Genomic DNA, 68,888 nt, shown 5'->3' with positions numbered 1-68,888 from the left:
CAGTTTTGTGTCTGGGGAATGAGCTCAGTTTTGCAGAGGTTTCAATGGGGCGAGGTAGGCAAGTGCTTTAGTACTTTGAATTAAGTGAAATGGAGAGTCTTAAGACTAGTTAGGAGTTGGAGAGGGCATGAAAATGTCATGAGTCCTTTTCAAACAGTAGGAAACATGTAAAGCTAAATAAACCCTAAGGCAGAGCACTGAAACATCAATGAATTCCACCTTTAAACTTGATTCATTTAGCTAAGTAGAGAGAGAGAGATAATGGCACACATAAACACATGATAACTTGAATCATAGAAGGAAAAAATAATACTAAATCACCTTGCCACAAGAATCCCAGAAAATGCTACAAACCTTGGTCTATTTCCATGCCAAACTGTAGAAATGATGTACAATAGTGCTCAAAGCATTCATAAGAGTCCAACCTTGACAAATGACTAAGAAAGTACAAGATATAGGCATCAAACCGCTGACACTAGCCATCAGGGGTTGAATCCATGAGTCAAGGAGTTGTTTCAACAAGATCTAAACTAGGAACTGAAAAATAGGCAGTGGAATAGCTTGCCTCTAAAACTTAGGAAACTGATTCATTCAACTCAAAACCACCTACAACTAATGTATGTACCTCATCAAGTCAATTTTTATCATTTTTACATCATTGTACATCAATTTTCATCATGTCACATCATGAATTTGACCATAAGAGAGAAAAATTCAAACTAGAAGAAAACTAGGTGAAATTTTGAGCAAACAGGCAAAATTGGCACTTTTTCATCCTCTGTGTAGCGCCATTTTTTCTGTGCGTAGCACTTTTTCCAAGCTACTTTTGGAAGGCTTTGAAAATTCCAAATCAGGTACAGGATAGCTCATTGGATAGTCCCATGAGTCTACTTTATGGAACAACTTTAATTTTTTGATTTGGAGTCCATTTGCCCCTCCAAAGTTGCAATCTCCCAAGACTGCTTCCTATGTGGCCAAAAAGTGGGAGAGAGGGCATTTTTTGGGTGTTTTTGGCCGTTTTGGAGGCCCAAAACTTGTCAAAATTTCCTAGCAATTTTTGAGCAAACATATTTTTCCATGCTGAATCCAAAAATGCAAAATTTTCTTCAAATGGAGGTCCCCATCAAAAGCAAGCGCCGGTGGCGCTACACACCTGCCGGAAAAACCTATTATTTTCCATGAAAAATTCAAAAATGCCAAAAAGTTCACCAAATTTCTGGAAATTTGTCATGAGTGATCTATGTTAGGTGCTACACTGGGCTAATGAAGCTTCAACCAAGATCTTGAGCTTATCATGCTCTTTCTTGCTCCTCAAAATTTTCCTTAACTTGGCTTTTAAGCTCCTTATCCTTGTTTTGCAAATTTTGCTCTGGGCCAAATAGTGATAAGCCATGTGGTGCAGCATCTTTTTCTCCTTGTTTAATTTCTCAAACAACTTCTCCAAGTGAATATTTACCCTCTCTAGCCATGATTCCTGGTCAGCATCAATCTCTTGCTCAAGGGGTGTCAATTTGACTTTCCTTCTTTTTGTTGCTTGCTTGTTTGCCCTTATGGTTTGCAGCTACATGATTGTTCGTTTATCCTCCAATTGCTTATTTTGTTGTTCAAGGAAGTTAATGATCCACTTAGCCCTCTCAAGGTTAAGTGATAAGGCATGAATGTCAGCTTCTTTCTCTCTAATGACCTCCTTGAGTCTTGAGTTTTGGGAGATCAAATCAGTATCCTCCTCCTGAATCAAAACAAAATCTCTATCCTGACCTTCAGAAGGCCCTTCATCAAGCAATGGTTTCTTTCCTTTATCTGGTACCTATACTACTGAAGAAGAAGGAAAAGCCCCTTTCACCCCAGGTGAAGATAGCATTTGCCTGTGGTCTGGTGAAGGAAACGAGACCCCTTCCACCCCAGGTGGAGATAATACTTGTTTGGCAGCTGCAAATAGTCTCCTTGTGCCCTTTTCATAAGTGACAAATACTGGCACACCTGTAGTTTGAGTCTCATGAACCTCTGGCTGATTTGAAGGCCCTCCTTCCTCTTGAAACACTGATGGGGTCACCTAAGGGCTTTTGAAAACCTCACATGAAATGAAGGTATTCCATCAAATATTCAACAAGCTCACCTAATGCAAAACAACAATTTTGATCAATGAAAAATGATAAATTCTATTCAACTTTTGCACCAATGTAGCCATTTTCTCAATGTTTCTGTGTATGAAATAGGGGAGGTTCATCATCCTCACTCTAGTGAAATGCATCAATAATCTAACATGGTAAGTGTACAAGCGAGAAAACCTCCCTTCACAAGTGAAGTATTTGATAATGAGCTTCATGAGTGGAGCATAAGTGTCTTGTAGGTATCTGAAAGGAAAGACCCTACTGATTTTCCTTTGATAACTAGCCTTGATGTAAGGCTCATAATGCTCTTTGCCCACAAGTTGTCCTTTGTTCCACTGTTCTCCCACATTAGGAATACCTGTTGCTGTTGCAATAGTTTTAGGTGTCAAAGTGAAAGATACACCAGCTAAGTTCACCTGGCCATTGTGAAGATGAAGAACAAATAGCCTAGCAAGTTCATGGTGATATTTCACCCTCTCCACCATCTCACAAAACTAGTAGCAAGAGTGATGTTTAAAACATGTTACTACAAGAGGGCAAGGTAGTAACTCTGTGAGAGTGATGGGATCTTCCCAGATGTGTTTTCCTCCCTTATGTGGTTTTCTTGGTGCATGAACCTCATGGGAAGAATCACTGACAGTCTCATCATCCCTCTCATAAGCTGAATTTGTTTCCATACTTGCAAGTGTAGAGTGTAGAATGATGAGTATGAAGAGATTTTATCAAATATAGGGTGACTGTTGTTTTGTTTCTAGGATTTGATGGGTTGACTGATAATATAAATGAAAAGGAGGGTTTTTATGATGGTTGTAGGGTTACCAGGGAATGATAGGGTTTGAGAAATGAAAATTAGGGTTTTGGGGAATAATTGGAATTAGGTATAGGGCTTGGGGTTTGGTGATACGAGGTAAGGTGAGTGTCAATGGGAGAGGGAAAGGGGAAGGGAATTAGGGAAATTTAGTGCAGGGGGATGGGATGTGAGAAAATCATACAAGGGAGTGAAAACAAAAAAAAACTACAAAACCCTATATAGTTTTGTAAGGCAACTTTGAGAGCAACTAGGGTTTTATTTTTCAACTTTCAAATCACCACTGTGGATGACAAATTCGTTTTGAAGCTTGGTTGACAGATGTGGCGTGCCAATGCCCAGGTGCGCAGTGCACTTTCTGTGCATAGTGCGCATTTAAAATCCTTTATAAATCTTGTGCCTCATGCGTAGCACCTAGCAGGTGTGTCACGCCAATGCCCAGGTGCGTCACGCCAATGCCCAGGTGCGTCACGCCAGTGAAAACTAGAAATTTTGCTACAGTTTTCTCTCTTTCTCCTCAAAATGCGATTTTTTTTCTTGCTTTATCTCACTTGCACAAAATGAGGTCTTCAAACACCAAGGATCACTTTATATCCACTTTGACTTTAATTTTTCATTTTATAAACCCACTTTCCTAAAGTTCCTTTTCAGTTTGCTTTTAAAAACCCTGTTTTTTGCAGTTTGGCTCTTTTTGTCATTTGATGAACTAATTCTTGGATGTTTTTTGTTTCTTTTGCAGTAGATGGAGTGTTGGAATTTGGCAAGGTGATGAAGGGCTGTAGCTGAAGCCTTATTACATATCAAAACAATAAAATTACATAAAATTTGTACATGAAAACGAAAAACCCTGTTTTCACCTCAAAACAGAGTTTTGAGGTAAAATCCCTTTAGGGAGAAAATCGTCAGTAAAATTTTTTATTTTGTGAACTTATTAAACATCCTCATGTGCCTGCTGACCTCTTATTGAGATTTTGAAGACCATGGTGGCAAACCCTAGACCTAATGAGACCTAAAAACCTTAAAATGACTTTTGCAAATGGAATGAAATAAAAAGTGATAGCAGATGACCTGTAAATGTGAAAATAGGCCAGCAGATGAACGGCATGAGGGAAATTGACAAAGAACCACCACCATCAGATGATCCATGACCTAGTGGAGTGCAGATAATCGAATGAGACACCTAAAATGCATGCAAAAAGAGAAATTTTGATCACTAATGGAGGGATGAAGATACCGACACTAATAGGGACCATATCGCATATCGCAATCGGCAGGGTCTCAGGGCTTATATATATATGGTGCTTTCGTATACTCTAGACCCAATGGTTTATTAACCGCAATATATATATGTTTTGGGTCCGGGACCCATCACTTATCGCTATTGGAGAGGTCCAAGATCTATATATATGGTGCACCATAACTACTCGGACGCGCCGATGATTATAAAGCCAGGCATATAAATTTTGAAGTCGGACCCAATGGCCAGACTGAGGGTTTCCCCGTACATTCTTATGTTTTCAAAAAACATTGGAGTTGGGGCTTTTCAAAGGGAAATCATATATTACAGACCCACTAGGGCTATTAAGTGCCATTTACATATATTTTGGGTCCACCTACTCCGATCCTCCACCATTGATCTACCCCTCGTGGATCAAGCTGTCCACACAGATTTCGGGTGAACTAGTTGCTCGAGGAATACCCGCTCGAAAAGTGGTATCCTCTTTCTTCCTAGTTGCCATGTGTCATTTGAAGAATGGAATTGGGACCATCCTCGCAATACAGGTTACCACTTATGACCCCTTTCGAAATACCATTTGGTTCAGTGTTTTACTGTTTTTCAATATAAACCGAGTTTTCCTTGCGAGACTTAATCTATGCATAACTTTAAAAATCAGGGGTTGATTCTTTCATGTTTGATGTAATAAACATTCAATAGAGGAAAGACTTATGTTTTAAAGCATTTTTGTTGTATTTTTATAAGCATGACTGGTGTCTATTATTTCTGCAGCTAAGGAGTAAGGGATGCATAAGCGGATCCTGAGAACCCTTATATGTGGATGTGTTTTGTTGAAAGAGCTGGCATTTGGCATTCTCAATCGGTTTCCAGGTGTTGCTTGTGTATTCTGAAAGTGAAACTACCCTAGATCTCATCATGAAGAGATGACACATAGTCATCCTCTTCTAATCAACACCTACTCATTTCCCCAGGAAATGAAGCATTCCAGTGACCAGAGACTCCTTCTACATGTTAGCAATGACACTGATGGCTCTACCTCTGTGTATTCTGATTGGTATATTGAAAAGAATAGGGGAAGATGAAAGGTCAGGGGGCATGAGGCATAATTACTACCTCCAGGTAGGATAGGAGGGCTTTTTGTTTGGAGAAAATAGTTTTGATTTATTGTGAATAAATAGGATTGTTTGGTTCAAGAAGGAGCCTATTGTTTCCAATTTTTTTCCCCTTTATTTAATATGTTTAGAATCAGTGTGTTGTTGCTGGTATGAAGACAAATGTGACTTGCTTGTGCACATTGATAACTAACTGCTCATGGTTATTCTTGGTTATTTGAATGTGATTCAATAGCATTAATAATTCATGGAAGGTTGTTGATTCCAAACTTGTTAAGCATTAGTTGCAAGTGTTATTTTTATGGACTGGAATGTATATTCTTGTATAAGTAATGACATTTTGATTAGGATTTAATACAACCTTGTTCTTAAGTGGACCAGTAATTGATCCATTTGGACTTGGGATTTATGTATGGTATTTAACCTCCATTTGTTTTTCTCCTGCAGGATAGACTAGGATGATTACGAGTAGATTAGACTAGTTAGAAGTAGTGTAGATAGGATTTAATACACATTGGCTAGCTGTTTTATTTTATTTATTTGATGGAAGTCTTCTTCCCAGAAGAAATCTTTCAACACCTGTTATAGTTCACGGGGTCCCTTAAAAACCATTGGAACTAGCCATCCCAAACAAAAGCAGGCCTAATTGGGGTCTGTGATCAGGTTAGTTCCAATTTGTCGGTATAACGAAAATTCACCATATCAACACACACTTGTGGCCATTAGAAATAATTTGAGATTCTTCCATAAGTTTGTTTTCTCATATAAGGGAGTTTCATTAATGTTTTATTTTATTTCCTTGTTGTTTATCATAGAAAATCAATGTTCTTAGTAGATGTAAGAATGTTAGTTCATTTATTCCATGCTACAAATATTAAGGAAATGGGAAACCCCAACTTCGTTTGGTCTCCTTATTTATTTTTTACGCATATGTGGGCTTGAAAAATTGGGCTTGTAAGTCATCTCCAAAAAATTAAGTGGTGAGAAATTCATCTCTTTATTATAAATTTTGTTCTCATTTTTTGAAGAATTTTGTTATAGTTTTATTGTCTTCACCTTGTTTTTCACTTCCATCTTCCTCTTATAATTTTGTGTATTCCTTGCCTTATGTTTCACTTAGTGTTTGGACCTCATATCATGTTACTTTTCTTACCATATACACCTTTTTACTGGTTGTCATAATGGTGGACTGTTTATTTCATTCCACCCACCTCAAGGAACTTGTAAACCCTATATTTGTTTGGTATCCTCACTTCAACATTATGCATAGATAAATTTGTAAATATTGGCTTCCATTGTTGTCCCAAAAAAAATTAAGATCCACCCTAACCCTCCCAATTATTGGAATATATTGCTACAAATGTATTCAAGGAAATTTTAATTTAATAAGGTCCCATGAGATCACAGAGTGTGAATTCGATAAATATAAGTGGTTCCATTAAATATGGTCCATTAATTAGAAGTTGAAGCCTCGTTCATGGAGGCTTATTGGGTGGTTAGAATTTTCATTAAGTAAAAGTTATAAGCCATGTAGTTAGTTTTGAAGTAAATATTACTATACTTATAGTTCTACTCTTATTGAGGTTTTCCTCTTGAAGAGGAAAGTGAATATTATATCAAATTTTGATTATTAATAGAGATTTTCTTATTGTTATTAATTTCTAGATGTATTTCTATTAATTAGCTTTTCACGACTATATTTTTATCTATATTTAGTTGTTTATGTGCTTTCAATGACCATATCCCATCTATATTTTTTGAATATTTTGTTTCAAATAACAAAGAACACCACAAAAAACTTAAGTGGTGATCAATACCACTCCTTATTCGAAACGTGTGTTGTATTTTTACCAATGCTCCTTAATGGATTTTTCCTCGAGCTTGTTGTTACCCTTGATCTTCATGTTCCCATTGTACATGGGATTTTCTTTCTGCTTTATTTAATGTTTGATATTCTTTTCTTGTAATTTGTCTTGGAAACCATTTCTTTCTGGTGTTGTAATGATGATGGTTCACTTATTTTATGCTACTCATATGAAGCAAATGGTAAACCTTAAATTTTTTTAGTCTCCTCACTTCTTCCTTGTGCTCAAGTGGGATCTCCATTTTGTGTTCGCAAGTTATCTCAAAAGATAAATGGTAACCAATATGTCTCCTTATTTTATAATTTAGTTCTCTTTTTACTAAATTCTTGGATGTGATTTCATTACCTCCACCTTGTTGTTCACCTTTATATTCCTCTTTTCATTCCACATGGCATTTTCCTTTTGTTAAATTTATTGTTTATTCTTCTTGTCTTGTGGATTGTCTTAGAAATGCTACCTTTTTGGTAGGTGAAAGCATCAAAATGTGTTTATTCATGCATCTCATGGAAGTGGAACATCCCAAATTAATTTGGTCTCCTCACTTCTTCCCTGCACGTGGTTTGGATTACCAATTTGGGTTCACAATTTGTCACAAAACAAAATTAGGTGGTCACTAGTAACTCTTCTTATTTTACAATTTTGTTGTCATTTTACTAGGTGATCCCTTGTGGTTTGGTTTCCTACACCTTATTCTTCATCTTCGTCTTCATATTTCCATTGTGTATGGTGTTTTCCTTTCATTTTATTTATTTTTTCGTCTTATTTCCTAAAGCAATGTCTTGTAAACCATATATTTTCGATAGGTGTAAGCATGGAAGTTCATTTACCAATGAAACTCATCTCAAGGAAGTGGGAAACCCAAATTCATTTGGTATCCCCAATTCCTCCTTATCCAAAATGGTATTGCCAATTTGAGCTTGAAATTCATCTCAAAAGAGTGAAGTGGTGACCAAGGCATTTCCTTATATAACAATTTTGTTGTCAATTTTACAATTTCTCCCTTATGATTTCGTTTCATCCAATTTGTCATTCACCTTTATGTTCATCTTCTCATTCAACCCAATTTTTTTCCTTATGATTCATGTGTTATTTCTTCTCATTGCATTGTAGTTTGTCTTGGAAATCCCATCTAAATTTTAGTAGGTGTAATCATGGTTGCTCATTTATTACATGTCTATCATGTGAAGGAAGTGGGAAACCCTAAAGTCATTTGGTATTCAGATCTCTTCCTTGTCCACATTCCTATTTGGAAATTTTGTGTTATAAGTTTCCTTATTATTTTCAAATGGTGACCAAGTCCTCTACTTATTTGATAACTTTGTTGTCATTTTACCAAGCATGCCTAGTTTTGTTCCTTCCACCTTGCTTCTTTCCTTTGTCTCCCTCTTCCTGTTCCCCATGGCATTTTCCTTGTGTTTCATTGAGTGTTTGTTCTTCATGCATTACAGATCACCTTCAAAACCCCATATCTTTGGTAGGTATAAGGATGGTAAATTTTTTATTTCATGTCATTCATCTCAATTGATTCGGATCTCTTCAGCTAATGGAATTAACCAAGATATTTTATTTATGTGATGTTAGCATAATTTCATGTGAAAGAGTATGAAAATTTTCAAGTGAATTTTGTAAAGAAAAGGAAACATAATGACGACCATCAAATCAAAGAACACACACACATTGATAACGGAGTTCACCAAGTATGGGTTACGTCTTTGGGCCCGGTGTCAAGAGTTCATGGGGAGGTCACTTCATTAAATGTTGCAAGATGATGATGATGTACATGGTATATTCTTTGTCATTACGAGGATAAATTACCTCAACCAGAGTGGCTTGTCTCTCCATGATACGTTCTCCTATAGGAACTCTCACTCATAGCGGCCCTCCTTCAGCATGACAAGCTAATAAATTATCACATGACATGGCATACAAGTATCCTTCAACATAATGGTAACAAGGATCTCAACAACAAAATCATCAACTAAGAAAATCAAAGGAAAGACATGTCATCACTACATCATATACCTCCACTTCTAAGGATGGCCTGAAAATGCATAGCTCTGCTGATGAAATGGATTGCACTGTTGAATTCATGGAGTGAAAGCATGTTAAATTACTATAAACTTGGCCCCTTTCTGGCACCATCTAAATATGGACCCTCAGGAATCTCAAAGATTCCTTCCAGGAGGTGATCGAAAAATCCACTGATCAGGTGAAAATTCTGAGCACACCATTGCACTTCTTGTGAAATTTTGTGAAAAAATGACTATAAAGTTAGCATCATTCTGCGTCTATAAAAAATCAACCTCCAAGGGAATCTTTTAGATTCTTCAAGATTTTGTGAATATTCCTCAATGCTAACTGTCTGAAATTCTGTTGCTCAGATGAGGAAATGGACTACACCATACCATTCCCTTCAAAATCTTGGTACTTTTGAGTATAAAATTGACATGATTCTGTCACTATGAAAAATCACCCACCAAGGAATCTTTTAGAATTCTCAAGCATCAAAGAATATTCCTACAAGATTCTGTCTTGAAAATTATGCCAGGCATGGTTCCACCTCACCCACTGTGTCGAGGTTTTGCCCTCCGTTGGACCTTCATTCTCTACTCCTTTTTCCCAGGTGAATGAATTAAGTTGGCTCCTTATATACGTTTTAAAGGATGGATAAATCAACGTGAGACACCTTAGGCTGTTGGCGGAGACCAAAATTGGTGCGGAGGTGGTTTGCATTGGCACATAGTGTGGTATGGTATGGGACTGCCACATGGGTGGGTTGGCCACCCGGTCGGTGCAGGTTGAAGCCCTGCCGATCCATCATTATATTCTATTTTAACGTATATATATATATATATATATATATATATATATATATATATATGTATATATATATATATATATACATTGTCAACACAACAAGTGTCCCGATAGGCCACCCTTCCTTCTCCTTCATCCTTGTTCTTCAGAGCCATAAGGGATGAGCTGACACCTACATCCTTTGCAAACCTGTAGTACAATCTTTGCAAACTACATACTCAATTACATGACCAATCATGGCCCAAGCATCCGCATACCTGCCAAGCATTTATAAGACATACTCTTTGGTCTAGTTTACATCATAATAGAAAGCAATACCCCATCTATCAACAAAAAGGAAAAAAACATCATCCTTGCTTTAAGAAACGATGGAAAACACATGATCACTTTTACAATTATTCGCAACACATGATTTAGAAAATGCCCCCATAACAAGCTACTATTTTAGTAAAACCATCTCTTACTCAACAAAGTGAACCACCAAGAATGTGGCGGATTCACTTGTTGAACATCTTAACCAGTTGGTTTCTGCATGGGTGCTTTGTCCTTAAGACGTTGCTCTAGATGGAGCCTTCAACATGTGGCTCTTTGATGTGCACCTTTGTTGCAATGACTGCAAAAAGTCTTCTTCCTCCATATTTTCTTAACCTTATTCATTCCTTAATGTGGAGAAGGTCTTTCACGTCTTCTCCTCTCTCTTGCTACCATCCTCTTCCAACACTCAACAACGACATGGTTATGAAAACCACACAAACTACATGGTTTTCTACATGCTCATCATTAACAATATTCTCGTGATCAAAATGAACGTTAGAATACTAAGACTTTTTATACCTCTCTTGACTATCTCTAGTGCTTCCCTGGCAATGAGAGCTTGCCTTAGCTCTTCATCTGCAATGTGCATTGTCATGGGAGGATTGTGATGTTCCCATCATCCTCTTTCTTCGAGGCCTTTGACAATTCCTTGAAAGATTCTAATACCGTTGAGCACTCTCCTTCAGTGTATCCCAAACCTTCAAATTGAGTTCTTTTTACCACCTGCAATTGTGGATTCATTCCTCTGCCATTAACACCAATTCCTCCTTCTTTTTACCCTATCTTGGTAAGAAGTCTCATGTCGGTTCCTGAAATGGGTACCTCCACACTTCCAACAGAAATAACATCATGCGAAAATGAAACGCAAGAATGATCAACATTGTTTACCTCAGTTTTCAATTCTAAAATAGGTGATGATGGCTTTGTTAAGCCATTGTTGCACTTGAATTTTTCCAAGGCCTCTTTCGTGGCTCGTAACTGAAGCTACACTCTCCTCTTCTCCTCTTTTTCTTCTCAGAGAAATCTCCTCAATTAAACATTCTCTTCTTGAAGGCTCTAATTGATCTCCTCAATTGATGAGACGATGACGAAGAAGAAGACTTCTAAGTTGAGGGGGTAGATGGAGCATCGTCTTCTACTCTATTCTTGTCTCATTCCTCTCTTACCATCTTCTCCTCATAATCTGAATACATTATGTCCACCATGCGTGCCATCCTGATGAGGTCCTCGTAGAGATCTCTGTTGTTCACCATTTCCCTTCTTCTTGCACATTTAATCTCCAGTTATCCTTCACACTAGCAATGCACATCAGCGAGAAGACCGCTCTGATACCAAACTTGATCTGGATCTCTTTTGCTGCCAGAATTAACTAAGATCTTTTATTTCTGTGATGTTAGCATAATTGCATGTGAACGAGTATGAAAAGCGACATGTGCATACTGTAAAGAAAAGGAAACATAATGATTACCATCAAATCAAAAAACACTCACACATTAATAATGAAGTTCAACCAGTGTGGGTTACGTCTCCGGGCGCAGTGTCAAGAGTGGGGAGTTCGCTTCATTACATTCTACAAGATAATGATGATGTACGTGGTATATTCTTTGTCATTACAATGATAAGATCCCTCAACCAGAGTTGCATGTCTCTCCATGAGACGTTCTCCTAGAGGAACTCTCACTCATATGTGCCCTCCTTCAACATGAAAATTTAATAAATTCTCACATGATGTGGCATACAAGTATCCTTCAACATAATGGTAACAAGGATCTCAACAACAAAATCATCAAATTCATAAATCAAAGGAATGACATTTCATCATTGTATCATATACATCCACTTCCAGGGATGGGTTGAAAATGTGCAGCTCTCCTGATGAAATGGACTGCACCATTGCATTCGTGCCACGAAATCATTTCAAAATACTATAAACTTGGCCCTTTTCCCATACTGTCAAGATCTGCAACCTCGAGAATCTCGAATATTCCCTCAAAGATTCCTTCATGAAGATGGTCGAAAAATATGATGCTTGGATGAAAATTCACTGAACACCACTATGCTCCTTGCGAAATTCTGTGAATTTTTTTTATGTAACCAACTCACAAAATATAATAAAATATAGATCAATGACTTCAAAATCAGCATCTTCAAGGGGGCAACCTCCTTTAGATTACACAAATGAACAATTCTTGGATGACACAAATGACAAGACCTCCTTTCTATATATAGGAGTCTAAGGGGTCCCAATATAGTCAGAGGCTACATAATAGTAATATTATAGGGGGACAATGATAACGATAGTGGACTTCTATGGGGCACAATAATAACAACATGGGGACTACATGGGCACAATAATACCTTAATATGGTTGCACTAATAACAATAAGTGGTTACACTAGTAGAATAGGGACCTAAAATGCCCCTCTCCTTCAAAAAGTGTTGTCTTCAACGCTTGAGTAGTTCTGGATGCTTTTGTATAAAATTCTCATCCTCCCATGTGGAATCTTTAGCGGGTAGGTTCTTCTAGTTGATGACATACTCTGAAATTGATTGATTTCATAACTATCAATTTCTTGTTTCTGTGACTGTTTCAGGTTCCAATATGATTTTTCCTTCCTCTTCAAGTTCAGGAAATATTATTTGAACTGGGATCTTCTGCAACTTTTGAATGAGTGCCCACATATCTTTGTCATTCTTCCATTGATCCCTTGCTTCATTTATCTAATCTGGTTGGATAATAGAAATGGTATAAAACAATGCTTCCACATCCTCATCCTTTCTTGAGAGTGCATCTGCAACAACGTTTTGCTTCCCTTTTTTGTAGATGATTTCAAAGTCATAACCCATCATCTTGGTGACCCATTTTTTGCTTTTCTTCTGAAGATAATCTTTTTCCTAAAAATTATTTAAGACTATCATGATCTATTTTTTACGTTGAAGTGTCTTCCCCATTTGTTAAGTGCATGTAGTATTGCCAACATTTCCTTCTCGGAAATAGCTTTGTGTAAATACTTTCCTTTGGTTGGATGACTTTCGAAAGTAATGGATCTTTCTTCTTATATTGAAACAACACCAACTCCATTTTCTGAGGCATCATATTCAACAATAAAGGTTTTTGTGAAGTCTAGACTAGCTAAGACCGGTGCTTGGCACATTGCCTCTTTAAGATGTTCAAAGGCCTTCGTTGCTTCTGGAATCCAAGAAAATGCATCTTTCTTTAGTAATGTTGTTAGAGGTGTTGATATTCTACCATAATTCTTAACTAACTTGTGATAATATTCTATCAACCCGAGAAATCCTCGCAAATGCTTTATGGATGTGGGAATTTTCCATTTCTTAATGGATTTAATTTTTCTATGGTCTACCTTAACACCTTCATGAGATACAATATGCCTCAAATATTCCACCTCTTGTACTCCAAGGAAACATTTGGAGATTTTTGCATATAATTGTTTGTCCTCCAATAGTTTTAGCACCCTCTCATCATGTTGAACATGATCCTTCCATGACTTGTTGTAGATTAGTATATCATCAAAAAATACTAACACAAATTTTCTAAGGAACGGTTTGAAAATGGAATTCATGAAACCTTGAAATGTTGAAGGTGCATTGGTAAGGAAAAAAGGCATGACCAAAAATTCATAATGATCCTCATGAGCTCTAAATGTTGTTTTTGGAATGCCTTCAGTCTTCATTCTAATTTGATGATATCCTGAATGAAGATCCAACTTGGTGAAGTAAATTAGTCCTTGCAATTCATCCAATAGATCATCAATGACAGGAATGGGAAATTTATCTTTAATACTGAGCTTGTTGATCTCCCTATAATCTGGAAAAATGTGCCATGATCCATCCTTCTTATGCACCAATACTACTGGAGCAGAGAAATAACTTGACTAACTTGAATTATACCGACCTCTAACATTTCTACAACCATACATTCAATTTCACTCTTTTGGGCATAGGGATATCCTGTAAGGCCTAATGTTTGGAGGAATACTTCGTGGAATCAAATGAATAACATGATCATGATCATGAGTAGGTGGAAGGCATTTTGGAGTCTTAAATACCATGGAATGATTGTCGAAGACTTTTTGGAGATCTTGAGAAATAGATGATTTTGATGTGGGAACCTCTAGAGAACATAATTGTGAAATTACGCCTCGTTGTGATTTCTTTAGAAGATTTTTCATTCTGTTAGAGTTGATTATCTTTCCCAGTTTCCTTGCGATACCCCTTAATTCAACTTCATTTCCTTCCAAAAAGAAAGTTATGAAAAGTTATTGAAAATTAAAAGATATTGTACCCAAGGATTGTCGCCATTAGACTCCTAATACAACATCAGTACCACCCATTGGAATGGAAAGCATTAGGCTATTCAATACATATTCTCCCATGGATAGCTTGATATTAAGGCACTTTCCAGAGCAATTTATGGTTCCTCCACTTGCAACCATGACTTGACACTCCGGTGCTAGATATAAGAAGAAATCCAATTCCTTAGCTATCTCACAATGAATAAAATTATGGGTACTGCTTGAATCAATCAAAACTATCACCTTTTTCTTCTTGATATGTCCTTCTATCTTGATAGTTTGAGGATTGGTAATTTTGGCCAATGCATTACAAGATATGGTCGAATTCATTTCTTCTTTCTCTAGGGTTTGTTCCTAGTGTATATCCTCTTCTTTTTACATTTCGTGTTCCTTTTCTCCCCCCTCTTCACAATCTATGTAAACTAATTTCTTCTCAGCACACTTATGACCTTTAGTATATTTTCTATCACAACTGTAACAAAGCCCCTTTGCTCTTTTTCTTCAAATTTCTTTGGTGTCAACCTTGTAGTTTGTGGAAGGCTAGGGGAAAAAACACTTCCATCTTTATAGTTGTGAGTGGTAGGCTTCCTTTTTGCCCTAATTTTTCTTTCCATTTTTCTTGCCAACCTGAATGCATTTTCCAATGAATCAGGTTCGCAAAGGCGAACCTTGTTTTGGATGTTATGCTTTAAAGTCCCTTTAAGCACATCAATCATATGCTCCTCTGGAATATATTTTACCCTTATATTCAATTTTTGGAAGTCCTCAATGTGCTCCATCATTGAACCCTTTTGTTTGAGATTTATCAATTGGCTAAAAAAGGTGTCACTTTTTGTATCCTCATAATGTGCTATCATTTCTTCCATAAAAATTGCCCAAGTGACAATTTGTTTACGAGAGAAAAGTCATTGATACCATACAAAATGATTTGGTTCCAAATATAAAGTTGCAATACATACCTTTTGTGTGTTTTTCACATTATGGAGATCGAAATATTGCTCCATATGCAGTGTCCATGTTATGGGAAACTTTCCATCAAAATTCCTCATATCGATATATGTAACATCACGGGTCTTCAATCCAACCTTAGAGTCTATGATATCATGATTAACATTTATTTTATTCTCATCATGAGTTTCCTTTACTACCCTTTTTCCACTAGTAAGTGTTTCTTGTAGCAACTTTATCAAATTTGTCTTCAAAACTTCCATGTAAAGTATTTCTTCTATACCATCCATATTAGCTTCCATGTCATTCATCTTAGCCTCCACGCCTTTAATTAAACCATCCATCTTAGCTTCCACACCATCCATATTAGCATCTACGCCTTTCATTAAACCATCCATCTGATCTTCCATTACTTTTTGTGAGAGTGAATTTTGTTGCACTTGGTCTCATAATTTTGATATATCATGTTGCATTTCTTCCTTTTCTTCATGAGTCATGCTAGAGATTTCAGGTTTCTTACTAGGTGTTTCCATTTTCTTTCTTTGGGGCATCAATTAATGATAATTATGCTTCACTATGCCCTTTGAATTCCTTCAAGCTAATTTTTCAAACCAAACATATGAAAAATAAAAAAAAAATAAAAAAAAACTACACACCTTTTTTCACTTTGTAGGAGCTCGATATTGAATCTGTTGTATCTCTATAATTTTTGATCTCCAAAATTTGAAATGGTGTCCTACGCTAGCCCTATGAGTCCTCTTTCCAACACCGCAAGTTTGATTAATATTGGATTCTCCAAGGAAGAGTTATGCCAAATCTCCCACAATGACATCATTATAGACTAGTTCAGTAGAGCGAATTTGTATGAAGTACCACATGTCCTAGTTTCGACATTAGGACCTAAAATCGATACACATAAAACTATTGGTTGTCCTATTTTTTCTACATTTGACGAGAATTCAATCTGATGCTCAGAGAGAACGTTATGACGATTTTCCCCAGGTCAATTGTTTGAGATATAATTAGGGAGCCTGAAAGAACCCTAACTTCCCTAGATCCTATCACCGAAAATATAGCGAGAAAATATCTAAAATTCAGACCCGTGGTTGATCAAGATGTCAGCTCAAATGGGTTTTAGTTTCATCTTCTTAAACTTCCAATAAAAATAGTTATAGGGAAAATGCCAATATGGCCTATTTGGAGAAGCAAAACCCAAGAATCCAAAGCTTTGATAACAAATGTTATGTAACCAGCTCACAAAAAAATATATATCAACAACTTCTAAATTATCCTCTTCGAGGGGGAAACCTCATTTACATTACACAAATGAACAATTATTGGATGATACAAATGACAAGACCTCCTTTCTATATATAGGAGTCTAAGGGGTCTTAATAAAATCTGAGCCTATATAACAATAATATTCTAGGGGCGCAATAATAACAATAGTGTGCTTCTATGGGGAACACTAACAAAAACATGGGGACTATATGGGCACACTAATACCATAAGGGGGTTGCACTAATAACAATAAGGCGTTACACTGGCAGTATAAGGAGCTAACAAAAATGACTACAATGTCAGCCTATAAAAATTTAGCATTCAACCAAATCATTTTGATTCCACAAGATTCTGCGAAGATTCCTCACTACTGACAACCTAAAATTTTTCGACTCATATGAGGAAACATACACACGATCGTGTTCCCTATAAAAGTTTTGTTCTTTTCAGTATAAAGTTGACATGATTCTATCACTATGAAAAATCACTAGCCAGGGAATATTTTAGATTCCTCAAGCACCAAAGAATATCCCTGCAAGATTCTATCTTGAAAAATGTGCCAAGCATGGTTCCACCTCGACCACTATGTCAAGGTTTTGCCCTCCATTTGACCTTTGTTCTCCATTCCTCTTTCTTGGGGGAATGAATTAACTTGGTTTATATACATTTTAATTGGCAGATAAATCAACGTGAGACCACTTGGGCTGTTGGCGGAGACAAAAAATGGTGTGCAGGTGGTCGGTGTACAAAACTTTCCTACAACCTTATTTGACTAATAAACAATTTTGTTTGGTGGGATGTTAAATTTCGACACTTTTTAAACCAATGGTGGTTGGTGTCTTGGAGTTGGTTTTCATTGGCGCATAATGCATTATGGTATGGGACCATTGCATGGGTAGGCTGACCACCCGGTCAGCACGGGTTCAAGCTCCACTAATCCAGCTTAATATTTGTTTTAACGTGTGTGTGTGTGTATGTGTGTGTATGTATATACATATATATATATATATATATATATATATATATATACATACATATAGTTTTAGATGGTTGGACGGGTCTGTCGGGGTTGGCCCACCCACCATATAATTAATTTTTCTATTACAATAACAGTTCGAGGTGGTGGGGATAGCAGCCTGCCACCCCATTTTTATTTTATTTTTATTTTTATAACACATGCGGTTAAAAACCATTCACTGGATTTTAAGGATTAATGGACAAACTAAGGAGGCAACAAATTCACCCTTTCTGACTCTCGGATTCCTTGCGCCAACCCTTTGCCAAATTGTTGCCTTATTAGTCACTGGCCTCGTTTGACCGGAACTTTGACAACAAATATATTGATCATATGAACTCGTATTCTAGTGCCATTCGTATCGTTGGAATGAGGATAATGAGCACTACGATCTGGTCCTAGTTTCACATCAATCCGATGACTTTAATTTTTGAGGTTTTTGAAGGTCATTTCTATTTCTTGACATTTCTGGAGCAAACTAGATCATCAAGAAGCGAGAAACCTTGAATATATTTGGCATTCCCAATTAAGCTTTATGTTTGGGAAAACCTACCAATTCCAGTACTTGCAATTCATCTCAAAATAGTTAAGTGGCAATAAATAATTCTCCTTATTTGAAAAAATTGGTGCCATTTTATCTCGTGAACCCTCATGGTTTCATTTTCTTCACCTTGTTGTTCAACTCCATATTCCTCTTCTTATATTGCATCATGTTTTATTTGTCTTCCATTTAGTGTTTCATCTTCATTCCTAATGGCTTATATTGGACACCCCATAATTTTGGTATATGTTAGGGTGGTATATCATTTATTTCATTCCTCTCATATCAAGAAAGTTGGAAACACCAAATTCATTTCATCTCCTCACTTCTTCCTTGTACATGGGGGAGCTTACTAATTTGGGTGTGTGAGTCATCTCAAAAACATTGTGTGCTAATCGACACCTCTTTTTTTGAGAATTTTGTTTTCTTTTACAAAGATTTCTCTTAATATTTCATTGCCTCAACCTTATTTTTAAATTAATCTTCCTCTTTTCATTCTACATGGTGTTTTCTTCTAGTTTTTTTAGTGTTTGGTGTTGTTTCGATGTAGTTTATCATGGAAAAATTATCATTTTGGTAGGAGGAAGGATGATGGCACATTTATTTCATATCAATCATATAAAAAAGGTGGGAAATCTCGAATGTTTTAGTCTCCACACATATCATTGTCCATAAGAAACCTTGTTGATTTGGGCTTGCTAAATATTTCAAAGGAGTTAAGTGGTGACGAACACATTTTCTCATTTTATAATTTCGTTGTCTTGTTTTCAAGCATTTCCTTGTGGTTTCATACATCATGAATTAAACTATCATGGTTATGGATTTAAACCATGGCTATTCCATTGACAATTGATGGTAGACCACCCTACTATGGCTATAAGTGGGTCATATCTTCATATACGATATAATAAATTTAGTAACTCTTCTCTTTACTTAAGATTTGCATTAAATCTAATTTGAGAAGGGTATCCCTACAAAAATCTGGATATATGGTAATGGTTGAATTGGGCGTAATTATTACAATGTGAATATATTTTGTTTCCTACATAATTACTTTTCATCATGGGTAATACTAAAATTGAAGAAACATTGGTTTGGGAGGAATATTTTTATATCTTTTGTTTTGAAAATATCAAAAATATTTATGATAAATCAATTATGATGTTGTATTTCTATATGTTACAAAAAAAGAAACGGATAAACTATTTCTACTTGAGGTCAACAAATCACCCCATACTCAACTTTATGTGTTGAGTTAAATATGGTTTTAATGTGATTTTTTTCATGTTTTATAATTTTTCATGGTTTTGTAGTAATCTAGAATATTAGAAGCATTTTTATAGGCACCATTAACCTCCTTTCATTCACCATGACCACCTATCTCCATTCATCCCACACCTTCTCCATAAATCCCACATTATAGGGTGGGTCTTTTTTGTAGTCACCCAACCTCATCCCTTTATATTTTGCTTACTTCCCTTATTATATTTAATTGCCACTCACTTGCACCTCCATTTTAAATTCACCTTATAGTATCGCTACATTTATTTGTACTACACACATTTTCTACAAACCAAGTGTTGCAACTGCCATTGCATCTAAAATTGTTACATCTATTGTTATTGCATCTATGATTATTGCATCTACTTCTATCACATCCCCAATTGTTGCCTCATAGTATATTTTCGAGGTTACACCTGAATTTCCACCATTGTTTATGATATTCACAATGACATCATTAGTTATGAAATTCTTATCTAGCATATATAGAATTGGATTTTGGTAGTTTCAATTTTTCATTAGTTGATTCTTGTAATTGTTTCAAGGAGGCATTGTGGAGAGGATTGGGTTAGAAATGAGGGGAACATCATCAAGACCAGTGGTGTCTTCTATTTTTTTTTTCATTATATTAAATTCTATTTACATTTTGTAATTATTTTAATTCTTAAAATTTTTGAAAATAAAATATATGAATATTGTTTCCTTTCTACTTTCTAGAAAAGTTTGTAGCTTCTTGATATAAGAAGACTTAGGTTTTCTCGAGCCCCAAGAAGAGTAAGGCCATATTTGGAGATATGCCTAGTAGTGTTGAGAGTGGTGATGTTCCACGAGGGACCCATTATGTACCTTAGGCATGATGTACCACTATGTACCCATTATGTACCTTAGGCATGATGTACCACTATGTACCCATTACGTACCTCAGGCATGATGTACCACTATGTGTCTAAGGTATGACGTGCAATTAATTTCGCCGTAGTCTTTAACGCGACTTTTTGAAAGCTTTTCCGGCGATTTTTTCCGGTGAAAATCCGGCAGTAATTTATTGAAATCCAAGTTTGATAACTAGTTTCTGCACAATGAAAGCGTCCCAGGGGTTTTTCAGGGTGCTGAATCCGAATATGCAGTTAAAAAACCATTTTAACTGCAACAAATCATGATTTCATCTCAATTTCTTCCGCCGGATTCCGTCACCGGAATCTCAAAAAGTCGCATTATAGACAACTCCATTAATTTCTACTTTAAGAATATGTTGCCATTATGTATCTTGGTCATGATATGATATGTAGTAAAATATGTCCAATTGGGCGAATTTTGAATATTGGTACACAATTTTAGACATGTACAATGAATTGCCTATTGTTCTTGATTTTTTAATAATAATGTGTTGTTATACAAGTTTTTGTTTATTTGTTTGATGTCTATGATGAATGATATTGAAATCCAAATTTGACAAAATTTGCGAAGGGAAACACAAAAATTCAACCCATCAAAATAATCAAAATTTTATTTTTCTTTTTAATCAAACAAGAAATTAGGATAATGCAAGATAATTTTATGTGTTGGAGTGTGTTTATTACATTTATAAAGGGATTAGATTCTAGAAAATTGTATCATAAACCTTCAATGTCAACCTATAAACCAAAAGTTTTAGTACCAAGTGATCACAACTTCTAGTGGTATTTATGTGGTTATGGATGGCTTGGGGTGGGCATGTTTGGTAAATAGGGAAGGAATTTAAAATATTTTAGATAGTGAGAGAGAGAAATCTAAATGGAAAAGAACCACTTGTGTAATGTATCATTCTCATAGATATAAGTTTGGTTGTAGATAAGAGAAAGCTATCAAATACTTAATCTAAATTCATCTTAACCTTGGATCTATCAAGCTCTAAGATAGAATAGGTTAGATCTTAGCATATATCTTGATAAGAATATACTAAATATGAACAATGTTTATTAGGTTGTAGTACATAGTTGTAGTAAGTGATTATACTATCATCATCCATAACATATCCAAAATGTCTGAGATCTATTGATTAATTACAAAATGAATTTGTAGAGTTAGCTATCTACTAGAATCCATAAAATACTAGATCAATTCAGCCCTTCATACAATTATCTTACTATCTAAATAAACATACAAGTTAAATATTTATTATGTATAAAATAATTACGGATAAGAATCACTTCCCAGAGATTGTTAACAAAATTTACCCCTAAAAAAAATTGAACCTGTAACTTCCCATTAGTGAAGTGCTTTTGGCAACAGGAGCTTAATAAATTAAACAAATCCTCGAGACTAATAGTTAAAATATAATTATCAAAATAATATTCCAAAATAAACAAACTTATGAACCTAATCACAAATTTCCCTCGTATAATTTGAAAAAGCCCTGATCGCAAAATTTAAGATTGAACCCGCGGTAAGGATATATGCTCACTAAATAAGGATATGGCAAAACAGCCTCATAGATAAATCTGCCTTTTCTGCATGCATGTGTCTTCTACACAGGTTTCGCTGTGCGGCGCGCTTATTGCAATTTGATGGCGAAATATGTCACGAGGTGTCTGGTCTTCGGTCAATGATTTTGATTGTCCAACCTTTACGGCAAACTGTGTCTGACTCAGGACTCGAGCGGCATTAATTTGATTTTATTTTCAAACATTGAAGGCAAGGGGCGATTTCTATTTCCACCACAAATTCCTATTTAATGCGTCCTGACATGTGGGGGCGATAGCGAAATATAAGGCGCGCCGTTTTTTTTTTTCCTCCAGTCATGACGGTGCGCGTTATATTTCGCTATCGCCCCCACATGTCAAGGCGCATTAAATATGAATTTGTGGTGGAAACCGGAATGTCTAAGGGAAAATGTGTCACGACTCCAGAAGAATTAATTTGATTTTCCAACATTTACTGATATACAGATTCATCTAACACGCCAAGCCGACAAATGCACGATTTGATAGTGTTCAAGAAAATTAATATTCCACTAATTCCACTATATTGTCACACCAGAGTGAAACATGAAGGCACGGAACTTGCTAAATGTCCTTTTGCCAATATTATTTCTCGTCAAGTGTCCATGTTCATACGATCAAGAAGGCATGGCTCCAGGGTTCGGAAGACTAAAAGCCAGAATCCAATTGAATCTTTGTTCACAATGAGTGTTCTTCAGGCCGGTGATTAATGTGGTTTTGGGATCTCTTTCTCGCTTAATAATTAAAATAAACACGTCTATCAACTTAATTATTTTTAAAAATATTTATGTTGATTACAGATTTTAATTTTTTTATATCTAAATTACAATTTCTATGCATGCTACGATAGTTTTATCTGAATACGAGATTTTATACATAGATATTAGCTTTTGTCCTCACCCATTCCATATCATATCCAAAATATACGATCGAGATAGAGACAAGCTTTTGTCCTCACCCATTCCAAATCATATCCAAAATATACGATCGACATAGAGACAAGCTTTTGTCCTCACCCATTCCAAATCATATCCAAAATATACGATCGAGATAGAGACAAGCTTTTGTCCTCACCCATTCCATATCATATCCAAAATATACTATCGAGATAGAGACAAGCTTCTAGTGGTCACAACACTCCCACTTTATCATCCATGATACTGATTCTATATATATTTTAGTATATCATATAATTTTATAACATTTTTATCTGGAGTGCAGATTCTATAATATCATACAAATTGACTTTGACATTGATCCTTTACCATTCAATATCATCTCCAAAATATACGATCGAAATAAGCTGGTACTGGTCACCAAACTCCCACTTTACCTTCCATGAAGAGTACAACAGACTTTGAGCGCTGATTTATAAATCAAACTATGGCGATTACCTGGCTTTTGGTATCCTCCCTTTCCTTTATCTATTCTATTTGATATCTGTAACTCCGGGATTTCTATCACCGATAGATATTCTCTTCCTTTTTTCTTTAGTCTGTCGTTAGAATGGAGAGAATACAAAGGCTAATTGTGTTGGAACTACTACACACCTACATGCAGACTCTTAGTTAGAGCATGTGACTGCATGCAAGATTCCTTTTGCATGTTGGAACTACTACACATCTACATGCGGACTTTTAGTTAGAGCATGGGATTGCATGCAAAATTCCTTTTGCATGATTTACTCCTTGATTTACTCCTTGATTTGCTCCTTCTTTAACTCCGCAACTAACTAGTTATCTCCGGAACTTGTTGTAGGTGTTGAGTCTTCTCATTGATCACCACTATAGTCATTACCTTGGGATCTTCACCCAGTAATGCTATATCATGAGCATTGTAACATAATTTTCAATTGAATCATTCTTTTCTTCTTTCGATTTTCTTTTAGTGTTTTTACTCTGCAAAGCTGTGTGTTCAACCTTTACTAGCTAGATTCATCTGTGCAGGTTTTCTAACACATTTACATGGTATCAGAGCCCACAGGTTGCTAGATAAAAGGCGCATCAGTACTTTATTTTGCAAGTATTACAGCTTGGAGATCGAAGATCGACAGAAAAATGGAGTTTCCCAAAGCATCGATCCTAACACCGTACAACTATCATGAATGGAAGGATCAAATGGCTCGATACCTTCGTCATAAAGGGTTGTACAGGATTACCATGGCTACAGAAGTGGAACCCACTTCAGCCATAGAGAAATCCAAGTACCTCAACCGTATGGATGAGGCCCACGGATCCATATGCATGTGCATCTCTCCAGAGTTGCAGTTTCATCTATCTGCCTGCAATACTCCCAATGAGATTTGGAAAAAGGTTGAAGAGCTCTACGGGAAACAGGATGAGATGAAAGGACATCTGCTCGAAGTGGAACTGCTATCATTGGATCCACGGAACTATGACAGAATTCAAGACTTCTTCACCAAATATAATGATCTATTGTTGCAACTCAAGGGTTGTGGAATTGACAAATCCAAGGAGGAGAGTCGCCAAGTTCTCTCTATTATGTCAAAGCTCGGACCAGAATACTCCGTCTTTGTGTCTACATTTCATTCAGTAAGGCTCGCAACAGGTAAATCCTACACTATGCCTTCTCTCAAAGAATTTATGGAGTCCCTTATGTTTGAGCAAGATAAACTCATTGGCATGGGGAAAATCAAACCTCCAAAAGCACATGCACTTGCTGTGCATGATGGCAGCCACAATAAAAATCACAGATCTGATTCAAATCAGAAAAATCAGCAGCAAAAAGACAAAGGAAAAGCACATTCCCATCCAAAGAAGGAAGGGTACACCAAGCCCTTCAATGACTCCTCCGGCTCGAGAAATGAGAAAGGGAAGAAAGGAAACAGATGCACCTACTGTCAAAGAGGATTCCATCCAGAATCCTCTTGCATGAAGAAACAAATTGACCAAATGGCAGAAATCCTTCAGAAGCACAACCTTGGGGACCACATCCCTCAAGGCGCCAAGAAGAAAACTGAGGATCCGCCACACGGGAAAGGTAACAATTTTCATGCTTTAGTTGCAATTAATTCTTCTCCTGATGCATGGATTATAGATTCTGGTGCATCACATCATATGGCTGCTGCAAAGGAAGTATATTCCTCTTTGGATGCATGCAAAGGACCTCCCATCCTCATGGGAGATGACTCACCTATTGAGGTCACCGGAAAAGGTAGAGTGGAACTTTTACACGGAAGCTTTGAAGATGTGCTTCATGTTCCAAAACTTTCGGTAAACCTGCTTTCAGTTTATCAGATCACTCATTCCGGCACCGGAAAGAGAGTGGAATTCACTCCAGATGCAGTGAACATATATGATCTACATAGCAATGACAAAATTGCAACTGGTGAGGTAAACAATGGAGCCAGACTGTATACATTTTCTGAATTTATTGAATCTGAATCCTCCTTATTGCTTACATATGCTGATGATAGTAGTAGGCTTTGGCACGAGAGGTTTGGTCACTTAAATTACAGGTATATGCAGCAGCTAAGCAAGAATGAGATGGTGGAAGGTTTGCCAAATATCAGTTTCTCCAAAGGAGTTTGTGAAGGGTGTGTTCTTGGCAAACATCCTAGAGAAAAGTTTGACACCGGCAAGACTCACAGAGCATCCTCTCCTCTAGATCTGATCCATAGTGATCTCATGGGGCCTTTTCCTCATCCTTCCATCAACAAAGCAAGGTATGTGCTTACATTTATTGATGATTTCTCACGGTATACTTGGGTGTATCTTCTCAGGAACAAATCTGAAGTTTTTGAGCACTTTGAAGATTTCAAAGCACTAGTTGAGACACAGTCAGAGAGAAAGATCAAAGCCCTCCGTACAGACAATGGGGGGGAATATGTTAACACAGCACTTCAGAACCTTTGCCTTCAGTCCGGCATACAGTTGCAGTATACAGTTCCATACACTCCGCAGCAGAACGGAGTTGCTGAGAGAAAGAATCGATCTCTCAAAGAGATGGCTTCCTGCATGTTGCATGCCAAGTCACTGCCTCATAAGCTTTGGGCCGAAGCACTTAATTGTGCTAACTACATCCAGAACAGATCTCCTCATAGGTCTGTCAAGGATCAGACCCCCTTTGAGGCTTGGAGCGGCACTAAACCAGAGGTCACTCACCTCCGTGTTTTCGGCTCTCGAGCATGGGCCCGGATCCCCTCTGAAAAGAGGAAAGCTCTTGATCCACAGAGCATTGAGTGCATCTTTGTTGGATACCCTGATGGTGTGAAGGGATATCGACTACTGATTCCCTCTACGGACAAGCTCATCATTGAGCGAAGTGTCAAATTTGAGGAAAGTCTCTCGCATGCATCTCAAGCGCCGCATGCAGACACTTTTTATCTACCTCATGTCCGAGATGATGACTCAGTGCATTCAGATGCAGATACAGATCATGCAGATGCCGAGGAAGAGCATGCAGATACAAAGACAGAGTCTTCAGATACAAATCTAGTGCATGCAAATGATGATCCACATCCAAGCCCAGATCGGGCTTCCAGCAGTGAATCATATTCCCCTGTCATAAATCAGAGAACAAGGAGCTTACGTGAGATATATGCACAAGACCAACCAGCTGCTAGAAATGGTCTTGTGGGGGATAATTCTGATCTGCAGAGGACTAGCTCAGAGTTTATTGAGCCTCCTCTTGTCCTCACTGCCATTGAACCATCGCCCTCCTGGCATTGTCATTTGGTTCAGTCTTCTGATCCACAGTCTTATGCTGAGGCTGCTGGGCATCCATCTTGGGAGTCCGCCATGGAGGAGGAGTATAACTCCCTCCTCGAGAACCAGACTTGGGATCTGGTCCCCCTTCCTTCAGGAAGGAAACTTGTCCGATGCAAATGGGTCTACAAGACCAAGAGTGCTGCAGATGGGCAAATCACCAGACGGAAAGCAAGGCTAGTAGCCAAAGGCTTCCAACAAGTGCATGGCATTGATTATGACGAGACCTTTGCTCCAGTAGCAAAGATGGATTCCATACGCCTTACACTTGCCATTGCGGCTGCCCAGCGGTGGGAAGTACATCAGATGGATGTGAAGAATGCCTTTCTTCACGGAGACCTATCTGAGGAGATCTACATGGAGCAGCCACATGGTTTCATTCAGGATTCATCTTTGGTCTGCAGACTGAAGAAATCTCTCTACGGCCTTAAGCAAGCCCCGAGAGCTTGGTACGCGAAGATGGATTCTTTTCTATTATCACAAAACTTTGAAAGATGTAAGTCTGATCCGAATGTTTACATGCTTAGGACACATGATTCTCTTCTTATCTTAGTTTTGTATGTAGATGATCTCCTAATCACTGGCAGCTCAGCTTCAGCCATTGCTACAGTCAAGAGGGCCTTGCATGATAGGTTCTTGATGACGGACATGGGTCCATTACACTTCTTTCTTGGTCTTGAGATCAGCCAGAATGCCACAGGCATCAAACTCTCTCAGGCTAAGTATGCACGGGATCTCCTCGAGAGATTTCGCATGACTGACTGCAAGCCAGCACCGACTCCTTTTCTGTCTGGGGTCCGCCTTGAGGATGGAGGTGACACTCCATTAGTTGACAGCACTCTCTACCGACAGTTAGTGGGGAGCTTATTGTACCTCACCCACTCCAGACCAGATCTCTCATATGCAGTAGGGGCAGTTTCCAGATACATGCAGGAGCCGCATGAGCTACACTGGAATGCTGCCAAGCGCATCCTCCGATATGTGCAGGGCACCATCACCTTCGGGATTCACTATGCAGCAGGCACTTCATTGAATCTCCTTGGCTTCACAGATTCTGATTGGGCGGGAGACAGCATTGATCGCAAGTCCACCTCCGGATATTCACTCAGTCTAGGATCTGGCCCTATCTGTTGGTCGAGCAAGAAGCAAGCTGCTATTGCTCTCTCTTCAGCTGAGGCTGAGTACCGAGGAGTAGTCAACATCACCATTCAGGCTCTGTGGCTACAACACTTCCTCACTGAATTGGGCGTCAAGTTCCACCAGCCCATTGTCATCTGGTGTGACAACCAGAGCACTCTTAAATTTTGCAAGGATCCAGTACAGCGGCAGCGGACGAAGCACATAGAGATCCATATGCACTACATCAGAGACTTAGTACATGATCGGGTCATTGATTTGCAGTTCTGTCCTTCAGCAGAACAGACTGCAGACATCTTCACCAAGACATTCACTTAGCAGAAGTTTCGCTCTTTGCGTGATCGTCTTGGAGTGAAGGACACGATTGCTTAGCAACTGTATTTTTCTTCCTCTTCTCTTTTGATTACATTGTATTTTGAGGGGGGGTTTTTCCCACGAGGTTTTCCCTCTTTCCTCAATTTTAGTTGCACTGTATTTTGGGTGACCTTTGGCTTTAGTTGCCAGGGCCCATTTTCTACTTTTTCCCATAGTGGTGTTCAGGGGGGGTGTTGGAACTACTACACACCTACATGCAGACTCTTAGTTAGAGCATGTGACTGCATGCAAGATTCCTTTTGCATGTTGGAACTACTACACATCTACATGCGGACTTTTAGTTAGAGCATGGGATTGCATGCAAAATTCCTTTTGCATGATTTACTCCTTGATTTACTCCTTGATTTGCTCCTTCTTTAACTCCGCAACTAACTAGTTATCTCCGGAACTTGTTGTAGGTGTTGAGTCTTCTCATTGATCACCACTATAGTCATTACCTTGGGATCTTCACCCAGTAATGCTATATCATGAGCATTGTAACATAATTTTCAATTGAATCATTCTTTTCTTCTTTCGATTTTCTTTTAGTGTTTTTACTCTGCAAAGCTGTGTGTTCAACCTTTACTATCTAGATTCATCTGTGCAGGTTTTCTAACACATTTACAAATTGAAGGAGGTCCCTTGGAGGGCATCGCTGATTTTACCTTTGCAGGTATAATTCTGCTCCTAATAATTCGTTATGCTAAAAGGTTATTATTCCAGAAGCGTGTGTCCATGCCTCCAGGGCCTCTGGCCTGGCCAATTATTGGGCACATCCATCTGCTGGACGCGAATCGACCTCTTCATCAAACGCTTTACGATCTCGCTAAGCGCTATGGCCACATCATTCTCCTCCAACTCGGCTCTTGTAAGGTCTTGGTAGTGACCTCCTCGGAATTAGCCAGGGAATGTCTCACTACCCACGACATGAACTTCGCCTCCAGGCCACGTTTCTCGGGAACTGAGTATTTGGGCTACGATTGCACGTTGCTGGGTCTCAATCCATATGACCGACGGTGTAGAAACCTTCGTAGGATCTGCACATCGCACCTTTTATCCACTTCCAGGGTGGAGTCATCTCAAAACATTCGAAGGGAGGAGGTGTCCAAGTTGGTGCGTGGCCTGTTCCAGATGGGAATTAAAGACGAGGCGTCCGCTATTGTGGACGTGAGATCGATGATGTTTGATCTTCTATATGATATTACTGTAAGATCAATGTTACATGACAAAAGCTACATGGGCAAAGCAGAAGACGTGGAAGAGTTGAAGGAGATGATCCACACACATTTCCAGCTATTGGGAGCATTTAATGTGGGGGATTATATTCCCTTCCTCAAATGGCTGGATCTCCAGGGCTGCGAGAGGGCAATGAAGAAGTATAACAAGCGGAGGGATGAGATTCTGCAGAGAGTGATAGATAAGTACCGTCTTTGTGTGAAGAAGGAGACTGATGAGAGTCTGATAGATGTGCTTCTACAATTTGCGGATAAAGCCCAAGATTTCTGCAGCGACGATACCACCGTCAAGAGCACCATGATGGTATGTGCCTCCTTAAGGCAATTTTAGCTATGTTTTCCTTGTGTCAAATTGGGAATGTTTTTGGTAAGAATGTAAGTGAGATGTCTCTTATTTTGCAGAGCATGCTACTCGGAGCAGTCGATACGACAGCCAACACAACGGAATGGGCAATTTCATCGCTGCTGCAACACCCGGAGGTGCTGAAAAGGGCACAGGAAGAGCTGGACGTCGTAGTTGGCAGAGAGCGCGTGTTAGAAGAGTCAGATCTCCCCGACTTGAAATATTTGGAGGCGATCGTGAAAGAGACTCTTCGTCTTTATCCCGTAGCGCCTCTGCTCCTTCCTCACCTGTCGAAGGAGGCGTGCACAGTTGGAGGGTATCATGTACCGGCGAACACTCAGCTTTTCGTAAACGTGTGGGCTATTCACAGAGACCCCGCTGAGTGGGAACGCCCCCTGGAATTCGAGCCCGAAAGGTTTATGAATTCTTGTAGCCCAGACGTGACTGGGCATGATTTCAAATATATGCCGTTTGGGTATGGGAGGAGAGCCTGCCCGGGCGTGTTTATGGCCATGCGCATGCTCAAGTTCACCGTGGGGAAACTGTTGCACAGTTTCGATTGGAGCATTCCACCCGGAGTCGAGGCAGTCGATATGAGTGAAGGGCGTGCCGTTACGCTATCGAAAGAGGTTCCATTGAAGGCCTCAATCAAGCCACGCCTCCGAAATCAACTCTATTGAGTAGAGCACATTCTTTATTACAATAGTCGTGATGCTAGACTGCATGCGCACTGTTATTATATGTTTTAGAATTGGATTTACTGTAGTCAATTCGGCGGGTTAGATGACATCCTCACTGCACGTTGGGATGGGACCCTTATTTTGGACCATGATGTATGTATTTTCCTCCGTGAGTGGTGATGTTTCGGAGCGTAGACTTTTGTGTCAGAGAAGGTACCTCTCAAAATAGTCGTGATGTTTTGGAGCGTAGACTTTTGTCTTACGGAACCTAGCTGTAAGAAGTGACGATCACTTTGTTTTTTCATAAAGATTTTCTACACTTCAATTAATAATAATAATAGAGTAGTTCGTTATAATTTTTCACAAATTCAAACTTATTATGTAATATGTTAAAACAAAATATTTGAATTTAGCCTATTTATTAGCAGATACCATAAAACAATAGAGAAATCACAAAATAAATATAAGACAAGATTTAATCACATATACTCAAAGATTTATCTAAGGGGAAATCTATTTCTCAAAGCCTTTTTCTATATGTATTGCATTAGTCAAAAAATAGAGAAGAAATACAATGCTTCTTCGAGCCTGAGCAACTTTGCACTAGTATAATTTATATCACTACTTCCTAAACAAGCTCTAGTCAATACTTAACCAAATCCAAGCGTCCCAAAGTCCCTATTTCTTTGTGTTGTTCCTCAAGGAAATAGCCCTCTATTAATCAGGGAAATTCCCAATTAGAATTGCACAATACCAGTAGGCCCTTCTCTGACTGCATGCACCAACTATACAATTTGGAATTGTTTACAACTGATAGTACATTGACTTGAACTCCAATCTCAAATGGGTAATTTGAATTCTCTCCACGCGTGAGTTAATTTAGGCTAATTGATAGTTTAACTAGATGATCACTCAATGTGAAAAAACTTACACACCCTTGACTAAAACTCCAGTAGTTCTACTAACAGTGAGAACTAGTTACACTAATAATAACTCAAACTAACTGAACTAGATTGTTACAAATTAGCAATCAATCATGTAGAACTAAACTCAAGTGTCTCCAACTCGAATTAAATGATTTAACTCAGTGATAAGAGTCATATCACTTCCGTTAAATTCCTCCAAGTATTTCACTGAAATTTAAATTTAAATTTATCCTAATTTAGTTAAGGAAAAATTAAATTAGGAATTTCTTGCTGCATTTTCAACACTCCCTCTCAGTAAGGAAGGGATTATTTGCTACCCTGATCCTGCCTCTATGGAACTCGAATTTGCATCTTGACAATGCCTTTGTCATAATATTTGCATCATGTTCCTCTATAGGAATGTAGTCCAACAAAATGATTCTCCTCTGCAAACAATTTTGTAGATGGTGATACCGGATGTCGATATGCTTAGACTGATCATGAAAAATTGGATTCTCAGAGAGTTTGATACAAATCTGGTTGTCACAGTAAATCACTGTAGGATCCATCATGTGACCAAATAGCCCAACAAGGATATTTGTCATCTAGGTAACCTCATATGTTGCTTCGCTAACAACCATGTACTCTTCCTCTGCTCAGCTGAGTGCAACAGATCATTGCTTCCTGCTATACCAAGAAACGTTATTGACCCAACAATGAAAATTCCTCGTGACGTGCTCTTCCTATCTGATGGAATACCTGCCCAATCTGCATCTATGAAGCCTTGCAACTTCACTCCCTCTGTCCATTTGTACCAAGGACCAAATTGAGAGGTGCCTCTGAGGTATCTCAACACATGCTTTGTTGCGTTCCAATATAGTTTGGTTTCTCTTGACCATAGCTTGACTAAGCTGGTTAACTGCATAAGACATGTCCAGTCGTGTGTTTACCAAATACATAAGTGAACCCACAAGCTGCCTATAGATGGTAGCCTCCATTACTTCACCTCAAGTACCATCTTCCTTCCTTGAATTCCCAACTAGAGGAGTCTCCATGGGTTTGTTGCTCTCCATGTGGAACTTCTTCAGTATCTCGTCCGCATACTTGCCCTGAAAGACAAACAGTTCGCCATTTTCTTGCCATACTTCCATACCGAGGAAATAATGCATGACCCTCATGTCCTTCATCTCCAATTCTCTTACAAAATCCTCTTTGCAATACTTGATCAGCTTCTCATCACTGGTTAAAATTAAATCATCGACATTTAATACTATAATCAATAATTTACCTTCAACAACATTATGGTAAAGGTTTGCATCATCTTCACTTTTGATGAAGCCCAACCCAGTGCGATAGCTATCGATCCTGGTGTACCAAGCACGAGGTGTTTGCTTCAATCCATACATCGCTCACTTAAGTTTTCACACATGTGACTCTTTGTCAAATGTCTCAAATCCTTCTTGTTGCTCAATGTACACCTCCTTCTCAATCACTCAATTGAGGAATGTTGTCTTCACATCCATCAAATGTATCTTCCATCCCATCTCCCTGCAAGATCTATAATTGACTTGATTGAAGAGTACCTTGCAACTAGAGCAAAGGTATCCTCATAGCCAATTCCCTCCACCTAAGAGAACCCCTTGGCCACAAATTTGGTCTTGTGTTTCTCGGTGCTTCCATCTGTTTCTTTCTTCACCTTGTAGATCCACCTTTAACTTACTATTGACTTGTCCTCTAGTCTTGGGACCACTTCCAAAACACTTTTTCTAATAATGGAGTCATACTCCTCTACCATGGCATCACCTCATACTAGTTGTTGCACTACTTCCTTGAATGAGGTTGGCTCAGTATCTACAATCTCACTCATCAGAGCCATTTAGCCACTGTACTGATCTAGTGACCTCCTTTACCTACGTTGTGATGTGGGTGCTCCCACATTCTCTCTAGCACCATGCAATAATATTTCAACTTCTCTTTTGCGCTTCCTTCCATATCTCGATGTCTTTTCTTGAGTTGAAGTCTCCACTCTCTCTACCTATGCTTGTGGTTGCTCCACAAGTTCCTGAGGTTCCTCGTTTGGAGCCAAAAGTTCTTGCTTTGAACACAACGAAAGCTCCCTCTCAAGGGCACACATCATTGCCTTATCCTCGTCAAACTTCACATCTCTTTTGACAACTATCATCCTAAGAGATGGAAAGTACACACAATAGTTGCAAGGTGTATCAATGTACCCACAAATATGCCCAACTCAGCTGTAGGCTCTGGCTTTTTCCTTGCATCCTTTGAAACATGACAATAAAATGATGATCCCAAGATCCTGAAGTGTAACACATCTGGTTTCTTCCTTGAAAAATATTCCTCTGGTGTACTCATGCCAGGAATCCTGTGACGACTCATGTTCTGCAAATAAATAGATGTGTTGCATGTCTCAGCCCACAAGTGTAACGGTAGGCTCTGATCATGCAACATTACCCGTGCAACTCCCACAATACTTATGTTCTTCCTCTCAGCCACCCCATTCTTTTGTGGGTTATGAGGTGTTTTCAACTCCCATCAAATGCATTCTTTTACATAGTAGTTCTTAAATTCATTTGACACATATTCTCCACTATTGTCGCTCCTAAGAGACTTCACTTTCCTTCGAGACTCTTACTCAACAAGTGCTTTAAATTCAAAAATTTTGAAAATGTTTGTTCTTTCTTCTGCATGAAGAAGATCAAGGACTTTCGTGAGAAATCATCTACAAATATCACATAATACATGTGCTTCGTTGTGGAGACTGTTGAGAAATGTCCACACACATCTGAGTGAACTCTTTCAAGGATTGGTTGTTCTTTATGGTCTCTCTCATTGAAGGTGTATTTCGTGTACTTCCACAATATACACCCTATGCATGAATGTCTCTACTCCTGTTCACCCTTGGGAAGTCCTGTAGAAATATGTTGCATGATATTTAAGGCTCCATGGTGCAAATGGCCCAATCTTCTGTGCCATAATTCACCGATGTCTAAGGTCTAAAGCTTCTCTACTTTTGTCTTCAATGTTGCACAATATTCTACATTCAATTTTTAGAGGTTCTTCATCCGAACCTTGATCCACTTCACCTGTCCTTTGGTGATTTGTCTAAGGAAAGTATTTCCTTTGCTAAATATCACATTGTAGTCATGATCTTCTAAAATAACTACTAAAATGAGATTCTTCTATAGACCTAGAACATACATAAAATATTTTAATTTTATAGGAGAGCCAGACTCCCTCTGAAAAGTAACTGTACCAATATCGGTAGCACTATACCTTCCATCATCTGCCATTTTGATGTGCATCTAGAAGTCCTTCTCCTCTAAGTCATTGAAGAATTTTTGGTTTCTTGTCATATGAAATGAGGTTCCATTATTCAGATCCCATCATATGGAATGAGGCTCCATTATCTAGATACCACACATTACCCATCATAGTGCTCACCATACAAGCAATGAGGGTGAAATCAAGTTCGAATTTTGAAGCAGGAGATTCACCTACTACTCCTCTTGAGGGATTCTTACCCAACTTCTTGTGTGGACACTTCGTGGCATAGTGTCCCAATTCACAACATTAAAAGAACTTGATTTTCGACAAATCTTTCTTCTTACCCACCTAACGAGAATATGATTTGGATTGGGATTTCTTCCCTTTCCCTTTCTTTGCCTTTTGAGCCAAGATATAGGTTTTCTCATCATCACACTTGGATGAGGTTCCATCTCTAGTGTTCCACCTTATCTCTTATTTCGCCAAGTCAAACCACAATCCCTCTCAATTTTGTAGCTTCTCCCTCCCATTTACCGAATCTTGGTAGCTGTGCCAGCTCTTGGGAAGGCCTAAAAGTGCTAGGCTTACAAGATCATCCTCAATAACTGTAATACCAACACTCACAAGTTTATCTCGACATTGGGTGAACCTTCTCAGGTACTATGGTGTTGTGTCTCCCTTATCCATCTTCATTTTCCGAAGCTTTTCCTTTAGTGCCAACTTCCCATGGTCATTGCTTTTCTGAAACAAGTCTATCAAGGCTTGTAACATTGCATATGGGGCAACCTTCCCGTGGAGATTCGAGACAATATGATCTCGAAATCCTTCTAGTATGATCCTCCTCACCTTTGCCATACATTTCTTCCACTCTTCCAGATCTTGAGCATCAATTGTTGGAGGCTTAAGAATATCAATGTCTATGAATTCCTTTCGCCCATTATCTTCCAACACTTCCTCCATCCAGTTCTTCCAAGCAATATAATTCAAGCTACTCTAAAGGCCATACTCGAGTCTCAATCCAAAGAATGACATCTTGCAAGATCTGAAGAATGATACTGGAAATTCGATTCACGTGCAATGACAAACTCAAATTATTCTCTTCTATTGTGATTCCTACTCTCATTCCATGTAGAAATTCCTTGTAGGTTCAAACTACTTATGTAATATGCTAAATAAAAAATTTAAATATAGTGTATTCATCAGCGGAAATAATTAAACGATCGAGAAATCACAACATAAACATAAGACAAGATTCAATCACATATGCTAAAATACTTATCTAAGGGGAAAGCAACTGCTCAAAACCCTTTCCTATATGTATTGCATTAGTCAGAAAATAGAGAAGAAATATAATTCTTGCTCAAGCCTGTGCAGTATTTGCACTAGCATAATCTATCTCACTATTTCATAGACAAGCTCTAGTCAATACTTAACCAAATCTAAGCCTGCCTAAGTCCCTATTTCTTTGCGTTGTTTCTTAAGAAATTAGCCCCCTATTAATCATGGAAATTCCCAACTAAAATTGCACAATCCCTGTAGGCCCTTCTTTGACTGCATGCACCGCCTGTACAATTTGGAACTGTTTACATCTGATAGTATGTTGCCCTTGAACTCCAATCACAACTCGGTAACTCAAATTCTTTGCATGCATGAGTTAATTTATGCTGATTAATCAATTTAACTAGATGATCACTCAGTGTGAAAAAAATTACACACCCTTGACTAAGCCTCCACTACTTCTGCTAACAGTGAGAACTAGTTTCACCAACAATAACTCAAATTAACTGAATTAGATTGCTACAAATTAGGAATCAATCATGTAGGACTAAACTCAAGTGTCTCCAACTTGCATTAACTGATTTAATTGAGTGATAAGAGCCGTAACACTTCAGTTAAAGTCCTCCAAGTATTTTACTGAAATTGAAATTGAAATTTCTCCAAATTTAATTAAGGAAAAATTAAATTAGGAATTTCTTGTTGCTTTTCAACAATGTAAACAAAATTAATTATTTGTTAACAAAAAAAAATCACAAAAAAATAACTAAATTATAAATCTATTATTGTTAGTTATTAATATTATTATATATAAAATAAAGTTTTTACTTATAACTATTTATCTCTAGTTTACTATATTTGCAAATAGGCTTTGTTACAATATTACGGGCCAATACCATGGCTTATCAATACCACATGCCCAAAAAAGATAATAACATTTCCTATGATATTTTTTCATATAAAATTTTATTTAATTAATCAATTTAATTAAGAGGATTAAAATGACATCTATTTTGAAGATAAAACTCAACCTTTGATTTTTGTACAGTAATAAGAATATTTTATTACGCCGTAAGGCATTTCCCTTTGAAATCAACTCTCCTCTGAAGGTACGTGTACATTCATGGGCCCTTGATTTAGGTGTTAGACGATTAAAATATTTTCAACCATACAACTAATTTGACCGGTATTAAATTAGTTACAATTATAAGGCTCGCGACCTCGCTACGTAGCGGGTCAACTGCCCTTGCTCGACACTACTTAAAGGTGCTTTGGCTCACCGTTGTTCGACACTACTACTTCCAGGTGCTTCAGCTCAACCGCCCTTGCTTGGAAAGAGGAATGACTTCATATGTTCCAGGTAAGAAAATCAGTAGCCGCAACTATTTGCGTTCTTGTTACTTATCACAAGATTCAACTCGTTGACATCTTGATGCGAAAGGGTTTCTGTAATGCTCTTGGCAATGTATTATGCCTAGCTAGTGATCCTCTCATATTTATTCCAAGAAACTCTTGAATCTTGTTTTCAATCTTGGGTCATGGAAAAATTCGTGAACAACCCAAAACTCCATGCGGATTGCAACTTCCCTGTGTTGGGTAATGAATTCTAATGCCATGAATAAGCTTCATCGTTGAAGGCCCATATCAAGAAGGCTTATAACCTGTCCATCAGAAATTTCATAATTCCTTTGAATAGAAGAACTCAATGTTTATGTCTTGAGCTCGAGCTCATAGTCTAGTTCCACATAAGAAAGCTTCTCTTTCATATCACGAAAAATTTCTCGTTTTGCAGTTGTGGTGAAATAGTATCCTCTCTCTGTGAGAGCCTTCATCAAATTAGTTGTCAAATCTCGACCAGCAAGATACAACCTAAGGATAGCATGAGGAAGGGCATATCCTTTGTAAATAGGCATAGTGTGGGTAACCCCATCCTCAGAGTCCAAAAAAATACCTGTAGATAAAATTACTCAAATAAGAACTTCCGCTATTTGAATTAAAACCAAGCTCCAAAGAAAAAGAGAATTCATTTAAAAGATACAAGCACCCACCAAATTTTTTGCCACTCGCATTTAAGGATAGAAAAACCTGAATGGCAACATAAATAGCAGGTGCATTAAAAGTCTCAAACATAATCTGGGTCATCTTCTCTCTATTTGCCTTTGGATTCAGAGGTGCTTTTGTAAAAAGTACAAGGCGGTCTTCCAGAGCAACTCAAAGCTCATTGTAGAATGTGTGGTTTAATAATTTCTCCATGTCATCCCAGTTGGAGACAATACCATGCTCAATTTGGTACTTCAAGGTGAGGATACCCCTTTTGGATTGAGTCTCGTCACAGTAGAAATGTATTAGCAAAGAATGGCATAGAATGTACCGTGCGTACCCAGTTAGTGTACTTGAGGAAATGAATTGAGACCCCACTCCCACTCCTAAGTTTTGGTGTTAACTTTAGGCTAATTGTTGCGAAAATGAGGTGCCTGTTGTTTTGTATGAGGAAGAGTCATTGCAGTCCCACTCCCAAGTTCTGGTGCTAACGTTAGGCTAACTGTTGCGAAAAAGAGGTGCCTGTTGTTTTGTACGAGGGAGAGTCGTTGCAGTAATTGGCACAGCTACGTTACCATATTTGAAACATTGGATGCTTGTTGACTGACATTATTTTGGGAAGAAGCCCTGTTGATTATGGCAGACCTGCTGGGGAGGTTAGCATATACAATTCCCTTCAATCCATTGCTTAATTTCTTCAGTACTTTCATGTGACAAAGGAATATTTTTAAGGTTTTCAATCGCTCGATGAATTTCTTCATTAATTTCATTTAAATTAACAGAGGCATCACTTTAAGGTCTGAAACAAGAATGAATTTTTTTGAAGGAAAAACCCTAATCTCCCAGGTTCTTTCTCCATATAAATATGCCACAGGCTTCGGTGTCTGCATCAAGTTTCAACTATCAACAATCTCCATTTCAATGAGAAGTGTGGTTGTATAACTCACAAATTATGTGATGTCATTAGCATGGTCTCTCGGATCCATATGAGATTGGAGTTAAATAACATCACAAAACGCAAGTTGTCATATTTTTTCATTTGTTTACTGATATTTCATTTTAGTGGCTACTTCAACACTGTTGTATATGTTTAGGGTTTTCTTTCTCAAGAAAAGGTATGATCTGAATTTTCATTTTCATTCATTGTCTTATTTGGGAATTTTTTGTAGCACTGGCTTGTCTTCTGAGGTTTTTTCAATGTGATTGAGAGGTTGTTGTTGAGGGTTTTTCTATTTCTATGCTTTTGCTAATATTTTCTAGTAAATTAACTTCTGAGAATCGAGAAGTTTGGAAACTCTACTTGTATAGTGTTTTTGTGGGGAGTATTAAGTAAAATCCAAGCCACCTGATATATATGTATAGACATATATTTAAATGGCGTATATATTATATCTATACTCTATTAAGTTGTATTAATACTTTGTTTCCCAATGCTTATTACTGTCATTGGAGGCATGCCATACTAATACAATCTAAAACCAAGATTTTGCAGGATTGTCGCCTAGGGTGTGAGGCTTGTGCCCAAGCACGTCGTGAGAATCTCCAACCCAAATGGTGACACCACTGGTGAAGGTGAACTCAGCAACCCCAGTCACAAAACGAGGCGGAGATTGTGATGATGATCATGGGATTTTTTCTTATCTTCACCGCAGATTCTCTTGGGCTTCATGTGCCACTACTCCCTCAAAAGTAGACCTAGACAATTTTTTGGTCATAACAAGCTGATATATTATATCATAATTATGGTGCTCATTTATTATTTGAAGACCCTATAACATATGACCGATTTCTGAGAGCACTTAGCATCTATTACTGTGAGTGTTTGTCAGCGAATTTTTATAGTTATAAAGAAGAATCCTCTCAACTAATTATGGTTGTAGTCTAGAGATTAAGATGGGCTATTGTCATGATCAGACCCAGGTTCAAACCTTTGCAAACATAAATCCCTGAAAAATTAACTTGTTAACTAGATTTGACAACCATTCATATGTTCTAGGTAAGAAACTCAGTATCCCCAAAACTCCTTGTGGATTGCAACTCACCTATGTTGGGTAATGGATTTTGAAGCCATGATAAAGCTTCATCTTTGAAGGCCCATATCAAGGAGGTAGACAACATGACAAAACCACCACTCCATCCAACCACGCTAGCAAAGCTAGTGCCTCCTTTCTTTCCCATCTGTCTGTCTACATGAGACTCAAATTTTACCCTAGCCCTCAGACCTTTGGATATCAATTATATATACACCTATTGTATGCATCCTCTGAATTTCTTTGACCATCAAATATCAAGGTTCTGTAAACATGTTTCCTTTGACCCCCAAATACCAATGATTTATGCACCTGTTGTACCCATCCTCTAGATGTATTTCACTTAGGAAATTACCTCCTCTTTAGATCATAGAATAATTATTATTTAAAGGTAGAGAGTTATTAACATATGGACAGAGATATTGCCTTCCTCGGTGGATCATACAAGAATTATGATTCAAAACTTCAAAGTTGTTAGCATAGGAATGGAGAGTCATTAGTATAGGCTCGATAAAAGCCATTTTAAATTTCAATTTTACATGTAGCTTCTAATGTGAAGAGAGGCAATGTCTATTGTAGAAGTAGTCATTTCAAATTCCTTTCTTTGTGTTTTCTTTTTGCTTGTCTTACCTACATAAGGAGAGGAAGCGAAGAGAATTGTTTTACTCAAACATAAATGTTGTTTCACTTGAAATCCACACAGGATTTGGAGATTACTCACATCCATCTCCTTAAGATTTTCATTAATCAAGATCTTCATTTAACAGTCACCCAAAGAGGATATGTTGGGGCCTTTTCCAGAGAAATATTTTGAAATTAGACACAATGTCAATCAAAACCATTTGACACTAAATGTTGAAAGTTTTCTTGCGCATGGTAAAAGGTGAAAATATTAAAATGGAATCATGATATAAGTTTTGGGAATTACATATCTAAGGGAAAATACATTAACAATTGAGCTTCTAAATGGCCACTAGACTCAAGAGTCCAAAAACATCATACTATTAACCAAATGAGTACATAACTCATTAACATCACAAATTTGAAGTTTACTTTCTCTTGGTGAATGTCTCCAAAAGCCACTGCCATTCAATTTTTTTAAACAGTTGGCAGAGACAACATGGGGTAGCAAATATGCTTCAATTAGTTGGCATCATTAACTATGTTATTCCCCTTCTATGTTTTCATCTTTGAAAAACCTAATCCCTATCTCATGGTGGGTAGTTTGTTTTTTCTTCCCATTTTTTGTCATCTCTTCCAGTTTTTCGATTGTTCTCTGGGAAAGTGAATGGCTATGTTATTGTTTGCACAACATGTATTTCAGTTTTAAGACACTGGTATCCATACCTTCTCGTACGAATGGAAATTTCAAGTCTTCTACGATCTAGAAGTATAAGTACTTGAAACTTATAATTTCTAAGATGATATAGAACCATAGTTACTTGATTTATTCATCAATATGAAATTTCTGAACTTGTATTCATAGAATTGTCTACCCAAAATGTATTCATTCTTCTAGTGCAAGTTCATTGCGATTTGGACATATTGGGCCCTATGTAAAAGGAATTCCCACAAATGAACCATTTATTTCAATTATCTAACCTTGAAAGGCTAAATTGTGTCAACTGAATCTAGCATATCCCAACAAAGTCCAAGAATTTATCAGGGGACTCCACACCACAGTACTAATCATATAGAGACATGCTCTAATTGTATAAACATTCAGTGGTTCATAAGATCTCTTTGATTCACAAAATTGAAGAAAACAAGAGGAATAGACTAACAAAAAAAGAAAAAAAAGGCTTACCAACAGCTACTCATGTGTACACTACAGCATAGCAATCACTATAAAGCTTCAAAAGCCAAAGTATTATAACATGTTTGATGTATTTTTATTCTATTACAAAAAACATAGTAGGTATGTAACTCATGTTCATATTTCTAGTAATATAAGTTACATAAGTTGTACTTTAACCCAAAAACAAAATGAAGGGAAAAAAACTTTGCACAGTAAAGATGAACACACATGGACTAATTATTGGCCAGCTAGTGAAGTTGTAAAGCTTCAAAAGCCAAAGTATTCAAACATGTTTGATGTATATTTATTCTTAAAAAATCATAGGCCCCTTCAATTCACAAATGCAACACGTATGAAATGTTCAATGTATGCATATCAATCGTTAAAAGAAATATTTCTTTCCAAAGAAATTACAAATGTACTCTTAGACATCATTTCCACATATATAACTAACCAAATAAGCTTCAAAATCCAAAGTATTCAAACATGTTTGATGTATATTTAGTCTTTTAAATCCATATGTCCCTTCTACATAACTCAATGGCCAATACAACACTTATAAAATTCTCAATGTATATATATTAATATTTAAAGTAAGAATTTCTTTCCAAAGAAATTATAGATGTACTCTCAAACATCATTGCCACAGATACAGCTAACCAGATAATTTTCAACTGTTTGAAATGGTGGGGTATGGGTGACTTTCTAAATCCAAAATTTCAAAACACTTTCTGTGAATGATTAAGGGACCTGACTCATCATACTCAGACTTTTTTATCTATCCACATCTACAACCACAGTTGACAAAGAGCACAACATAAGCATTGAGAACCAACTAAACTCTAAGGAACAAAAACATACCATACAATATGTCGAGGGTTCATGAACTAATAATATATATCCAAAGTAATAAACATACTTGCTAGAATGTGCTAAGAGATGCCAAAATAGAAAGACCAATCCAAACGCTATATTTCATCTTTGGAGGTGTTCTTACTTTGATTCTCATCCTCCTGGGAGCTAGTGCAGTGATCTCCTTGGTAATGTGATTGGAAATACCAGGAAACATGTTAGATCCTCCACTGAGAACAATATTTCCATAAAAATTCTTTCTGATGTCAAAGTCACTCTTCATGATCGAGTTGTAAGTAGTTTCATGGATACCTATAGATTCCATGCTAATAAGCGGAGGCCGAAATAAGACCTCAGGGCATCTGAATCTCTCAGAACCAATTGTCATAACCTGTGCATCAGGAAGTTCATAACTGCTCTCAATAGAAGAACTTAACTTTTCCATCTCAAGTTCAAGTTCATAATCTAGTGCCACATAATAAAGCTTCTCTTTCATATCATGAACGATTTCCCATTCTACAGTTGTGGTGAAAGAGTATCCTCTCTCTGTGAGAGTCTTCGTCAAATAAGTTGTCAAATCTTGACCAGCAAGATCCAACCAAAGGATAGCATGAGGAAGGGTATATCCTTCATAAATAGGCACAATGTGGGTAACCCCATCCCCAGAGTCCAAAACAATACCTGCAAATAAAATAGTCAACATTAAGAACTTCCGCTATTTGAAGCAAAACCAAGCTCTAGAGCAAAAGAGAATTCGTTTAAAAGATACGATAACCCACTAGTTGTTCGGTCACTCGCATATAAGGATAGAACAACTTGAATGGAAACATACATAGCAAGTGCATTAAAAGTCTCAAACATAATCTGGGTCATCTTCTCTCTATTTTCCTTTGGATTTAGAGGTGCTTCTGTAACAGGTACAGGGCTGTCTTCCGGAGAAACTCAAAGATCATTATAGAATGTGTTATGCAATAGCTTCTCCATGTCATCCTAGTTGGAGACAATACCATGCTCAATTGGGTACTTCAAGGTTAGGATACCCCTTTTGGACTGAGCCTCATCACCACAAAAAAGCACTGGCAAAGAATGGTAGAGAATGTACCATGTGTACTTGAGGAAATGAATTGAGACCCCACTCCCACTCCCAAGTTTTGGTGCTACCTTCAGGTTAACTATTGCGAAAACGAGGTGAATGTCATTTTGTACGAGGGAGAGCCATTCCAGTAATCACCACAACTACCTTACCATCTCTAAAACATTGGATACCTTTTGACTAAGATTATTTCAGGAAGAAGGCTTATTGATTATGGCATACCTACTGGGGAGGTTAGCATATAAAGTTCCATTCATGTAACAATGGCATATTTTTAAGGTCTTCAATCGCTCAGTGAATTTATTAATTAATTTGATTTAAATTAATAGAGGCATAAATTTAAGGTCTGAAAGAGGAATGAATATTTTTTGAAGGAAAACCCCTAATCTCCCAGGTTCTTTTTCCATATAAATATGCCAGAGGCTTTAGTATCTGCATCAAGTTTCAACTATCCACAATCTCCATTTCAATGAGAAGTGTGGTTGTATAACTCACAAATTTTGTGATGTCACCAGCTTTGTCTCTCGGATCCCTATAATATTGGAGTTAAATAACATCACAAAATGCAACTCTTCATCTTTTTTCATTTGTTTACTGATATTTTGTTTTAGTGGCTACTTCAACACTGTTGTATATGTTTAGGGTTTGCTTTCTCAAGAAAATGTATGATTTGAATTTTCATTTTCATTCATTCTCTTATTTGGGAATTTGTTGTAGGAATTACTTGTATTCTAAGGTTATTTCAGTATGATTGAGAGGTTGTTGAGGGATTTTCTATTTCTATGTTTCCACTAATAGTTTCTAGTAAATTAGCTTCTTAGAATCGAGAAGTTTGGAAACTCTGCTTGTATAGTGTTTTTGTGGGCAGTATTAAGTAAAATTAAACCACATGATATATATGTATACATAGATATTTAAATGGTGTATATAGTATATCTATACTCTATTTACTTGTCTTAATACTCTGTTTCCCAATTCTTATTATTGTCATTGGAGGCATTCCATACTAATACAATCTAAAACCTATATTTTGTAGGATTGCATCTCGCCTTTGCTGGGTAATGGATTCTGAAGCCATGAATAAGCTTCATCATTGAAGGTCCATCTAAACAAGGCTGACAACATGATCCAACAGCCACTCCATGCAACCATGCTCGCAAAGCTAGTGCCTCCTTTCTTCCCCATTTGTCTATCTACATGAGACTCAAATTTTGTTATATATGCATGATCAAGTTTTACCCTAGCACTCAGACCTTTAGATATCAATTATTTATACACCTATTGTATGCATCCTCTGAATTTCTTTGACCCTCAAAGATCAATGATCTATACACATGTTCCCTTTGACCCCCAAATACCAATGATTTATACACCTATTATACCCATCCTCTAGATGTATTTCACTTAGGAAATTACCTCCTCTGTGGATCATAGAAGAATTATTATTTAAAGGTAGAGAGTTATTAGCATATGGACAGAGAGATTGGCTTCCTCTGTGGATCATACAGGAATTATGATTCAGAACTTCAGAGTTGTTAGCATAGGAATGGAGAGTCATTAGTATAGGCAATGGATAAAAACCATTGAAATTTCAATTTTACATGTAGCTTCTGATGTGAAGAGAGGCAATATCTACTGTAGAAGCAGTAATTTCAGATTCCTTTCTTTGTGTTTTCTTTTTGGCTGTCTTACCTTCATATGGAGAGGAAGAAAAGAGAATTGTTTTACTCAAAAATAAATGTTGTTTAACTTGAAATCCACACAGGATTTGGAGATTAGTCACATCCTTCTCCTCAAGATTTTCATTAATCAAGATCTTCATTTAACAGTCACCCAAAGAGGATATTTTGGGGCCTTTTCCAGAGAAATATTTTGAAATTAGACACAATGTCAATCTAAACCATTAGACACTAAATGTTCAAAGTTTGCTTGTGCATGGTAAAAGGTGAAAATATTAAAATGGAATCATGATATAAGTTTCGGTAATTACATATCTGAGTGAAAATACATAAACAACTGAGCTTCTAAATGGCCTCTAGACTCAAGAGTCCAAAAACATCATACTATTAACCGAATGAGTACATAACTCATTAACATCGTGAATTTGAAGTTTACTTTCTCTTGGTGAATGGCTCCAAAAGCTACTTCCATTCAATTTTTAAAATAGTTGTCACGGGCAACATGGGGCAACAAATATGTTTCAATTAGTTGGCATCATTAACTACGCTATTCCCCTTCTATGTTTCCATCTTTGAATCACCTAATCTATATCTCATGGTGGGTAGTTTGTTGTTGCTTCCCATTTTTTGTCATCTCCTCCAGTTCTTTGATCTTTCTTTGAGAAAGTAAACGACTAGGTTATTGTTTGCACAACATGTATTTCAGTTTTAAGACACTGGTATCCATACCTTCTCGTACTAATGGAAATTTCAAGTCTGCTATGATCTAGAACTATAAGTACCTAAAACTTTCAATTTCTGAGATGATATAGAACTGTAGTTACTTGATTTATTCATCAATATGCAATTTCTGAACCTCTATTCATAGAATTGTCTACCCAAAATGTATTCATTCTTCTAGTGCAAGTTCTTCATGATTTGGACATATTGGGCCCTATGTAAAAGGAATTCCCACAAATGAACCATTTATTTCAATTATCTAACCTTGAAAGGCTAAATTGTGTCAACTGAATCTAGCATATCCCAACAAAGTCCAAGAATTTATCAGGGGACTCCACACCACAGTACTAATCATATAGAGACATGCTATAATTGTATAAAAATTCAGTGGTTCATTAGATCTCGTTGATTCACAAAATTGAATAAAACAAGAGGAATAGGCTAAGAAAAAAGAAAAAAAAATGGCTTACCAACAGCTACCCGTGTGTACACTACAAAGTAGAAATCACTATAAAGCTTCAAGAGCCAAACTATTATAACATGTTTGCTGTATTTTTATTCTATTAAAAAAAACATAGAAGGTATGTAACTCATGTTAATATTTCTAGTAATATAAGTTACATAAGTTGTAATTTAACCCAAAAACAAAATGAAGGGAAAAACAAATTTGCATAGTAAATATGAACACACGTGGACTAATTATCGGCCAGCTAGTGAAGCTGTAAAGCTTCAAAAGTCAAAGTATTATTCTTAAAAATTCATAGGTCCCTTCTACATAACTCAATTCATAACTACAACACTTATGAAATGCTCAATGTATATATATTAATAGTTAAAATAAATGTTTCTTTCCAAATAAACTACAAATGTATGCTCAAAAATCATTGCCACATATACAACTAACCAAATAAGCTTCAAAAGCCAAAGTATTCAAACATGATTGATGTATATTTATTCTTAAAAATTTATAAGTCCCTTCTACATAAATCAATTCAAAAATGAAACACTTATCAAATGCTCAATGTATATATATATATATATATATATATATATATATTGATAGTTAAAATAAATCTTTTATTCTAAAGAAATTACATATGTACTCTCAGACATCATTGTCACAGATACAGCTAACCAGGTAATTTTCAACTGCCTCAACACAAAGTTTAAAATGGTGGGGGTATGGGAGACTTTCTGAATCCAAAATTTGAAAACACTTTCTGTGAACGATTGAGGGACCTGACTCATCATACTTAGACTTATATATCCACATCTGCAACTATAGTTGACAAAAAGCACAACATAAGCATTGAGAACAAACTAAACTCTAAGAAACAAAAAGAGAGCATACAATATGTCGAGGGTTCATGAACTAACAATATATATCCAAAGTAATAAACATACCTCCTGGAATCTGCTAAGAGATGACAAAATAGAACCACCAATCCAAAAACTATATTTCCTCTCTGGAGGTGCTATTACTTTGATTCTCATACTCCTGGGAGCCAGTGTAGTGATCTCCATGGTAATGTGATCAACAATATCAGGAAACATGGTAGATCCTCCACTAAGAACAATATTTCCATACAAATTCTTTCTGAAGTCAAAGTCACTCTTCATGATCGAGTTGTAAGTAGTTTCATGGATACCTACAGATTCCATACGAATAAGAGGAGGCTGAAATAAGACCTCAGGGCATCTGAATCTCTTAGAACCAATTGTTATAACCTGTCCATTAGGAAATTCATAATTCCTCCCAATAGAAGAACTCAACATTTCTGTCTTGAGCTCAAGTTCATAGCCTAGTGCCACATAAGTGCCACATAAGAAAGCTTCTCTTTCATATCATGAAAAATTGCCCATTCTACAGTTGTGGTGAAAGAGTATCCTATCTCTGTGAGAGTCTTCATCAAATTAGATGTCAAATCTCGACCAGCAAGATTCAACCAAAGGATAGCATGAGGAAGGGTATATCCTTCATAAATAGGCACAGTGTGGGTAACCCCATCCCTAGAGTCCAAAACAATACCTGCAAATAAAATTACTCAGCATGAAGAACTTCCACTATTTGAAGTAAAACCAAGCTCTAGAGCAAAAGAGAATTCGTTTAAAAGATACAAGCACCCACTAGTTGTTAGGTCACTCACATATAAGGATAGAACAACCTGAATGGAAACATACATAGTAGTTGCATCAAAAGTCTCAAACATAATCTAGGTCATCCTCTCTCTATTTTCCTTTGGATCCAAAGGTGCTTCTATAACAAGTACATGGATGTCTTCCAGAGAAACTCGAAGCTCATTGTAGAATGTGTGGTGCAATAAATTCTCCATGTCATCCCAATTGGAGACAATACCATGTTCAATTGGGTACTTCAAGGTGAGGATACCCCTTTTGGACTGAGCCTCATCACCACAGAAAAGCATCAGCAAATAATGGAAGAGAATGTACCGTGTGTGCCAACTTAGTGTACTTGAGGAAATGAATTGAGACCCCACTCCCACTCCCAAGTTCTGGTGTTAACTTTAGGCTGACTATTGCGAAAACGAGGTGCCTGTCATTTTGTACGAGGGAGATCCATTGCAGTAATTTCCACAGCTACCTTACCATCTCTGAAACATTGGATGCCTTTTGACTGTGATTATTTCAAGAAGAAGCCCTGTTGATTATGGCAGACCTGCTCGGGAGGTTAGCATATACAGTTCCCTTAAATCCATTGCTAAATTTATTCAGTACTTTCATGTAACAAAGGAATAATTTTAAGGCCTGCAATCGCTCGGTGAATTTCTTCGTTAATTTCATTTAAACTAATAGAGGCATAACTTTAAGGTTTGAAAAAGGAATGAATCTTTTTGAAGGAAAAACCCTAATCTCCCACGTTCTTTCACCATCTAAATATGCCATAGGCTTCAGTGTCCACATCGAGTTTTAAAAATCCACAATATCCATTTCAATTGGAGGCGTGGCTATATAGCTCACAAATTTTGTGATGTCATCAGCTTCGTCTTTGAGATCCCTACAAGGTTGGAGCTAAACAACATCACAAAATGCAAGTCTTCATCTTTTTTCATTTGTTTACTGATATTTTTTTTCAATGGCTACTTCAACACTGATGTATATGTTTAGGGTTTGCTTTCTCAAGAAAAGGTATGATCTGAATTTTCATTTTCATTCATTGTCTTATTTGGGAATTTGTTGTAGCACTGGCTTGTCTTCTAAGGTTTTTTTTCAGTGTGATTGAGAGGTTGTTGTTGAGGGTTTTTCTATTTCTATGTTTTTGCTAATAGTTTCCAGTAAATTAACTTCTGAGAATCGAGAAGTTTGGAAACTCTGCTTGTATAGTGTTTTTGTGGGCAGTATTAAGTAAAATCAAAACCAGCTGATATATATGTATACACATATATTTAAATGGTGTATACAATATATTTATACTATGTTTACTTGTATTAATACTATGTTGCCCAATGCCTATTATTATCATTGGAGGCATGCCATGCTAATACAAGCTGAAACCTTGATTTTGTAGGATCATCGCCTAGGGCGTGAGGCTATTGCCCGAGCACATTGTGAGAATCCAGCTAATGATAGAATCTCCAACCGAAACAGTGACAACGCTGGTGAAGGTGAAGTCAATAGCCCCAATCACCGAACGAGGCAGAGATTGTGATTACGGTCATGAGATTTTTTCTTATTGTCACTGAATTTTACAGTTATAAAGAGGAATCCTCTCAATTAGTTATGGTTATAGTCTAGAGATTAAGATGGGCCATTGTCATGATCAAACCCAGGTTCAAACCTCCGCAGACATAAATCCCTGAAAATTAACTTGTTGATTGGATTTGACAACCATCCATATGTTCCAGGTCAGAAACATACAACCACCAATCCCAACACTATATTTCCTCTCTGGAGTTGCTACTACTTTGATTTTCATACTCCTGGGAGCTAGTGTAGTGATCTCCTTGGTAATGTGATCAGCAATACAAGGAAACATGGTAGATCCTCCAATGAGAACAATATTTCCATACAAATTCCTTCTAATGTCAACGTCACTCTTCATGATTGAGTTGCAAGTAGATTCATGGATACCTATAGATTCCATACCAATAAGAGGAGGCTGAAATAACACCTCAAGGCATCTGAATCTCTTATAACTAATTGTTATAACCTGTCCATCAGGAAGTTCATAACTCCTCTCAATAGAAGAACTGGACTTTTTTGTCTCAAGGTCGAGCTCATAGTCTAGTGCCAAATAAGGAAGCTTCTCTTTCATATCACGAACGATTTCCCGTTCTGTAGTTATGGTGAATGAGTATCCTCTCTCTATGAGATTCTTCATCAGATAAGCTATCAAATATCGACCAACAAGATCCAACCTAAGGATGGCATGAGGAAGGGCATATCCTTCATAAATAGGCGCAGTGTGGGTAACCCCATCCCCAGAGTCAAAATGAATACCTGTAGATAAAATTACTGAGCATTAAGAACTTCTACTATTTGAAGTAAAACCAATCTCCATAGCAAAAGAGAATTCATTTAACAGATACAAGCACCCACCAGTTTTTTGTCCACTCGCATATAAGAATGTAACAACCTGAATGGAAACATATATAGCAGGTGCATTAAAAGTCTCAAACATAATCTAGGTCATCTTCTCTCTATCTGCCTTTGAATTCAAAGGTGCTTCTGTAACAAGTACAGGGCGGTGTTCTGAAGCAACTCAAAGCTCATTGTAGAATGTGTTGTACAATAACTTCTCCATGTCATCCCAGTTGGAGACAATACTATGCTCAATTGGGTACTTCAAGGTGAGGATACCCCTTTTGGACTGAGCCTCGTCACCGACATAAGCATCCTTCTACCCCATATCGAACATAACCCCAGTGTGCTTTGGTTGGCCCATAGTACTAGGGAACACTGCTCTCAGAGCATCATCTCCTACAAATCTAGCGTATTGGGCAATAATGGAATAGCCCATTAATTTCATAAAAGAAGTAGATTCTTAAAACTAACAAGTATTTTTACATTGTAATTGAGATATATTAAAAGTATTTCTGGAATCCAATAATGCAAGGTTCCTCACCTTTACCATTCCAGAGCGAGTGTCACAGACAATAGGTTGAATTTCAACAACATAAGCCATTTGTAATTCTAAGGGAGCGCACTTCATAAGATGGAAGGACCACCATACTCCTAGCCCTAATGCTTTTGGCAATTGATGTTTTTGGTTACAACCTTTGGCAAATGAGTTGGGACTGAAGGTTGTGGCCACCTTCAAAGTATTGAAGGGTAAAAAGATTGTTAAAGAAGTGACAGGAGCAAGATTAAATGATCTGGTACAAGCTATTGAGACTGTAAAATCAAGTTCATACATTTACAAATTGGTTGGCTTTCTTCATTTTCAGATTTTGTAAATTGATATCCTACCAATAAAGTGTTTTGTGTTTGAACATGAAATGGTACTATTTCTCAAATTGAGATGGCATGTTGTCCTCAATTTATGCCTTACGGTGTTTCTTTTGCAACATCTGGTTATGCTAGTAATATTCCTTGGAGGTTAAATATCAACCATCCACCTGATAATTTTTTATAATTATATTAAAATTATGGAAGTAGTATTCAAAAATAGACACACATACCAACATAATTAGCACAACCATATTATTAAATGTGGTAGATATACATTGATAAATGTCTTTTTCATATGCTAATTGGCATATAAGAGGTAGAAAATATCAGCCATATTTACTAACGTGGTTGTGTTAATACATGGATGGTGTGCATGGGGATGATTAGTACACCATGTTCACTATGGTTGCCTATGGTTAAATATGTTAATGTTATAGTTAAGCAACATTTATTATGCTTAATATAGTGTTGACTATGGGTGACCATGGTTGTCCACAACTAACTATTGTTGACTATGATAGATTGTAATTGGCTATGGTTGACCATGGGTGTTCAAGTTTAATCATGGTTTACCATGGCTACACATGCTTCAGTATGATTATGTATGTTAACCATTGTTAAAAATGTTGACCACCGGTGAATAGGGTTTGACCAATTTGGCAATGGTTGAACATAGTTTTCTATTATAGATTATCGTTGTCCATTATTACAATGGATGACCATGTTTACCCATGGTGACCTTAGTTGCACATGTTTGACCATTCTAGAAATAGTTAGCCATGGTTTTTCATGTTAAGGATGGGTTCACCATGGCTTTCCAAGGTCGACTAGGGTCAACCAAAAATGACCATGGTTGGTCATGGTTGATCATTATTGATTATGGTTGACCATGATTGACTATTGATGCAGGTGCATCTAACCTGGGTTAACTGTTTACTAGAGGAGTTAGTTACAAAGTGAGGATTTAATTCATTAATGTATTTTTCCTATAGCTTTAGGAGAGAATGATAATTCTTGTAAATAGGAGAAGATTTAAGAGTATTTTGAAAGGTTTGAGAGTTATGGATTACTTAGCTCTTACCTCTGGATAAGGGATAAGATGAGATATTTTATGGATTATGAGAGATATTTTAGGAGTTAGTTTAGGGATCTAGAACCTATTTGGGTTCTAATCCATTTGTATAAATTTAGGTGAGCCCATGAAGCATGCGAGCATGTAGAAGTGTGTGAGTGAGTGTGAAGAATATTTATGAAGATTTTATGTGCACATAATTGGTGTGTGGATTTCAGTTCAGTTTGGTGTTGTGTGTGATACTTTTTATTATTGCAGAACATATTGTTAGACCTGCATCAAAATTTTGGTATCAGAGCATGTTGAGGGTAGTGAAGCTGGAGCTGAGTGTGGCTGGTATGGGTGTAGCATGTAATTAGTCAACAAAGAGACAACTAGTAAGAGATTATGCATTGTGAAGTTGTGTAGTGTGTTGCATGAATGTGCATTGTGCGCACAGACTCCGTGAACCTGCGATTATCCAAGGTACGTATTGAGAAGTCTTGAAAGACTGTGTGTAAAGTTGTACACGGGAAAAGTAGTTGAGAACCCGTGTTAGAGAAATCAGTGAAGGAAGGTTGTGGTACAAGCCGAGAGTAGAGAAATCAGTGAAGGAAGGTTGTGGTACAAGCTGAGAGTCAATCTTGGTGAGAGCCAGTCTGAGCAATGCCCTTTCCGACACCAAATCCATTGTGCAATACATCAGATTGTTGATTGACCAGCAAGAATCTGCCTATAGATACCCTAGCACTAAGCCTTTTCAACAATATAAGGAAGAGTCGTTTGAAGGAAAACCAGAAAAATCCGCCTTCTGAGTGTTCGAGGAGCAAAGGAGCAGCTGTACACTCAGCTTGGAGAGTTTGAAGCAGAATCTGAGGAACAAGTGCGAGCTTACAATCAAGAAATTATTTCTCTCACGCAACGCCTCAAACACGCGAAGCGCCTTCTTTGTGAGGCCAATGTCAATCGTTGAATGTGAGAATTGAATCTGAGAAATGTTACGATTGACTCTTAGCACTGAGTCGATGCTCATTTTACAGCGTGAGTGTCCAACGATGAGTCCGTGAATTGTTACGGTGGCTGTGTAGGCCTGCGGTGCAGTGGAAGAAGTTTTTGGACTAGCGTGAAGCCTGTGAAGCTTGGAAACCAAACCTCGACTTCAACTCGTGTGGTGATTTGTGGGTTGGTTCCTATTTGAGACCTCTTATGCGTTTGTTGGTGAAGTTTCCTATTTTGTCGAGGCTGCGGGTGATTCTTTAGGTTGTGGTGTGTCGCTTTTGTTTGAGAGTCACTAGTGAAAAAGAGCAGAGCTCGTCTGAATTGCTGCTAAGTTATTTGCATTGCATTGCACTTGGATACGGTGGAAGAATAGCTTGAACGCTGCAATTGTTGTCAACATCGAGCTGCGGCTTTACTGATTCCTCTTCTCGATTCTGAAGGAACTTGCGCATTGGAAGAGTAGGAGATCCACACCCATCATTCACGGACCTTATGGTTGTAACATAAAGAAGAGCATCTTTCCAGTTCTCAATTTTCTGGGAGTTGTATCGTTGTTTGTTTCCATGGACGCGCAGTAGCGTATGCTCAATCTTCATCTTTACCCTTGTCGCAGACCTCTGGGAAAATGCATATGGATATTGTCGACAATATTGTTGCCGCGATTGAAACGATAACTCTTTAAAAGCTGCCTAAGGAAGTTTGAGTTTGGACAGAATGGTCGGTAATCTCTCGAATACGACACTTTATAAGAAAATTCTGTAGAATAGGAGAAGTAGCTGCCCAATTTTTTGTTCAATTAATTAGATCGTCATAATTCTCTGCATACTTTTTATATTATCTGATATATGTTGGATCGATTTCCACTGACTAAAATTCTGTAGTGTACGCTAGGACTTTTAGCTAATTTTCTGAGTCTTCGAAGTTTAAGCTATTGACCAAAAACAGAGCAGTGCAAGTTGCGGTCATGTTCAACTGCAAGCTTTCAAGCACGATAAATAATCTGAAGATATCAAGGGATACATCGTCATAGTCTTCTTAGCCTTGCAATGTCCTGTTTGGCTTAGGTTTCATTCGCTTCTGAAAGTGATTGAATTTGTTTGGGAATTGTTCGATGACAAAGGAACGTGCATAGTCCGAAGTTCTAGCTTTAAAAGAGCATCATTTTTCTTTTGTCTAGAACATGTTCCAGGAATTTATTACTTGATCGTGCCATGGTTTTATCTGCTTGGAACCTCCACACATTATTCTACGCCATGGTTCAATAGTTGATATTGAGTACTCATTTTTGGCAGAGCATATTTCAGATTATATGGCCAAAACTCTTTTCCACACATCCCTTTTATATCTTTCAACAACAAAGCACAAGACCAATATTGCTCGATTTTGTAGCAATGTGGACTGAGAATGATTTGAAAATGGTTTTCAGTTACAGTAAATGTTGTGAGAATGGAAGAACTGTTAGTGGCATTAATAATCCAAGAGGAAAAGCTAGCTTGCATTATTTATTATAAAATTGTAAAACCTTACGATGGATTTTATAGAATTAGTAGACAGTGGATAAATACTTGAATAGAATATTCAGTTTGTTTGTAGTGAATAAGTTTTTCCGAGTCATAAAGAAGCCAAGGATTGATTGAGTGCTCAAATGAACAAAGTCCTTGTGCAAGTTGAGTTGAAGTCAGAGAATCTTCCAATGTAAAAATTTAGGTCAAAGTCTATTAATGAAAAGCTATGTAATTAATGGAGTCGAGAGACATGAAAGGAATTGTAATTAAGGAATCATAATGTTGAGTTCAAGTGAAGTTGGATGTAAAAGGCCAATGAACAAATGTGTGAAGTCACTATCTAAATCTTGAGTTAAGTCAAGGTAGATTCAAAGTCCACCATCAATTATTTTAATTATTGTCATGAAGGGTGCAGTGTTAATTATACCCAACACTAAGGTCCATTGGTAATTTAGAAGGTTGGGGTCAAAAGGAAAATTAAGTCAAGTCAAAAGTGCATGTAATGGATGCATGATTGTTGGAACCCCACACCCAAAGTCTGGTCATTGTAAAGACAATTTGAATAGATATTGTAGTTGTTGCACCAAAATGAAGGTGAGGGGAGCAATGAGTTCTTAGAAAGAAGGTTCAAGTGAAGTGAACCATTGGCCGAGTTCAGAGGAGATAAGTTGGTAAAGAATTAGTTCAACTGCAGGCTAAAGTGAACAAAGTGAAGCTCACGAAAGGATGAAGATGACTATGAAAAATTCAAAGGAAAGCCACAATGATGACATAGCAGTGGTCGTTGGTGATGAAGAGAAATAGAGCAATGAGTTAAAAGCACGACTTGACATATTGATGGAGGTACTACAAATACAAAGACATGGATGGGTAATAAGGAGAATGATTAAATGGCCAATCAAGAAGTTGAGACAAAAACACAAGCCAGAAAATTTAGCAGAGAAACTCTAGATGAATGTATGCATTTGTGAACCAAAGCTAGGATCATTTCTTGGTGACGATGATGATGATGTGAACGTGGGTTAGATTCCCATAAATGGCACCATAAATTGTTTAGAAGACCATAATAAAGACTGGATGACAAAATCATCTGTCAAGCCTTGTGTTTTTAAATCTAACAATTGGTGTGTGAATGCAGGATATGTTGCTAATATTTAACAAAGTATTAAGTTTGTGTGTAGTAATGATGAAAAACAAACTATTGACAAAGAAATTACACCTAAAGATGTTAAATATGGACAAATAATAGAAACTATTGATAAAGTGAAAAATGATCATCAAATAAATGGGCCACATGCCAACATGAGAGATATTGCAGCAGAACTAATGTTCGTAGAAGAATGGTTGGACAATCCGAAGCCAAAGGAAATTATGGTGGATTACAATAGGGCTTCAAGTCAACAAATCTAGCACAACAAAATCATAGAGATGGACAACCAGGTTCAACAAAGAAACAATAATACACATGAGACAAAACACAAGTTAGATATTGAGATTGAAGAGATGAAGAAACTGATGTTGAAAGAATCTTAGAAAATGTTCCTTGAACAAAGAAAAAGAAAGGATGACAACACATTACTAATAACTGAGTAAGTCTACATCAACAAAGCAAGATGAGAATTGCAACATAAAGTTTGGAAGCCTCAAAGACAAGAAACGACAGCCACAAAACATCAACAACATAATAGAGTACATGATCGGTGAGAGGCTAAATTTTGGGATCGAGTAGGATTTTTATCATCTTATGAAGAATGATGGTCGGGAGACCATGATTTTCTTTTACCTAGGGAGACTGATTAAGGTGCATCTGACCTAGGTTAAGTGTTTACCAGACGAGTTAGTTACAAGGTGAGGATTTAATTAATTAATGTACTTTTCCTATATTCTTAGGACAGAATGATAATTCCTGTAAATAGGAGAAGATTTGAGAGTATTTTGGAAGGTTTGAGAGAGTTATGGATTAGTTAAGGGATTAGATGAGAGATCTATGGATTATGAGAGATATTTTGGGATTTAGTTTAGGGATCTAGAACCTACTTGGGTTCTAATCCATTTGTATAAATTTAGGTGAGCCCATGAGGCATGGAAGCATGTAGAGGTGTGCGAGTGAGTGTGAGGAATGAGAGGCCAATCACTGGGGCAATAGTTCTCTTGTAATTATTTTATTGATTAAATATTTCTGAATATTTTATGTGCACATACTTGGTGTGTGGATTTCAGTTCAGTTTGATGTTGAGTGTGATAATTTTTATTATTGGAGACCCTATGTTTAGACCTGCATCAACTATCATCATTATAGTTGATTGAATATGGCCAAGATTGCTCATGGTCAACTCAAGTTGATAATGGTTGACCGTGGTTGACAATATAGTGAATATGGTTGATTGAAGATGACTATGATTTCTTATGGTCTACTAAGCCTGATCATGGTTGACTATGATTGCCCATAGTTGACTAAGATTGATATCGATGGCTATGGCTAACTATGGTAAACCTTAGTCAACCATGATCAACCATGCTTTGTTTTTTGTTTGTTGCAACACAAGTTTGGCTTTTTGTTTGTCACATTATAATGTTGGTTATTGTTTGTCACATTGCGATGCAAATTTTTTTCTCATCACATGTAATGTGAATGTTTATTCATCACATCGTAATGTCAATTTTTGTTCATTGGATTGTGACAATGATATTTTCTTGATAGATTGCGACATTGATATTTTTTTGTCATATTGCAATGCCAATTTTTAAACATGACTGTGTATGGTCAACTATGGTTCACTATGAGTTAACATTGTTGACCACGGTTGTTAACATTTAAGTATAATTGAAAATTGGATGGTCATGTTAACCATAGATTACCATGGTGACCATGCTTGACCATAGTTGAAATAATTGAATATGGTTACATTGTCAAGAAAAATTATAAAAATTATATTTAAAATTAGATAATGAAAAAATTTAAATATTAGATAAACCTTAAAACATAATAATAATAATAATAATAATAATTTTCATATTCAACTTTTAAAATTGGATATAAAATAAATATTAAATTTTATGAAATATAAACGTTAATAAATTTTATTATGAAACCTTATTCATAAACCTTAATATTAATATTAATATTATTACTAAATAATAATAACTTTCATGTTCATCTTTTATTATTCTTATTAAAATTGGATATTAAATAAATCTAAAATTTTATTAAATATAAAATTTAATAAATTTTAACCTTATTAAATATAATATATAATACATTATTGATAAAATCGTATTAAATGTTATTAATGATATTATTGAAATTTAATAATTTTAATATTATGGAACAATTTTAAACCTTGATTATCATTGAATAAAGTTGATTATGACTGACTATACTTGAATATCATTTACTAAGGTTGACTAAGGATGATTATGGGTGAAGAAGGTTTACTATCATTGAATATGGTAAACATATTGTTGACTAAGGTTCACCATGCTTATCTATTTACACATTGACTATAATGGTTGGCTACGCCATCACATTGCAACTTTGTTATTTGTTCATTGTAGTGCAACACCATTTCTTTATTTGTCACATTGTGATACTAGTTTGAGTTTGTCATATTGTGATGTTGAAATTTTGTCTAGCACATTGCGACATAGATTTTTGTTTGTCATATTGCAATGTTGATTTTTTATTTTTCATATTGTGACATTGAATTTTGTTCATCACATAATGATGTTGTCAATATTTTTCTCCACACATATAATATTGATTGTTGTTCATCAAATTGTGACGCCAATTAAATATGAAAAAAACCTTAAACTATATTAAATGTAAATATTAAACCTTATCCAAAAAACTTAACATTAACACTACTAATAAAATTTATTTACATTAATATTAATAAGAATGTTAATATATGTTTTTAATCATTGTAAATAAATTCTTATTAAATATACATCTTATTAAATATGATATCTCATTAATAAACCTTAATATTAATGTTTTAATAAAATTTATCATAAATTATTTTAAATCTTATTAATAACCATTTCAATATTATTAAATAATTTTAAACCTTGATTATGATAGAGTAAGAATGACTATGGGTGACTATGGTCAATCTAGTTGATTGTAGTTGAATATAGTCGACCAAAGTTGACTAAAGATGACTATGCATGGACAAGGTTGACTATTGTTAATTATGCTACACATATAGTTGACTAAGGTTGACAATGATTGACTATTCAAACATTGAGTGTACAAGTTAACTATAAAGCTTAATTGTGTTTGACCATGTCATCATGTTGTACCATTATTATTTGTTTATCAAGGTGTGACATCATTTTTTTAATCATTGCATTGTGATGTTGATTTCAATTTATCAAATTGTGATGTTGGGATTTCCTTTTTCACACTGCGATGTAGAATTTGGTTTGTCATATTCCGATGTCAATTTTTTATTTTTCATATTGCAATGTTGAGTCTTGTTTTTCACAATGTGACGTGAGTCAATGTCAATTTTGTTCATGATATTTTGATACCAAGGTTTGTTCATTAGATTACGATGTTGATTTTTTCTTCATATGTTACAACATTGATATTTATTTGTCAAGTTATAAGCATGGTTGTCTATGGTCGATTGTGGTTGCTTATAGTTATACATTTTTTACCATAGTTGTTAATGTTTAACTATAAATAAATATAATTGACAATGTTAAACATAGATTATCATAATAACCATAATTTGATTTAATTATAATTAAATATAATTTCGTTATTAAAAAATATTATATTAAAAATAAAATATTAAAAAACCTTAAATGTTAATTAAACCTTATTCAAATAATTTCATATTAATATTATTAATAAACCTTATACATAAATATAAATACGAAAAATAATAGTATTATTATTATTATCGATCCTATTTAAATTTAAATATTAAATAAACTTTATGAAACTCTCTTAAATATAATAACTTCTTAAGAAAAGTTTACTCAAACATATAGATATTAATCAACCTTATTACTAAACCTTACAAGATCTTATCAATACTATGTCAAGATTATTGGACCATGTTAAATTTTATAAATAAAATCTTATTGAACCATATAATAAATCTTAATATTAATGTTATTAATAAATCTTTTTAAATTTGATTCATATTAATATTATTAGGAAATTTTAAACCTTATAAACATATGCTTATTTAGATTTATTCATATTAGTGAATGTGTTTTATATCATATTAAAATTATCAAACATTTTTAAACTTTCAAGATGGTTTAGTAAAATTGATTATAGTTGATTATAGTTAAAAATAGTTGATTAAGGTTTAGTGAGGATGACTATGCGCGAATAAGATTGACAATCATTGGTTATTATAAACATATATTCTATTAAGACTCACCATGGTTGACTATTTAACATTAATTATAAAGGTTGATTATAAAGGTTAACTATTTTTTACCAAGTTATTATGTTTGATTATATCACTAATATTAAACAGCATCATTAGCTTTCCTTTTTTTTAACATACACACTTTGTATTGCGTTAAATGAGGATTACATGAAACAAAAATAAATTCTATTAGTCTGGACAAAGGCAAACCTTACATAGAGAAACTAGAGCATCTTGCACAGAGAAACTTATAGAGATAAGTTGGTTTTGCAGACCTTGAAATGCAATGACATGAAAAGACAAAAGAGACTACAAGTGCCACAAGCAAATGCATTGACATGCATTGAAATTATTTTTCATATTCTTGTTGGTGTACAAGAGGTGGAAACTACCACCGATCAATGTATATCAACCACATTTACTAATGTGGTTGTGCTAGTAGATGAGAGAAATGGATAGGGAGGATTAATATAACATTCTAAATTATTGTTGACTATGGATAAACATGTTAAAATTATTGTTGATGAGTATTTGTTATGTTCAATATAAATTGACTATTAGTGACCCTGCTTGTCCACAACTACGTGTAGTTGACTATGATAGATTGTGATTGACTATGGTTGACAGCAGGTGTCCATGTTTAATCATGGTTTCCCATGGTTGACTATAGTTAGGTATGTTAACCATGGTTGACAATGTTGACCACGGATGAACATGTAGTTTGAACGTTTTGACATTGGTTGACCATAGTTTTTTATTATAGAGTATGATTGTCCATGTTGACAATGTATGACCATGGTTGGTCATGTTTAATCATGGTGATCTTGGTTGAGCCAATTTGACCATTCTAACAATTGTTGACCATGGGCTCATCATGGTTTCCAAGGTTGACTACGTCAACCAGAGATGACCATGGTTGGTCATGGTTGATCGTCGTTGACTATGGTTGACCATATTTAACTAAATTTGATGTTGACCATGGATGACCATGGTTGTGTGGAAACTAGAGTCAACTATGATTAACCACTTTAACCATATTGAACATGGTTAACCACATCTACTAAGGTTGAACATGGTTAACTATGATTGCCCATGGTTGGCTATGGTTGACTAAGGTTGACATGAATGACTATGGTTAATTATGGTAGACTTTAGTTAACCATGATCAACCATAATTTTGCTTTTTTTTTATCACATTACAACGTTTATTTATTGTTTGTCACATTGTGATGCAAATTTTTTGCTCATCACATGTGATGTCATTTTTTATTCATCACATTATTATGTCAAGTTTTCTTTTATTGATTTTGGCTTTGATATTGGTTTCAAACATTGTGATGTTGATGTTTATCTTTTATATTGCATTGTCAATTTTTAAATGTGATTGTCTATTGGCAACTATGGTTGACTACGGATGAATATTGTTGACCATGGTTGTCAATGTTTAACTGTAGATGAATATTAATAACATGTTAACCATAGATTACCATGGTGCCCATGATTAATCATAATTGATTTGGTTTAACCATAGTTAAATATGATTTTATTGTCAAAAAATAATAAAAATTATATAAAAATTAAATATTGAAAAAGCTTAAGTATTAGATAAACCTTAAAAAATAATAAATATAAATATTAAACCCCATTCATAAAATTTGATAATAATAATAATAAATTTTGTTTTCTGATTTTATTAATCACTTTAAAATTAAATACCGAATAAACCTTATACCTTATTAATATAAACTTTAATAAATGTATTATGAAACCTAATTAAATATAATACTTTATTAATAAAACTTTATTGAACCTTACTAATAAGCTTTAATGCTAATGTTACTGTTAAACCTTATTAATGTTACTATTAAAACTTATTAATGTTAATATTTATATTATTAAACAATTATAAACCTGAATTGTGGCTGAGTAGAGTTTGCTATGGTTGAATGAGGTTGACTAGGGTTGACTATAGTTAAATACAATAAACTAATATTGACTAGGGATGATTATGAATGAACAAGGTTGATTGTTATTGACTATGGTAAATATATCTTTGACTAAGGTTAACCATGGTTGACTATTTAAACATTCAGTATAATAGTTGACTATAATGGTAGATTGTGTTTGACTATTTCATCACATTGTAACGTCGTTATTTGTTTGTCGCAATGCTTCTTTATTAATTATATTATGATATTTATCTTAGTTTGTCATATTGTGATGTTGATTTTTTCGTCACATTATGACGTAAATTTTGGTTTGTCATATTGTAATGCTAATTTTTTATTTGTCATATTGTAATGTTTAATTTTTCTCATCACAAATTGATGATGTCAATGCTTTTCTTAACACATGATATGTAATTTTTTTTACTCAACACAAGTGATACCAATAAAATATTAAAAACACCTTAAACATTATTAAATATAAATATTAAACCTTATTCAAAATCCTTCATAATAATAATAATTATATCCTCATTAAAATTTAATATTAAATAAACTTTATATGATTAAATATAAATCTTATTATGAAACCTTATTAAATATGATATATTAATAATAAAATTTTATTGAAACTTAATAATAATATTAATGTATTAATAAATCTTATCATTTAACTAATTGAAATCTTATTAACAATAATATTAATGTTATTAAACAATTTTAAATCCTAATTATTTTTGAGAAAGTTTGACTAAGGTATGGTCAACCATGGTTTACTATAGTTGAATATGGTCAACCAAAGTTGACTAAGGATGACTATCAATGAACAAGTTTCACTATTCTTCAGTATGATACACATATGATTCACTAAGTTAGATTATTTAAACATTGACTATAAAAGTTAGCTATAAAGATTAACTATTTTTGACTATGTCATCATGTTGTAACATTGTTATTTGTTTATCAAGTTGTGACTTCATTTATCTAATCAACACATTGCTATGTTGATTTCAACTCGTCATATTGTAATGTCATGTTTTCATTCCTTACATTGCTATGTAGACTTTTGTTTTTCATATTGCGCCGTTGATCTTTTTATTTATCATATTGCAACATTGATTTTTTTCTTTATCATATTGCAACGCTCAGTTTTGTTTGTCGCAGTGCTACATGAATTGATCTCGATTATTATTCATGTCATTATGATGCCGAGTTTTGTTTATTAGATTGTGATGTTGATTTTTTCTTTATACATTGTGATGTTGGTATTTATTTGTACATAGAAACTTATAAAACCAGATTGGTTGTGCTAGAATTTGACATGCATCATCATGAGAAGACAATATAGACTACTAGTGTTGTAAGAAAAAAAATATTGAGTCATAGCAATTATTGGGAAGAATATCCAAGCATCTGCACTGGTTGGTCACTATCTCATCCGAGGAGAAAGAGATGTTGGCTAATCCTTTGGCTAGAATGGTCAACTTGCAGTCTATATTATCAATCCTTTCTTCCATCTCTACCAATATGATAAAATTATCCTACGAATTCCTCCTCTATGTTCTTATGCAACCAATAATATTTAAATGATGATTAATCTTGTGGCGTCTTTTTGCCATGGTCGATGAAGTGATACGAGCACATACAATGCATTAAGTAGAGTGAGAGACACAATCCCCTTTTGTGTGTGCTAGCATCATATAAACGTTGGAGAAACACCTGCTTGTGGACATCCTCCTTGGGGAAATGTTATTAAGTCATCAATAAAGCTATTAAAGTTTAATATTAATATTAAATTTAATAATAACACTATATATATATATATATATATATATATATATATATATATATATATATATATATATATATATATATATATATATATATATTGTGCCAATCGTTAGCTTAGTTGGCCGAGTTCGCGTTGCTAAATACCTCGCCATTTGGGAAGTCACGGGGTCAAATGTCCTCAACACCCTTGGTGTTAGGCCTTGTTCATTTGGTTAGCGAGTAGATCCCTTTGGGTTGATCTGCATAAGTTTTCCTGTGGATGTAGCAACCATCCAATATCCGTGAACCACCCTTCATATATATATATGAAATTGTTCTTCTTCGGGTATTTATATTTTATCGAGTTTGCCCAAAATTTTGTAGAGAATTTTAAGAATAATAAACATAGGTTGTTTACTTTACAAATTTTATTTGTCTTATAAGTTTTTTAGGGTTTTGAATTTGTTAGGGAATTTTAGATAACAAGAAATCATAATCTTACTTCAAATTCTATAATTAGATTCTAGTCAAAAAATCATTTCATTCATTAATTGAATAGTGGATATATATAGACACACAACCATTAACAATTTATTAATATTTGTCTATTTCAACGATAAAGTGTGTTTATTAAAAAAAAATTAATAACCAGACAATAATTTCAAATGAATAAATTGATTTTGAGTAACATTCACATCATTAATTTTAAATTAAAAAACATTTTTTCTCAAAAACATATTTTTACATTTTAAAAACTTTATATTATTCATTATGAAAGATTCTATAATCTATATTTAAAAAAATAACTATAATAATCTTTTTATATATATATATTTATTTATTGCTACACTAATTTCCAAAAGGACCCCATTTTTTTAATATTTGTATTTATCAGAGTGAACATGTTCACAATCTACAGCGATAACACCAAGAACGAAAGAAAGTAGGGCATGCTTATGCTGCTCAACAGCCTTTCGAGAATCCTTATTAATATGTAAGCAAATTCACTAACGTTGCTTCACCCAATTCAAATAATTAATATTCATTTCTTCGGCCGCAAGGAATAATCTTAATTCCTTGTATAAATATTCACACAAATAACACATTGCAAATATGTTAACGCAATTAATGCATAATAAATATAAATATTCAATTTTCTAATTTATTTAATGGTAATATACATTCACAGCTGCGAAGTCATTACTGAAGCAGTTAGATGAGTAGTTGAACAAGATTTCACTCCAGATCTTTTTAAATTTATTTATATAAAAGTATTTGTTTTTCAAGTAAATTTTATGTGTATGTTTGAACTGTTTTTCTTTAAAGTCTATTTTATGTTATATTATGAGTGAAGTTAGTTCAATCAAGTTCTAAATAATGTATTTTTGCATTTATTAATAGTAAAAATATCTGGCCAGATCATATTGTAATGAACTCGTGGAGGCTGTGGAGCTGCTCAGATCCTGCACAAAAGTCTTGAATTGCTACCTAAGCTGAAGCATCTCGGATTCAATGTTGGCCAGATCCTTAAAGCATCTGTACAGGAGGGATTCGATCTTGGCCAGATCCTTAAAGCATCTGTACAAGAGGGAAAACTGGTGCTTCTATCCTTCAATTAAAAAAAATAGCTGGCGGAAGAGATGCTCACAAGGGCACAAATGAAGGGGTCGAGACTCATGCAGATGTCACAAAGTAGAGGAAAGGAGATTAAATATTAGCACAGCTATATTTACCAAGGTAAATATGGTTGATATAGGCAAATAGGAATATATGAAACATATATACAACCACATATTCCAATGTTACACTGGCATAGAATTATCTCAACTACATTAATAATTATATTGATATTTAAGATTATTAATAAATATATAAATAACTATATAAGATTATTAATAACTATATAAATTTAAACAACTTTGATATATTTTAATGTATAAATATTATATTAATATTATAATAATTATATAAACTCCTAATATATATTAATTAATAATAAAAATAGCTCATAATAATATTAGATTATCATTATATTATTTAAATAATCTAATTATATAAAATTATTAAAAAAAATAGCAATTATATTTTATTACTATTATAATAATAAAATATAATAATAATAATAATAATAATATTTTATTATAACATTATAATAATATTATATTATTATAATAATATACAACTATAATTACCATATTATCATAATAATATAATCTATATTATTATAATATTATTAAGAGTTTATATTATTATTATAATATTTATATAATTATTAATAATATTCGATTATAATATTATAATAATATTATATTATTATAATAATATACAAATATAATTATTATTATAATAATAATATAATCAATATTATTATAATAAGAACAATAAAGACCAATGATTTATTATTTATGATATTTAATAACTATACAAATAATAGCAACTATATTCTTATATAATTATATATTTATGATTATTATATTAATATTATTATAATAATACAAACTCATAATCATATTATTATTATTATTCTTATTCTTAGGATTTAGTATTTTTGATATTTATTTTAGGGTTTGTATACATAGGGTTAATTATTATTAGTATTTAAGATTATTAATAACTATATAAATATTAACAACTAGATTATTTATATATATTATTGTATAAATATTATATTAATATTATAATAATTATATAAACTTCTAATATATATTAATTAATAATAAGAATAGCTCATAATAATATTAAATTATCATTATATTATTTACAAAAATCTAATAATATAAAATTATAAAAAAAAATATTAACAATTATATTGTAATATTATTATAATAAAAAAAATATAATTATAATAATAATATTAATATTTTATTATAATATTATATTATTATTATATTATTATAATAATATACAAATATAATTATTATTATAATAATAATATATTCATTGTTTCATTCAAAATCATTCGAAAAATATTTTGAAAAAAAGATAAGGCAAGTATATCGGAAATGAAAATATAAAAGAAATGGAGAAATATATTGGATTTTACAAAGGAAAACAAAGGAACAAGTCTTAAAACATTAACACCGGACCCGATAATTTATATGACATATTTTATAATGACGACGGGTCCGAAACAATGGAAACCGCTTATATTACGTGCATACGACTCTGCCGATTGCGATATGGATATGTCGGATCCAAAATAATATATACATCATGTTTAAAAGTTCGGTGAGTCCACTATATTGAAAGCCCTTTATAATCATGCATATGCATTCCGCCGATTGCGATTCGCGATGACAGACCCAAAACGATATGTATTATTGTTTATAATTGCGACGGGACTATAAGACAACATATTATATATATATATATATATATATATATATATATATATATATATATATATATATATATATATATATATATATAGATATATAGATATATATATGAAAGCGCTGATTGCGATGAGCGATTGGGTTTCGGACCCTATAGTTCATACGCTATATTTTATATGACTCAGCGCATCCGTCTTATCGCAGGTTCCAAAGAATTTTATTGATATTCATATATATTGTGGTTTATGCTCTTTTATATGAATTTCTGTTATAAAAGATTATAATAAAAAGGTCGGACTTAAAGCATATATGTATTATATTTTAAAGCCCCGGTGGGTCCGCAATCATCATATAAACCCAACATTGGAAGTGGAAAAGCATGTTTTATTAATAAACCCAATGCTTTAATATTATGAACCTGAGGAATTATTGAACCCAACGGATAAATATTAAAAACCTAAGGGATCAGGAATTGCAAGGGATTGATACTACAAATACAGGAGAGAAATAAGGATGACGATGATTGATATTATAAAACCCAAGTTAATAATAAACCCAAAGGATTAATACTAAAACCCCAAGGGATTATGAACCTAAGGAAATAATATTAAACCCAAGGGACTAATATTATAAACCCAACATTGGTAAACCCTAATATAAATATTAGAAAGACTAAAATAAACATGGTTTATTTTCATGGTGAGAGAATCCTTGTCACGATGTGACATTCAACCATGGTTGACCATGGTTGTCTATGATTGACAATTGTTGACCACGATCGATATTATAATCCTAAAGGAATAATAAACCCAAGGGATTGATATTATAAACCTAAAGAAACAACAAACAAAAGGAAAATACTAAAACCCCAAGGGTTTATGAACCCAAGGAAATAATATTAAACCCATGGGACTAATATTATAAACCCAACATTGTTAAACCCAAATATAAACACTACAAACACTAAAATAAAAATGGTTTATTTTCATGGTGAGTCAATCTTTGTCAAAATGCGACATTCAACCAAGCGACTAATATTATAAAACCAACATTGGTAAACCCAAATATAAATACTACAAACACTAAAATAAACATGGCTTATTTTGATGGTGAGACAATTCTTGTCACAATGCGACATTCAACCACGATTGACCATGTTTGGCTATGATTGAAAACGGTTTACAATGATTGATATTATAA

The 68,888-nt window shown here is 35.3% G+C and overlaps 1 protein-coding gene, 3 non-coding genes and 2 pseudogenes across 4 annotated transcripts; 4 read left to right on the top strand and 2 right to left on the bottom strand.

Annotated features, from left to right (window-relative positions):
- Positions 1–29,080: 29,080 nt before the first annotated feature.
- LOC149229231 (flavonoid 3'-monooxygenase CYP75B137-like) lies at positions 29,081–30,603 on the top strand. The gene is made up of 2 exons (XM_089375793.1): positions 29,081–29,884; positions 29,983–30,603. Exons 1-2 carry the CDS (start codon positions 29,081–29,083, stop codon positions 30,601–30,603), a joined length of 1,425 nt encoding a protein of 474 aa, XP_089231919.1.
- A 7,090-nt stretch (positions 30,604–37,693) lies between these two features.
- On the bottom strand, positions 37,694–45,066 carry LOC149229228 (uncharacterized; annotated as a pseudogene).
- On the top strand, positions 39,022–39,127 carry LOC149229230 (small nucleolar RNA snoR97). The gene has a single exon (XR_016248508.1). It is a non-coding gene; the product is annotated as a small nucleolar RNA snoR97 (small nucleolar RNA).
- LOC149229229 (small nucleolar RNA snoR97) lies at positions 44,343–44,448 on the top strand. Its single transcript, XR_016248506.1, has one exon. It is a non-coding gene; the product is annotated as a small nucleolar RNA snoR97 (small nucleolar RNA).
- Positions 45,067–47,385: 2,319 nt separating the features above from the next.
- On the bottom strand, positions 47,386–51,258 carry LOC149229226 (uncharacterized; annotated as a pseudogene).
- LOC149229227 (small nucleolar RNA snoR97) lies at positions 49,226–49,331 on the top strand. The gene has a single exon (XR_016248500.1). It is a non-coding gene; the product is annotated as a small nucleolar RNA snoR97 (small nucleolar RNA).
- Positions 51,259–68,888: the final 17,630 nt, after the last annotated feature.

Source organism: Pinus tabuliformis, chromosome J (assembly GCF_031772625.1).
Source record: "Pinus tabuliformis cultivar Carrire ecotype Pingquan chromosome J, CPIR1, whole genome shotgun sequence".
In the NCBI taxonomy this organism is placed as follows: domain Eukaryota; kingdom Viridiplantae; phylum Streptophyta; class Pinopsida; order Pinales; family Pinaceae; genus Pinus; species Pinus tabuliformis.
Note: the sequence above shows the minus strand (reverse complement) of the source record. Positions and strands in the feature narration are given on the sequence as shown.

Coding starts and splice junctions, on each gene's coding strand:
- LOC149229231 (XM_089375793.1), top strand. CDS start 29,081: ATGCCTCCAGGGCCTCTGGCCTGGCCAATTATTGGGCACATCCATCTG. Junction 29,885..29,982: donor CCGTCAAGAGCACCATGATG/GTATGTGCCTCC, acceptor CTTATTTTGCAG/AGCATGCTACTCGGAGCAGT.